The sequence below is a fragment of the Oncorhynchus keta genome, chromosome 30 (genome assembly GCF_023373465.1).
Source record: "Oncorhynchus keta strain PuntledgeMale-10-30-2019 chromosome 30, Oket_V2, whole genome shotgun sequence".
Lineage (NCBI taxonomy): Eukaryota > Metazoa > Chordata > Actinopteri > Salmoniformes > Salmonidae > Oncorhynchus > Oncorhynchus keta.
This window is the reverse complement of record NC_068450.1, coordinates 28232605-28301943: the sequence shown is the minus strand read 5'-3', so window position 1 is coordinate 28301943 and position 69339 is coordinate 28232605. Positions and strand designations below refer to the sequence as shown.

The 69339-nt window shown below is 45.5% G+C and overlaps 6 protein-coding genes across 14 annotated transcripts in view; all 6 read left to right on the top strand.

Annotated features, from left to right (window-relative positions):
* The first annotated feature begins 82 nt into the window (after positions 1-82).
* rack1 (receptor for activated C kinase 1) lies at positions 83-4058 on the top strand. Its single transcript, XM_035744112.1, has 7 exons — positions 83-350; positions 1009-1180; positions 1674-1917; positions 2259-2369; positions 2802-2942; positions 3530-3640; positions 3945-4058. The coding sequence occupies exons 1-7, from the start codon at positions 242-244 to the stop codon at positions 4008-4010; spliced, it is 954 nt and encodes a 317-aa protein (XP_035600005.1). The 5' UTR covers positions 83-241; the 3' UTR covers positions 4011-4058.
* A 138-nt stretch (positions 4059-4196) lies between these two features.
* Positions 4197-7228, top strand: nme5 (NME/NM23 family member 5). The gene is made up of 6 exons (XM_035744115.2): positions 4197-4933; positions 5368-5530; positions 5853-6058; positions 6409-6509; positions 6784-6902; positions 7036-7228. The coding sequence occupies exons 1-6, from the start codon at positions 4914-4916 to the stop codon at positions 7117-7119; spliced, it is 693 nt and encodes a 230-aa protein (XP_035600008.1). The 5' UTR covers positions 4197-4913; the 3' UTR covers positions 7120-7228.
* A 4154-nt stretch (positions 7229-11382) lies between these two features.
* LOC118363361 (heterogeneous nuclear ribonucleoprotein A/B-like) lies at positions 11383-15235 on the top strand. 3 transcript variants are annotated; one of them, XM_035744110.2, is made up of 9 exons: positions 11383-11532; positions 11933-12204; positions 12591-12759; positions 12909-13067; positions 13172-13303; positions 13552-13642; positions 13757-13930; positions 14024-14109; positions 14553-15235. In XM_035744110.2, the coding sequence occupies exons 2-8, from the start codon at positions 11954-11956 to the stop codon at positions 14092-14094; spliced, it is 1047 nt and encodes a 348-aa protein (XP_035600003.1). In that variant the 5' UTR covers positions 11383-11532; positions 11933-11953; the 3' UTR covers positions 14095-14109; positions 14553-15235. The 3 variants fall into 3 exon arrangements, with proteins under 3 accessions (XP_035600003.1, XP_035600004.1, XP_052344062.1); XM_035744111.2 differs by lacking the exon at positions 14024-14109 and having other exon boundaries at positions 11466-11532; XM_052488102.1 differs by lacking the exon at positions 14553-15235 and having other exon boundaries at positions 11466-11532; positions 14024-14111.
* A 7055-nt stretch (positions 15236-22290) lies between these two features.
* LOC118363360 (protein FAM53C-like) lies at positions 22291-31254 on the top strand. Of its 5 annotated transcripts, none has more exons than XM_035744107.1 (5): positions 22291-22374; positions 26239-26459; positions 26556-26616; positions 26741-27564; positions 29759-31254. In XM_035744107.1, the coding sequence occupies exons 2-5, from the start codon at positions 26379-26381 to the stop codon at positions 29990-29992; spliced, it is 1200 nt and encodes a 399-aa protein (XP_035600000.1). In that variant the 5' UTR covers positions 22291-22374; positions 26239-26378; the 3' UTR covers positions 29993-31254. The 5 variants fall into 5 exon arrangements, 3 of the variants coding, with proteins under 3 accessions (XP_035600000.1, XP_035600001.1, XP_035600002.1); XM_035744108.2 differs by having other exon boundaries at positions 22311-22374; positions 26271-26459; XR_004821397.2 differs by lacking the exon at positions 22291-22374 and adding an exon at positions 28729-28796 and having other exon boundaries at positions 26741-27555; positions 29759-29902.
* Positions 31255-31792: 538 nt separating this feature from the next.
* LOC118363950 (C-terminal-binding protein 2) lies at positions 31793-56054 on the top strand. Of its 3 annotated transcripts, none has more exons than XM_052488099.1 (11): positions 31793-31978; positions 33626-33687; positions 34473-34639; positions 46980-47134; positions 47604-47748; positions 47913-48119; positions 48347-48561; positions 50585-50715; positions 52463-52590; positions 54305-54425; positions 55248-56054. In XM_052488099.1, the coding sequence occupies exons 3-11, from the start codon at positions 34582-34584 to the stop codon at positions 55420-55422; spliced, it is 1335 nt and encodes a 444-aa protein (XP_052344059.1). In that variant the 5' UTR covers positions 31793-31978; positions 33626-33687; positions 34473-34581; the 3' UTR covers positions 55423-56054. The 3 variants fall into 3 exon arrangements, with proteins under 3 accessions (XP_052344059.1, XP_052344061.1, XP_052344060.1); XM_052488101.1 differs by having other exon boundaries at positions 54305-54446; positions 55248-55481; XM_052488100.1 differs by lacking the exons at positions 31793-31978; positions 33626-33687; positions 34473-34639 and adding an exon at positions 44408-44531.
* A 9550-nt stretch (positions 56055-65604) lies between these two features.
* Positions 65605-69339, top strand: part of LOC118363098 (spondin-2-like) — a 24632-nt gene continuing 20897 nt past the window's right edge. Inside the window, exon 1 of the mRNA XM_035743809.2 lies at positions 65605-65749. The gene's annotated coding sequence lies outside the window, so the exon portion shown is untranslated. The remainder of the gene's footprint in view (positions 65750-69339) is intronic.

Below are 69339 nucleotides of genomic sequence, written 5' to 3'. Positions count from 1 at the left end.
TTATACTACTGTTTCACATGAACAGTACAATCCAGGTAAAAACTCAAATCGGCACACGGGCAGGAAGGGGTTGGAACTGTTCTCCCAGTGTACTCTGCGCGCGATCGCCCCCTCAAATGTTCTGCATCCGGGTCAGAACTTCCTCTTTCTCTGTGCCTAAATGTGAGAGGATCTAGGGAAACCTAGCCCTCAAACTAATCTAAATCCATCCTTAAAAAAGGCACACTAAAACGTCGCCAAAATGACCGAGCAGATGACAGTAAGGGGGACCCTAAAGGGGCATAATGGTTGGGTCACCCAGATCGCCACTACCCCTCAGTTTCCTGATATGATTCTGTCTGCATCCCGAGGTAAGCACTTCTCCGCCCGCTACGATGGACGACAATATGGCTAACACCTAGCATGTTAGCCTTGGGTTGTTTAAATTTGTGTAGTCGCGACTGCTTGAACAGTCTGAGTCATATAAAGTGAGATCAATCTAGGCGGCACATTGTACTAAGCAAGTTGTGCTTCAAAAACATGATGGCTTGTGGATAAACTGCTCTCCAACTAAGTTTTCCGTCCGACTACTTGCTAGCTAGCCCTTGGCAGCAAACGTCAACTTTGCTGACATCCACGTGCACCGCCAAGTGGCAAAAATGTTCAGGAGACCATTTTATGAAACCTGCGTTTCTAGACCTGCTATTCTAATTGTAACTAACATAGAAACCGATGACATGTTCCTGATTGAAACTTGTATGAATTTACGTGGCTGTCAGTGAAGGCAACATACCGGTAGTCGGCTGGCTAGGTATCTACTTGGCTAGCTTTTCATACATCGCTAACGTTACCTAGTAGTACAATTGAAATGGTTATGCTGCTTCTGTCAACATCCTGTTACGTTAGCCAACTAGTTAGGCCTACCTATAGTTTTGAAAATAACAACACTACCTCTAAAGACACTAACCCCTGTTCAACTGTTTTCGCTCCCGTTTAATGACTTAATCAGCATTATTGTTATTTTTCCAGACAAGTCTATCATCATGTGGAAGTTGACCCGTGATGAGACCAACTATGGCATCCCCCAACGCGCCCTAAAGGGACACTCTCACTTTGTGAGTGACGTTGTCATCTCCTCGGACGGACAGTTCGCTCTGTCTGGGTCCTGGGATGGAACCCTCCGTCTGTGGGACCTCACCACGTAAGTCTAGAGACCGGTGGGTTGGTGGGGTGATGGTTCAACTTCATTTAGGGTTTTCCCTGAACAACACATGGGTCATTCCTGTCCCTGAGGGCTACATTGTGTGCAGGCAGTTGTTCTAGTTGCAGTTTAACCGCTGACTCAAATGATTTTGCTCTAAACTATAGACCAGGATTAGTTTATAATTTGTTACTGCGGAGTTGGAACAAAACCCTCTGTAGGTAGACAGAGAGTCCAAATGCTGGTTCCAACGTGGTGATGAAACTTCCAATGCCAACTGTATCTCTGTGATGATAAAGAGGCTGTTTCTGAACGCAACCTGCTCTTACCTGTGAAAGATTAGACATGGCTATGTATGTATGTATGTATGTATGTATGTATGTATGTATGTAATGTGCTGCCTAAGTTTCTCTAGTGTTGACCTGAACAACACCATTAGATGTTATTAGTCATCTGTAGCATGGGCCTTTCAGTGCTGTGCTCTACCTTCCAGTGGTACCACCACCCGCCGCTTTGTGGGTCACACCAAGGACGTCCTGAGCGTGGCTTTCTCTGCTGACAACCGCCAGATCGTGTCTGGTTCCCGGGACAAGACCATCAAGCTGTGGAACACCCTTGGAGTCTGCAAGTACACCATCCAGGATGAGAGTCACTCTGAGTGGGTTTCCTGCGTGCGCTTCTCCCCCAACAGCAGCAACCCCATCATTGTATCCTGTGGTTGGGACAAGATGGTCAAGGTACAGACGACCGTGTACATCACTTGTGACTCACTAGGATAGTGAGATGCGTTCCTTATTGAACTAAGCTGAGATTTTTAGGTACTTAAGGAGGGGTTTGGTTGCTGTAGATGTAGTAAAATCAAGCTTTAAGGATAAATAGTGCTTTCTTGCCCTATGACTACGATGTTAAGTTTTATCACCTGAGCCTCGGATCTGACAAGTCCTGCAATGATGATGGGTACTGGACCTAGACTGCACATTCATCCAATGTTTGTAACACTTAATGGTTGAAACACCTAGACTACATTTCCCTTAATGTACCCTGACATGCGGTCTCCCCCACCCCTTTCTGTTTCTAGGTGTGGAACCTGGCCAACTGCAAGCTGAAGACTAACCACATTGGCCACACTGGCTACCTGAACACGGTGACCGTCTCTCCCGATGGCTCCCTCTGCGCTTCTGGTGGAAAGGTATGATGAAAGCATTTTACCAATATTTACTATTACAATATAGATTTAAACAGTTCACCAACAGTTCTACCCTTGCTTGGTCAATGTGACCAGGTTAAATTGATGCACCGTTCAGTGGTATGAATTGGAGTAATTGAGAAGTAGCAGAGAGAAATGTGCTGGTTTCAAAGTAATGATGGATTCTCATTCTCTGTTTCACTATGATGATAAAGAGGCTGTTTCTGAATGAAACCAGCACTTTCGAGAGTTCATTCACACCTGTCCACTGAGATTTGTCATGAAGGGCTCTTGTTGATAGCCTGTCTCCCCAATGAATGACCATGGACTCAATACTTGATTTCATGTCAGTTACCATTTAAAGCTAGCATGCATGTTTAATTTGCACCTTCCATTTGGCAGACCTTTGACCCTGAGCCCCATTCTCTCCTATAGGACGGTCAGGCCATGCTGTGGGACCTCAATGAGGGCAAGCACCTGTACACCCTAGATAGTGGTGACAACATCAACGCCCTCTGCTTCAGCCCCAACCGATACTGGCTCTGCGCCGCCACCGGCCCAAGCATCAAGATCTGGGTAAGACTCAAACTCCCAGAACACATCAGCACTGGTGGTGCTGTTCAAATCTAATTTTATTTGTCACGTGTGCTGAATACAACCGGTATAGATAGACCTTAGCATGAAATGCTTATTTACAAGCCCATAACTCTATGAATGCACCAATTTGTAAGTCGCTCTGGATAAGAGCGTCTGCTAAATGACTTAAATGTAATGTAAATGTATATATTCTTTAAGAAAATGTTTCCTAAATAAACTAACACTAATGAGGCTATGTACAGGGGTACTGAGTCGATGTGTGGGAGTACAGGTTAGTAAAGGTAATTTGTACATGTAGGTAGGGGTAAGGTGATTATGCATAGATAAAGAGTTTGGTGTTGTCTTTATTCATACTTTGTCAAGGGGCGATGATGGAAATTCCAATGCCATCTTATGTCTATGATGATAAAGAGGCTGTTTCTGAGCTCTGCTAACTGTCATTTCTGTAACATCTGGATTTTCGGCTCTGAGAATGTGATTACCATGTTCACGTCGTTTAAATAGGAGTTGGTCCAAACCCATGCCTCCATCAATTCTGTTGTCATGTTAATCTCCCCTCCCTTCAGGATCTGGAGGGTAAGATCATTGTGGATGAGCTAAGACAGGAGGTGATCAGCACCAACAGCAAGGCCGAGCCCCCACAGTGCACCTCTCTGGCCTGGTCTGCTGACGGACAGGTATGATATGTCCATTTGCATCACATCCCACAGAACTTTATTAGAACCCTGGGTGGACTTCTAGAACAGGGCCATGTTAGAAAGCTGTGTCAGTTGGATTTATTTTTAGCCTTGCCCTGTGATTATAAAGTGACATTTCTTGCCTGAGCTTAGGCTCTGACGACAAGTCCTGCAATAATGATGGGTACAGGAACGACTACATATTCATGTCCCTTAACACTTGGAATGGTTAAAAACACATACTCTTGATTAATTTTCATATCTTTTTAGTTTTGCATTTTCATAGTTTCTTATCTCTCAACAGACCCTGTTTGCTGGCTACACCGATAACCTGATCCGAGTGTGGCAGGTTACCATCGGAACCCGATAAGGACCTTTTCACAGATTCAGTGATGAATAAAATACAGTTTTAAATTAACTTTGTTGAAATCGTTTGTACAATTTGATGCAGGCATGTTTATATTTTGTAATAACTGGGTTTTGGTTCTGTATTGGCTGCAACAAATTTAGACAACCTGGGATATAGTTCATAAGATTGGTAACTTCATCTGGCTCATTTTGTCAAACTTCTTACTGTAAATGCTGTATAAATCATTGGTCACTGTCCACACATTCATGGTAGTTATGCTGAGCCTTTGGTCGTGTCTATACTTTACACTTACATGCGACTTAGGCTATCAGAATTCTAGGATCGCATTGAAAAGACTGGTCGAGACGCACAAGTCGCTTTGTGGTCTGTTCAGATCTTGCTGACCACTTCCGGAGGTGGTCTTGGGATTCTGCCTACCAGAAACGCATGCAGTTGGCTACGTCATCGGCACTCCTCCCACCTGTCTCGAACTTGGAACGGGGCACCTGTTCATAATGTTAGGAAATACCTACCTGTGAGGAACTTGTTTGGTGGCATCATGCTCGCTAGTATTTAGAAAAACAATTTTGTTTGGCTGGAGTTTTGCTAAACAGTTTGCTATTTCTTTAGAGCTACTTGCTGGGTTAGTTGGCTACTGCCATCAGTTGTGTTTATCATATTTTGCCTGTTCCGCCGTTTGCAGAATACATACTGGTATTTTGAATATAGCGCAGGAGAAAGGAATCCGGACACTTAAGTGTAGGTGCATGGTGCGTTCGGAATTCCATGATAAAACACCGAATATTAAACTGCATGAACTGTGAAGTCTAGGCATGGCCTGTTTCTCCACGGACTTATGAAAGTTGTCCAAATCCTTTCCCGTAGAAGGGTATCCTAGCAACAATGCGAACGACGTCGATGTGAATGAACTTGCCTCTGAAAAGGTTTGTATATCCAGCAGGGTTGGGGGTTTTTTGTAAAAAATATTTAACATAGGTAACTTTTCTCCTCAGGCTGATGTTTCTGCTTTGAGCGCTTGTTAACTTGCCAAGCGTCCTTATCCCATTTAGAATCTAACATACGGTATGTAGCTAAATTGGCTAGCTGACGTTCGCATCAGACTGCCAGGTTTTGACATTGAGCCAAACCTAGCCCAGCCGACCGCAAGATGACGCTGTTACTATTACGTCGTTGGTCATTTTAAAATGAATAATGGCGCCATCTTGCGTTGGTGCTGGTTGGGCTACAACTAAACCAGACTGTCAGCTTCAGACAATAAACAATGTTTTGATTTGACCTTTAACAGATTCAAATCCAGCTATTGCAAAGTGTTGAAGTTAATTCCAACGTCCCCTATCCATGTTTTGATTTTGTCAAGATTGTTTACAAGCGCTATCGTTATGGATTATGAAACTCCAAAGAATCAGATGCATTCTCGGATTTATGTGGAGAGAACTCTCGCGTTGATCAAACCTGATGCTATACACCAAGCTGAGGAGATTGAGGACATCATTCTCCGATCTGGGTTCACAATTTTACAGGTTGGTGTTAACTGTTTGAGACATGCAGTGACCATCCAGCTGGCAAGCAGTTTGTGTGACTCAATGTGTAAACACAAAGAGGGTGTACTTTCTCTTGGGTACTCTTCCTCTGGCCAGAGCAGAGGTTACTATTGAAAAGAGTAATCAGCCAAAGGGCATAGATGGAGGACTTAGGCAAAACAAACTTGATTGATTGGATTATTGGGTGTGGTGCGTTAGGTAGATCCCCAGTCGTGATCATGCAGGGTCAACGTCTGCCATGTACACTTGTCATTCATTGCTGTATGTGACAATGTGTGACTGTGTAACTGCTCTTTGACAGAAACGGAAGCTGCAGCTGAGTCCGGAGCAGTGCAGTGACTTCTATGCTGAGCAGTATGGGAAGCTGTTCTTCCCCAGCCTAACGGCCTTCATGAGCTCTGGACCCATCATCGCCCTAGCTCTGGCCAGAGACCAGGCTATCGCCCACTGGAAGACTATCATAGGACCTGTTAACTGCACCAAGGCCAGGGAGACTCACCCAGAATGGTCAGTCAGAAGGAAGAGGATTGTACAGATAGGTCAGAGCTACAAGTAGCTGCATTGCTCAAGGGCACAGTGACACATTTTCCATCTAGTCTGCTCTGGGATTCAAACCAGCAACCTTTTGGTTACTGGTCCAATGCTCTTAAAAATGTTGTCCATCCAGTTCAAATACCGGTAGGCCTAGTTATTTTATTACTAATGCCTACCGACTGCATATATGCATACCAGTACAGAGTGATTGTACATGTGCTCAATCAATACTGTATGTGTACTACACAATACTGTATGTGTTCCCTGTATGACTCAGCACTTCTACTGTAAGCTAACATGTGCATCTTGTATCTCTCCCCAAGTCTGCGAGCCAAGTACGGAACCTCTGACCTGAGGAATGCAGTGCACGGCAGCGACTCATTCTCCTCAGCCGAGAAAGAGATCAAGTTCATGTTTCCCAACTGTGAGTTAAACACACACACACACACATTGAATATTTACTTTTCTTCAGCACCTGTGATTACTTTTATTTTATCGAAGGTAATCCATTTAATACAAGTTCTTACATTGACAATGACAACCTGAGTTATAGTGCATGGAGTGTCATACACACACACAGACAGTACAACAGTTAAATAGAAGTTGGAGGGGGTTTTCTCTCTGCTCAGTGTGTGTTATACCCTTTTGATTTCCTCTCTGATACACCCGTGTGTCGGTCCCTCCCTCTCTTTGTCCAGCTGTGATCGAGCCCATCCCCATGGGAGAGGCAGCCAAAGACTACCTGGGCAGGTTTGTGAGCCCCACGCTGCTCAGCGGACTCACTGAGCTCTGCAAACAGAAGCCTGTCGACCCCTTTGTAAGTATCAGGGTGGAATGAGAAATGTGGGCATTCAAATATGCACTATGAACATTAGTACACGTTACATTTGCTTTTTTTCATCTGAATCAACTAATTCAGTTATTTGTGGGGGGGTTTTCCCCCCCCGAAGACTTGGTTGGCAGATTGGCTGATCAGAAATAATCCCAACAAACCTCAAATATTTGATGGGGCAACAGGGGAGGAAGCAGCATAAACACAGATACCGGAAAACACCATCTGCCTTTACCAGTTAAATCCATGTTCAAGAAGCTGTTACATAAAATCCTGTGATGAAATAAAGAATGATATTTTGACAACCGGAACCAATTTTCTCTTTCATTTTGGGAGGGGAGGATTGCTTAACAATATGATGGTGTACATAATAAGAACTGCAGTGTTTAGCTGACCATTTATGGGGTTAATTTCTTTAAATGTTTCAGTGTGTTTATAAATGTTATTATTACATATATATCTATGTAATAATGACATTTACAACAATACTGAATGAACACTAACTGAATATAATGCATAAATAAAATCTATTTAGTCTCAAATAAATAATGAAACATGCTCAATTTGGTTTAAATATTGCAAAAACACAGTGTTGGAGAAGAAAGTAAAATTGTAATATGTGCCATGTAAAAAAGCTAATGTTAAATTCCTTGCTCAGAACATACGAAAACTGGTGGTTCAATATTCCCAGTTAAGAAGTTTTAGATTGTAGTTATTATAGGAATTATGACGGGTCAACTATTTCTCTCTATACCAGTTGTATTTCATATACCTTTGACTATTGGATGTTCTAATAGGCACTTTAGTATTGCCAGCCTAATCTCAGGATTTGATAGACTTGAAGTCATAAACAGCGCTGTGCTTCAAGCATTGCTAAGAGCTGCTGGCAAACGCAGTAAAGTTTGAATGCATGTTTACGAGCCTGCTGCTGTCTACCACCGCTCAGTCAGACTATTCTATCAAATATCAAATCATAGACTTAATTATAATATAATAAACACACAGAAATACGAGCCTTAGGTCCTTAATATGGTAAAATCCAGAAACTATCATTTCGAAAAACAAAACGTTTATTCTTTCAGTGAAATATGGAACCGTTCCGTATTTTATCAAACGGGTGGCAACCCTAAGTCTAAATAGAAATACCCTAAGTCTAAACATTGCACAACCTTCAATGTCATGTCATAATTATGTAAAATTCTGGCAAATTAGTTTGCAACGAGCCAGGCGGCCCAAACTGTTGCATATACCCTGACTCTGCATGCAATGAACGCAAGAGAAGTAACACAATTTCCCTAGTTAATATTGCCTGCTAACATGAGTTTATTTTAACTAAATATGCAGGTTTAAAAAATATATACTTCTGTGTATTGATTTTAAGAAAGGCATTGATGTTTATGGTTAGGTACATTCGTGCAAAGATTGTGCTTTTGTTAAATCATCACTCGTTTGGCAAAGTAAGCTGTGATTCGATGATAAATTAACAGGCACTGCATTGATTATATGCAAAGCAGGACAAGCTAGTTGACCTAGTAATATCATCAACCATAGTTAACTAGTGATTATGTGAAGATTGATTGTTTTTTATAAGATAAGTTTAATGCTAGCTAGCAACGTACCTTGGCTCCTTGCTGCACTCGCGTAACAGGTGGTCAGCCTGCCCCGCAGTTTCTTCGTGAAATGCAACGTAATCAGCCATAATCGGCATCTAAAAATGCAGATCACCGATTGTTTTGAAAACTTGAAATCGGCCCTAATTAATCGGTCGACCTCTAGCCAGAACAGCTTCAATGCACCTTTGCATAGATTTTAGAAGTGTCTGGAACTCTATTGGAGGGATGTGACATTCTTTCACAAAAAAATCCATAATTTGGTGTTTCATTGATCGTGGTGAAAAACACTAGCTGTCTCAGGCACTGCTCCAGAATCTCCCATAGTTAGTTCATTGGGTTGATATCTGGTGCCTGAGACTGCCATGGCATATGGTTTACATTGTTTTTATGCTCATCAAACCATTCAGTGACCACGTGTTCCCTGTGGATGGGAGCATGCCCGTGGTTGTAAAAATAATGGCCTGTCCAACATGTTATTACATGACCCTAGGCATGATGTGATGTTAATTGCTTAATTAACTCAGGAACCACACCTGTGTGAAAGCACCAGCTCAAGTATTTCTGTTATTTTGGCAGTTACCTGTTGTAATTGCTTTCACTGATTGCATTGCACAGTCTGTAAACTGTTCATATAATACTGTCATAACATAGAGATTGGTTTATATTACTATAATAACTGGGTGGTTCGATCCCTGAATGCTGATTGGCTGACAGACGTGTTATATTTAATCAATAAGGCTTGAGGGGGTGTGGTATATGGCCAATATACCACAAACCTCCGAGGTGCCTTATTGCTATTTTAAACTGGTTACCAACGTAATTAAAGCAGTATAAATAAATATTTTGTCATACCTGTGGTATACGGTTTGATATACCACAGCTGTCAGCCAATCAGCAATCAGGATCTCAAAGCAACCAGTTTACAATAGACCGTATATATCACGGGTATGACAAAACTTTATTTTTACTGCTCTAATTACATTGATAACCAGTTTATAACAGTAATAAGGCATCTCTGGAATTTGTGGTATATGGGCAATATACCACGGCTAATGTCTGTATATAGGCACTCCGTGTTGCGTCGTGCTTAAGAACAGCACTTAGCCGTGGTATATTGGCCATATACCACACCCCCTCTGGCCTTATTGCTTAATAACTTTTCTTTATATTATGTATCATATTGTCAAACTCAAATGTAGAAAAAGGCTCTTCCAGTTATGGAATTTAAGAAGCAACATGTGGCCTTTTCCAAATCCTGACAATTTGAAAAATATAAATGCAACATGTAAAGTGTTGGTCCCATGTTTCATGCACTGAAGAAAAATAATCCCAGACATTTTCCATATGCACAAAATGCTTATTTCTCTCAAATTTGTTTCCATCCCTATTAGTGAGTGTAACGGATGTGAAACGGCTAGCTTAGTTAGCGGTGTGCGCTAAATAGCGTTTCAATCAGTAACGTCACTTGCTCTGAGACCTTGAAGTAGTAGTTCCCCTTGCTCTGCAAGGGCACCCTTCTGTGGAGCGATGCTTAATAACTTTGCTTATGGGTGACTGTTGTTGAAATGTGAAAAGGGTCTTCCTGGTTCGCACCCGGGTATGGGCAAATCCTGACGGTTTAAAATATAAATGTTACATTGATGCTGTTGTCCCCGGATTACTGGTTGACATTTTCCGCACAAAAGGAGGAAGGTCAAATTTGGGGGTGAGTGTAACGGATGTGAAACGGCTAGCTTAGTTAGCGGTGTGCGCTAAATAGCGTTTCAATCAGTAACGTCACTTGCTCTGAGACCTTGAAGTAGTAGTTCCCCTTGCTTTGCAAGGGCCGCGGCTTCTGTGGAGCAATGGGTAACGATGCTTCGTGGGTGACTGTTGTTGATGTGTGCAGAGGGTCCCTGGTTCGCGCCTGGGTATGGGCGAGGGGACGGTTTAAAAGTATACTGTTACATTGATGCTGTTGACCCGGATTACTGGTTGCTGCGGAAAAAGGAGGAAGGTCAAAAGGGGGGTGAGTGTAATGGATGTGAAACGGCTAGCTTAGTTAGCGGTGTGCGCTAAATAGCGTTTCAATCGGTTACGTCACTTGCTCTGAGACCTTGAAGTAGTAGTGAGCATTTCTCCTTTGCCAAGATAATCCATCCAACTGACAGGTATGACATATCAAGAAGATGATTAAACAGCATGATCATTACACAGGTGCACCTTGTACTGGGGACAATAAAAGGCCGCTTTAAAATGTGCAGTTTTGTCACACAACACAATGCCACAGATGTCTCAAGTTTTGAGAGAGTGTGGACTTGAGATGCTGACTGCAGGAATGTCAACCTGTTCTCCGAGAAGGTAATTTTGATTTCTCTAACATAAGCTGCCTCCAGTGTCGTTTTAGAGTATGTCCAACAGGCCTCACAACCGCAGACCATGTTTAACCACGCCAGCTAAGGTCCTCCACATTCAGCTTCTTCACTGGGCCTCGCACCTCAGTGGGTGGGCCTCTGCCCTCCAAGGCCCACTCGTGGTTGCACCCCAGCCCAGTCATGTGAAACCCATATATCAGGGCCAAATTAATTTATTTTAATTCCCTTATTTCCGTATATGAACTGTAACTCAGAAAAAAAGTAGAAATTGTTCCGTTTATATTTTTGTTCAGTTAGTTTAGTTAGTTAGTTTGAAGGCTTGTTCATTCAAGAATAGTTAAAGGTTAAATAAAAATACATTAAAAAAGAATGTACCCAGCGGAAAAGGTACTGAAAGTTCTAATGTGTAGTGGGCGTGTACACTTAAAGTGAAAATGAACTGAGGTATATAATTGGCCGTGGCCATGATTGGCAGCTTTGGGGATCAAATCAGAGGCACCCTAAATGAAAGGTCGTTTTTTTTTAAACCGGTACTATAAAACCAACGACGGCTTGGCGTCGTATGGAAGAATCCATCTTGGAGAGCGTTTGTTGGTTGTCTTGTCACTAGGCGATTTGGAGAGATTATTTTCAATTTATTTTATTTGTGTAAGTACTGTAATGTTTTCGGTTTTTATGTAAATGTAGTTGTACTATTTAAGTAAAGCCTTAGGTCGTGCAGCCTTAGCATTACGTAACGGTGTCATGATATGGTTCATGTTAGCGGTTTATCTGTGCTATACATTTTATTTTTTATTTTTTTAATAAACAGTATTTGCTGCTCTTTATTTTCAGAGGGTGTAAGAGTTGTCACTTTGTTGCAACCGCATTCGACGAGTCGATTTCCGTACGTCGCTTGCATTCTGGCAACATGGCTTTCTGTAAATGTATGGAAGACAATCTTGCCAGCCAAAATGGAGGGACTGTATGCATAGCATAATGGCGAAGCATGTACGGCGAGTGGGTTACATAATAACCGGTCATTTTATAACAATGTTTCACTTTGCAGGACAAGGGATCCTGATACAACATGTCAGACACCGAGCAACAGTTTATGGAAACATCCGAGAACGGCCATGAAGGCGAGGAGGATTTTAACGGAGCCGAGCCCGCTGACGAGACCGAAGCCCCGAATGAAGGCGAGGCAGAGACCGAAGCCTGCGTAGAAGATAAAACTGCATTAGAGGGAGAAGGCAAAGGGGAGGGAGAAGATTCACAAAATGGTGCCTCGGAGGGGGAAGGCGGACAGATCAACGCCAGCAAAGGCGAGGAGGACGCGGGGTGAGTGTAGAAATGTATTCGAAATATTGTATTCGATCTCGACAGAGCACTTAATGGATTGCATCGCTCCTTTGTTACGTCTGGCTTTGTTGGCGCCATGTGCAGTAGTGCTAAGGGGGGATGGGCCTTTAGTCTCTATGGGATGGGCGAATTCAGCGTAAAAATAACACTCCCTCGCCCGTTTAGACAATCGCGTACAGTGAAAAGATACACCATCTGTTAATTATAGCACATTGGGTTTTTTCTGATTAAAATTGTTGGGCGTGCATGGCTTTGGACATGCTGTAGTAGGCCCAGCCTTCCTACAGCAAATTATGTTCCGTAACACTTAGCGCACTTGTGTTAATCAATCGCCATATTTAATGTGTTCATTTTTTCTTTGCTAGGAAAATGTTTGTTGGCGGACTTAGCTGGGACACAAGTAAGAAAGATCTTAAAGATTATTTCTCTAAATTCGGTGAGGTGACAGACTGCACCATAAAGATGGACCAGCAGACAGGCAGGTCAAGAGGCTTCGGCTTTATTCTCTTCAAAGAGGCAGCCGGTGTAGACAAGGTAAGAAATTACATTTATGTCACTTGTATTTATGGGCTGCATATTTCATGCCATTGTGTTTCCATGTGAAGTTTTACAGCACTGCAACATCCCTGTGGTTATGCAACTATTTGCCCTTAATTCTCCTAGTTATTCTTCCTCTTTTCAAGGTTCTCGAGCAGAAGGAACACCGACTAGATGGGCGACAGATTGACCCCAAGAAGGCCATGGCCATGAAAAAGGAGCCTGTAAAGAAAATCTTTGTAGGTGGCCTCAACCCAGATACAGAAAAGGAAGTTATCCAGGAGTACTTCGGAACTTTTGGAGAGGTATAGTATCCACATTTCTGTTGACTTTGGTTGTGTGGTAGTACTGACTTGGTGGTTTTGGTGCTGTGTTAACAGTAATTGTTCAATCTTCCCTTCACATGCAGATTGAGACGATTGAGCTTCCACAGGATCCAAAAACAGAAAAGAGAAGGGGCTTCGTGTTCATCACGTATAAGGATGAAACTCCTGTCAAAAAAGTGCTAGAAAAAAAATTCCATAATGTCAGTGGAAGCAAGGTGAGAATGGATCTCAAGTCAAATGCACTGCAGGGCCGTGTGCACTGTCCCTTTTTGTACACAAGTGATTAAGGGCGTACAATGTTGCCCACCCACTTTCAAATGGCGCCTTTGATTCATGTAAATGTTATTTTTCTAGTGGTTTCCTCAGGGAACATGTAACCCTCACATTGTAAATCGATGCAGTGGGTGTTGCAAATGTTTTTTTCTGTGGCTGACATAAGTTTTCATGTTACGATCTGTTCCAGTGTGAGATTAAAATAGCCCAGCCCAAAGAGGTGTACCAGCAGCAGCAGTATGGTGGCCGTGGTGGTGGGGGACGGGGCAGGGGTCGTGGAGGTGAGTATTAACACCAAACATCTGGTGCTGATTTAACCTGGGCAAACTGTACTTCAGTCCTAAGAAGTTTGGGTTTTAAGACTGCATCTAGTCGCTGTATTGATTTGTTCTCAGGTCAGGGCCAGAACTGGAACCAAGGCGGTGGTGGTGGATACAACAACTACTGGAACCAAGGCTACGGTAACCAGGGCTACGGCTACGGTGGACAGCAAGGCTATGGTGGATACGGAGGCTATGGCAACTACGACTACTCCGCTGGATACGGCTATGGGGGTGGCTACGACTACAGTAAGCGATAACCACCCGAAACACAAATGTGAGAAACTTTGTTGGTCCTTGTCATACGGAAGACACTCAGTCTTTTTCTTTCTTGTCCTCCAGACCAGGGCAATGCAGGCTATGGGAAAACTCCAAGACGTGGAGGCCACCAGAGTAGCTACAAGCCATACTGATCACATGTAGTGCAGGTATGCATTTTTGCATCATCTATGGTGATATGACAATCTAACTGTAACCATTTGTGCCTTTGACTCCAAAATTTCTCCCATCTAGTCTGATCCCATTCAAACGTTTGTTAATGAGGGGGGGGGGGTGAGGGTCTGGAAATCTTTAATAATGGACTCATTCCATGTGCCAACCATTTTAAGATGCATCCCTACAAACACTACTTGATCAATAAGGGTTGAGGTGGTGGTTGCCCCAGCATAAGCATTAGGGCCTTTCTGATGGGGTGCTGGGTATGGCAGCTAGGTGTCATGTCCCCTTTGATGTGCTCCCCCTCTGGAGCAATGTGATTGTAATGTTTAAAAAAATAAATAGTAGTTCATAAACATCATGGTGTCCATGTGTGTAATACTAAATGCCATTTGGATATGCTCAGTAACTGTAAGCACCATGTTTCTCTCTTAAGGTCTAAAGTAAATAAGAAAAAAGAAACCCATGGTCCGGCCACAGCGAACATGGGCTCTGGCTTTTCCTTTGGAGTTGGCAGAAATTTGGCCTCATGCCACATATGTACAGATGAAGTGAGGAACTGGGGAAGCAAATGCCACTTCCACTTTTTATTTGATATTGTTTTGTGTCCATTTCCAGAGATGGAAGTGTTATTTTTACTGTACTTTTTGGTACCTTTTTGAATAATGTATTGTATGGTCGTATTTTACATGTCTGCTGGACTTACCAACAAACAGGAGCAGAGCTTTCGTAAGCTTTTCAAATAAACTTTTGTTGGTGTTTCTAGATTTGTAGTTTTTTTTTTTTCTCATGCTGAGTGTTTGATGCGAGTTGCATGGCTTCAGATGTGGGGTGAGGCGACTGGATTAAACTAATCAAAGGTTTCATTGTAAGCTTGTCTAGTGAATGTTTGCAGTTGGCTAGTAGACGATGACAACCAGCATTTGTTTTTTTGGCTTTTAAGGAGTCTTTCCCCCTCCCATATTGTCTGCATTTTTAAAGTGGCTACTAGTGTTACAAACAATACAATCCAACCGAGCGCAAGCCTGTTAATGTAAGAGGGCATTCCCTCTCTCACTGGAAACTCATTCCTCTAGTGTCTTGGGCAAATTGGTAGAAATAAACTTTTGGTTTATATTACACGTGGATCCTTTTGTTATTATTCATAAACCTAATGTTAACTGATTTGTACTGTTAAATGGCTTGTCTTGGTTAAGGTTAAAATCGCTCTGTACGGATGCCTCTTTGGGATGCGGTGGCAGATACTTCGCTGGCAGAGGGAATCGGTCAATGGGGTGAAAGCCGTTCTACGTACATGTCGATTTACTTTCGGAGCTAGCGGATCTTACCCCGCTATGGATCTGAAGTGTAACTACAGTATTTGCTATGGTTCTAGGTGGGTAAGGTGATAACAGTAGTCCTCTGGTAAGTGCACTCCTACCCCACTTATGCTTGTCATTAATAGTCCTTTGATACTTGTGTATAAAGTCACTGTTGCCATGCAATGTTGCAATTATCAAGATCAGCTGGAAGTGTCTTCTCTTCAGTCTGCCTGGGCCAGTGTCCATTCCAAGTTGATGTCCATGATCTCTTTCCTACTGTATCAGTAGTACTTCATTGAGTTCTTAGTACTTTGTTATTCTGTAGTTACCATGTGGTGGGGGCATAGTCTATTTTCACAGAAGTATAAATGTGAGCATCACAAGGTATTTTAAATGTTTTCATTTCATAGCAAAAGTGCATGGTGTTTTGGTAGAGAAATGAATTGCTCTGTTTCTGTCCTTCATGCAGAACCAAAAGTGTGCGGTAATTCCACGTGTTAGCTCTAGAGCTGAAATCATTTAGCTTTGTAGCCTTAATTGTGGTATGGATCCATGAGATGGGCTTTCTTATGTCTGCAGCCTGTCTTCCTCCAAGATGGCTCCAGGTCTGGTGCTCTGCTTTATGAAATGGTTATCTGGGATCCATGGGATGTCCCACAGATGCTGACTAGCAAGGACCTTTACGAAATCCAAATGTCTGAAATGCACTTTAACAGTTAATCTACTAGAGTACTTGACACTATCCACACCGCTACCTGACTGTGACCAAATCTTACTGTCTGATGCAATTAAATATTTCTACAGGGTTGTACAAACCTTAGCTGTCTCCATTGTCCAGTTTTTGACTGGGGGGGAGATAAATATTTGTCAACAGGTTCTGCTGTACCTGCTTTGCTGGTGTTGAGTAAGTGTCATTGGCCTGGTCCAACCCCTATTCCCATATATTGTGTTGGCAGATAAAGGCATCAGTTTCCTTCTGTTCTGAGAACACTGCAGTAGGTTAGGGGGACTAAGATTATCTGTGGGATGTTCTGCGCACCTGTGAGTAATAAACTGATTTTGAGTGTCCTGTAATATGCTTCATTCAAGGCTGCAGGGTTTGTGTTCCAATCGCCCATGAGAATGGGGTGTATCCTGTATGCCACCAGCTCTGTGTCCTCCATACTGAAGCACATGGGAGGCTTAAACTTGACTGTTCTCCCAGGGGCTTTCTGTGCTGACCCAGATATGCTCTTTCAGTCAAACAGAAAAGGATATTTCTGCTTGCACATTATTTAATGGTAATGTTAAGCTTTATTTGAAAACGGTTGGTTACTGTAGAGACCAAGGGCACGTTCCCCTGCTCAGACGTTGCATGCCTCAACCAATGGTCTTCGACTGCCTTTGAACACCAGATTGTTATAATGTGGTTGGCTGATATGTAAAATACCTATCAAGGTGTTGTAAGATCTGGCATGTGTCAGCAGTGCCTGGGCCAAGGAACACGGTCATTACCTAAACAATTCTTGCCATAATTCTCCTGCTGGATGTCTCCAATGATTGGATGTTAGGTCTGTAGCTACGTCAGCAGGTCCAATAGGTGTCCTCGAACTTGTGAGTTCCCACTCAGGTCCTCAATCACGTCCACTGACGCTGGGTGTCTGCCAAACTGCAGTCACAGGAAAGCCGCAAATCATGATTAGGGAAGAGACTCCTAATTTGAGTTGCACATATCAGGGTCTATTGGTTGTGTACACAGATGCAGTGCAGTAAACAAATGTAGAACATTAATTTTTGTGCACTACACCTTATTTTCTAAGTATATATATATATATAGGGGCTCCTGAGTGGTGCAGCGGTCTAAGACACTGCATCTCAGTGCCAGGTGTCACTACAGACCCTGGTTAGATTCCAGGCTGTATCACAACCGGCTGTGATTGGGAGTTCTATAGGGTGGCGCACAATTGGCCCAGGGTCGTTAGGGTTTGGCCAGGGTAGGTCATCATTGTAAATAAGAATTTGTTCTTAACTGACTTGCCATTTTAAATTAAGGTAACAATTTTTTTAAATGGGTAGTAACAGCAACTACTAGTCTCTCACTGTGAAAGTACTCCACTTTGTTGGCTGTGAAGGCCCCAGCTCTCTCCACTATGGTTACCATACATGCCAGGGGATGCCCGTTACCCATCACCTTGGTCATTATGTCATGGCAGAAGTCATCACCCTGAGGCTGGAACGCCCAAAAGTGACTCCCCACACACCCAAAACCTGTCTTCACCTCGTCTGCCACAAACACTCCCCTTGTAAGAGCACACATATCTGTAGAGAGATACCAACAGAGCAAAGCTTTTATTATGCACAATGACTTTGATCCTAACTCGTGAGGATTTGGCTGTTGGACCTAGTCTTTGCTGATGAGAGAATGGTACAGTATAATAGTACACTGATGTCGTATGCTCCGAGGCAGTACCTACTCTGTTACTTTGGTTGAGTATCGTTTGGGCAAGAAGATGACTGGGCAACGACTTAATGAAAAACGGTGAAACCTGTGGTTCATGTCCATATTGAGAGATTATACCCATAGATTTAGAACACAACTAATGAGCATTGTTACACTGTTACTACACTATCAGCATTACACACTGCTCTGTATCCAAATGTAGACTTCTGTTCTCCTCGTCCACGCACTACTGTATTTGCTGTAGCTTGCGACCTTGTTGGTGCACCTGGTCTATCACGTCCTCCACAGTATCTGCATATGTCTGGGCTGGGTTGGTCGTCTCTACACACCTCTACAGGTGTCTGCTACAGGGGCCTGTAAGAATGAAGTGGAGTGTAATGCCAGTATCCGCTTTTTATAGCACAGTCACCAAAGAATAGAGGCATGCAATATGTATCCTCTTGCACACCATGTAAAGCCACTCTTTCTGTTCTTTCAGTTTCCAGAACTTGTATGGACATAGCGATAAGCGAAGTCAGGTGCCCATGATATGGAAGAGGATATGGAAAAAGAGGGAAGGTGTACCTTTAAAGAGAGAATCTATTGAGACATGCATTTGAAAAGGTAGCAGAACAGTATGTGTTTAAAGTGTGATATTTGAGAAACCTTACTGGTCAAACACAATGTCTTCATGTTGGGTTCCAAGTGTAATGCTAGATCATTGGCCTCTGAACTGTTGGAGACATATACACACACAGGCAAGAAAAAGTCTGTGAACCCTTTGGAATTACCTGGATGTCTGCATAAATTGGTCCTCAAATTTGTTCTTTCTTATTCTTCTTAACCTCATTGAGCATTCTGCGCTGTGCTCTTGCAGTCATCTTTGCAGGATGGCCACTCCTAGGCAGAGTAACAACAATCCTGAACATTCTCCAGTCACAGACAATTTGTCTTACCGTGGACTGATGAATATCAAGGATTTTAGAGATACTTTTGTAACCCTTCCCAGCTTTATGCAAGTCAACTTTATGCGATCTCTTTTGTTCGATGCATGATTCACATCAGGCAATGCTTCTTGTGAATAGCAAACTCAAATGTTGTGTGTGTTCTTTTATAGGGCAGGGCAGCTATCTCCAATCTCATCTCATTGATTGGATTCCAGGTTAGCTGACTCCTAACTCCAATTAGCTTTTGGAAAAGTAATTAGCCTAGGGGTTCACATATTTTTTCCAACCTACACTGTGAATGTTTAAATTATGTATTCAATAAAGACAAGAAAACTACAATAATATGTGTGTTATAAGTTTAAGCACACTGTGCTTGTCTATTGTTGTGACTAAGATGAAGATCAGATCAAATTGTATCACTAATTTATGCAGGGCTCACATTTCTTCTTGCCACTGTATATAATAATATATACATATATACTGCTCAAAAAAATAAAGGGAACACTAAAATAACACATCATAGATCTGAATGAATGAAATATTCTTATTAAATACTTTTTCTTTACATAGTTGAATGTGCTGACAACAAAATCACACAAAAAATATCAATGGAAATCAAATTTATCAACCCATGGAGGTCTGGATTTGGAGTCACCCTCAAAATTAAAGTGGAAAACCACACTACAGGCTGATCCAACTTTGATGTAATGTCCTTAAAACAAGTCAAAATAAGGCTAGGTAGTGTGTATGGCCTCCACATGCCTGTATGACCTCCCTACAACACCTGGGCATGCTCCTGATGAGGTGGCGGATGGTCTCCTGAGGGATCTCCTCCCAGACCTGGACGAAAGCATCCGCCAACTCCTGGACAGTCTGTGGTGCAACGTGGCGTTGGTGGATGGAGCGAGACATGATGTCCCAGATGTGCTCAATTGGATTCAGGTCTGGGGATCGGGCGGGCCAGTCCTTAGCATCAATGCCTTCCTCTTGCAGGAACTGCTGACACACTCCAGCCACATGAGGTCTAGTATTGTCTTGCATTAGGAGGAACCCAGGGCCACCTGCACCAGCATATGGTCTCACAAGGGGTCTGAGGATCTCATCTCGGTACCTAATGGCAGTCAGGCTACCTCTGGCGAGCACATGGAGGGCTGTGCGGCCCCCAAAGAAATGCCAACCCACACCATGACTGACCCACCGCCAAACCGGTCATGCTGGAGGATGTTGCAGGCAGCAGAATGTTCTCCACGGCGTCTCCAGACTCTGTCACGTCTGTCACGTGCTCAGTGTGAACCTGCTTTCATCTGTGAAGAGCACAGGGCACCAGTGGCGAATTTGCCAATATTGGTGTTCTCTGGCAAATGCCAAACGTCCTGCACGGTGTTGGGCTGTAAGCACAACCCCCACCTGTGGACGTCGGGCCCTCATACAACCCTAATGGAATCTGTTTCTGACCTTTTGAGCAGACATGCACATTTGTGGCCTGCTGGAAGACATTTTGCAGGGCTCTGGCAGTGCTCCTCCTGCTCCTCCTTGCACAAATACGGAGATAGCGGTCCTGCTGCGGGGTTGTTGCCCTCCTACGGCCTCATCCACGTCTCCTGATGTACTGGCCTGTCTCCTGGTATGGCCTCCATGCTCTGGACACTACGCTGACAGACACAGCAAACCTTCTTGCCACAGCTCGCATTGATGTGCCATCCTGGATGAGCTGCACTACCTAAGCCACTTGTGTGGGTTGTAGACTCCGTCTCATGCTACCACTAGAGTGAAAGCACCGCCAGCATTCAAAAGTGGCCAAAACATCAGCCAGGAAGCATAGGAACTGAGAAGTGGTCTGTGGTCACCACCTGCAGAACCACTGCTTTATTGGGGGTGTCTTGCTAATTGCCTGTAATTTTCACCTGTTGTCTATTCTATTTGCACAACAGCATGTGAAATGTATTGTCAATCAGTGTTGCTTCCTAAGTGGACAGTTTGATTTCACAGAAGTGTGATTGACTTGGAGTTACATTGTGTTGTTTAAGTGTTCCCTTTATTTTTTTGAGCAGTGTATATATATATATATATATATATATATTTATATATTACATTATTCTTCCTATATCTTGTAAACCAATATATATTACATTATTCTTCCTATATCTTATGCAGATGTCATTGGGGTTATGTTGCAGGAGGACTTCAGGTTGTGGCCTTATCCTGAGTTGACAAAATAGAAGACACAGCTTTTCGGGCAGAGTGGCAGCGAGGAGTTCGGCATTCTGTACTATAATGTCGTGCGTGAAGCGTGAATTGGCTTTCAGATGCTCCGTCTGCACCGTGGCTGCTTGCGTGATGCTGGGATGACAGTGACCCCACCATATGTGCAACAACGATCCACTTACCACTAGGAGGCACTGTTGTGTTGATTATGTTGTACTGTTATGTTCAAAGGGCTTTGGATCGTGTCCTTTGCCGCTGTGTCACAAAATACACCGAATACAACATAATACTTGTCAAAAATGCCAATAAGATGTCTTAAAGGAATGTCACCGATAGATTTGTCTCTTACTGTGCTGAACGTTGCTGATTACAGTCCAAATACGAATTGCCATTCTCGTCATACAAATACTGTCCTCTGAATCTAAGAATCTGCAAGACTGCCTAGGAAAGACATAATGCACCCATTACATTTCAATGTATTCATACTACAGTGACCCTGGTTTACAAGCGTCAAGGGTTGATCTTCTTCAAGTCATGTAGTTACATACCCAATCAGTTTATTTTGCGTTGCAAGAGGCTCTTCTTTACTGAATGTTTCCAAAGCCACTCTCCACTGCTTTTCGCTTGCTTTATACTACTAAGTTAAATGGAACTACAGACTCGAGTTGTGTTTTCCGCTATTGGCATTACGTTCATGTGTATTTTCAACTACGCATGCGTCAGTCTATTTGTAGCCATTACTTATGGAGTATTTTCAAGAAACGAAGTGTCTGTCTTTTGGTATAAGGGGAATCTAGCATTTTAGTTATTTCCCATGCAAAAACTGGAATAATGCTTTTGTTATCATGGTTCATAGCACACGTATCATCACAACAACAACAAAAATCTTCCAAACTACACTACCCAGAGTTCAAAACATGTTTTTGTAGCGCTGGGATCTCCCGGGCACACGCTGTAGTATTGGTAGAATACATGTTGCTGGCCTATTATCTCTGAAAAATGCATGTACTCAATGTTTTGATCTTAATTTTAATCTTACATTTGTGTCTTGTTTTCCAGAACATCGCCCTCGCCTCCCGGAGGGTTATACTAAATATATATATGTGGTTATACGCTAGGTACATTCAGCAAGATGCTAGTTTTTCATATTCAATCATCAAAAGCAGAACGTTTCTCAAGTTGAAGATGTAATTTTATTTTTTGGAGAAGATATAGAGTTAATTCATAGATGGATTGTAATAAAAAATATTTGGTGTAATAAAAATACACGCATTTAGACGTTTCAACCACCCCTTTTTAATGGTTTCTTCCTACGGCTATATATTCGGTGCAATGCCATATTCTTTCCGGTGCTGCTTTCGGTTGCTAAGGAGACGCGGTGGGCAGGTAAATTCGTCTTCATCATCGAGCTAGCTCGTTTTCAAAGCACAATCTGGGTTTGCTGTCAATAATTAACATTATTATATTGTTAGGAAAATGGCTTCAGGTACTTTGACAATTAAATATGTAAGCATGGTAACATAGTTAAAAAGCTAGCAAACAGCTGAATGATAAGATGTATCCCATCTAGACATAAACCCTTATGTCAGAATTTACTGTTCGTAGCAGGTTAGGATAATTAATCTTAACAGATTTGGAGATTTGGGTTAAATTTAGGTAAAGGCTTAGTGTAAACTAAAATAAACCTTTGACGTCAATTTGACAAACTGTTACACATCTAGCAGTAACCGTGAAGGACGGTCACTTCCACGGGCTGCTGCTTGTTCATGCTAGCTAGAGTTAGCTTGCTAGCTTAGCTACTGTTACCTGGACAGCTAGCTAGACATGCTTGTGGAGATCCCAGTGACTGTATTTGAAAGGTGATACAACAATGTGTAAGCCAACACGGACAGCCTAGTTAGCTAACGTTAGTTTGCCACAGCTTGCAACCTGTGACGTTAATCATTGTCAGATGCCTTTTGCAGCAAGCATTCGCTGCTAGCGATGTATTTGGGTTATTGATGACCAACTTAACTAATTTTGTTTGGAAGTTGCTTGTAAACTAGCTATCCCCATATTGCTACTAATTATTCATAGCATGCAACAATCCAATGTCAAAACATTTGTTGTAGGTCTGGCTTGCCTAGTAGCCAGTTGATATTTACATTAGTAACCAACGTTAACTATAATCTAGCTCAATCAGAATATTGAGGACTGAGCTAACGTTACTGGAAGTCTCCGGCTAGTCGGTTTACCAAGCACTCTTATTTTTGATTTGAGACTTTCTTGGCTTTGTTAACATCCCAAAATAGTTGCCTACTAGCTGGGTTGCCAGAACCTGATAATGTATTTTTAAACAGTAACGTTATATTAGTTAACTAAACTCTAAAGGTTAGTCAGTGAGTGGCACACGTGCCATTTAACCCGAATTTAATATATCAATTAAATGTCCACGCACGTTTTAGTCATTGGCATTTCTAACTGCTTGGTAGGTTTGAAATCTAATGTTTATTTGTGATGGTTCACACACAATCCAAGTCAAAGTTCTGTGAGATGACTAGTCCATATTTAGTGCTACCCACAATATAATGCTCTTGCCACATAGCCCTAAGCACTTAAAGCAACAGTAGCTCCCCATAGTGCCCAAAACCAGGAAGAGACCGTGCCCGTAGTCATCTACACTGAAAAAAAAATCTAAACTGCAACATTTAGTGTTGGTTTCATGAGCTGAAATAAATTAGCCCTGAATTTGTTCATACGCACAAAGGACATATTTTTCTCCCGTTTTGTGCATAAATCCCTGGGCATTTCTCCTTTTGCCAAGGTGATCATCTACCTGACAGGTGTCATATCAAGAAGCTGATTTAAACAGCATGATAAATACACAAGTTTACCTTGTACTGGGGAAAATAGAAGGCCACTTTAAAATGTGCAGTTTTGTTACACCACACAATGCCACGGATGTCTCAAGTTGAGGGAGTGCGCAATTGGCATGCTGATGGCGCCGACCGACATGGCAGCTCTGCTTCTAGATCCTAAGCAACTTTGCTTGTTAGATACTACTGCACTGTTGGCGCTAGTAACACAAGCATTTTGCTACACCCACAATAACATCTGCTAAATATGTGTATGTGACCAACAACATTTGCTTTTGACTGCAGGAATTTCCAGAGTTCTTGCCCGATTAATATTTATATACATTTTCTCAGATTGTCTGTTAGACTTTATGTAGTATGTGTGTGTATATAGTCAGGATAAGGGACTATTATAAACAGGACATGCATGCTTGACAATACATTATGCATCATAATGAATTTATGCTATGCCACAATAAACATCAATAAGAGTTGGATGAAACAAAGTTAAACAAATACCTATATGCGGTAGTTGACAAATTGTGACAATGTAATCATTATTAAGACTATTCCAACTCGTGATATAATACAATGTAACTCCAAGTTGTCCTTGCCAGAGATTTTAATGTTCATTTCTTTATCATAAGCAGCCTCTGTCATTTTAGAGAATTTGGCAGAACATCCATCCAGCCTTGTGTATGGCGTTGTGCAGGAGCGAGCTGTTTTCTGTGCCCCGTGATGGTGGGGGTATGGGCAGGCATAAGCTATGGATGAACGCAATTTCACTATTGATGGCTATTTGAATACACGGAGATACCGAGACATGGCCCATTGCTGTGCTGTGCTCTGCTTCACCTCATGTTTCAGCATGATAATGCACAGCCCCATGTCGCAAAGATCTGTACATAATTCCCTGAAGCAGAAAATGTCCTTCTTCCATGGCCTGCATACACACCAGACATGTCACCTGTTGCGCATGTTTGGTATGCTCTGGATTGACATGTATGATAGCATGTTCCAGTTCCTGCCAATATCCAGCAATGTCGCACAGCCATCGAAGAGGAGTGGGACAACATTCCACAGACTACCATCAACAGCCTGATCAACTCTATGTGCTGCATGAGGCAAATGGTGGTCACACGCGATACTGACTGGTTTTCTGATCCACGCACCTAATATTTTGTTGTTGTGACCAATAGATGCCAATCTGTATTCCCAGTTGTGAAATCCACAGATTAGGGCGTCATTTATTAATTTCATTTGACATATTTCCTTATATGAACGGACTCAGTAAAATCTTTTAAATGATTGCATGTTGCGTTTATTTCAATTTTGTTCAGTATACATTGAGATGACGACATAGGAAAACAGAAGCTGTTTATCAAGTTCTAGTTTTATAGATGCCCTTTGGTACCATTGTGAACTAGATTTACAGAACAGTTCAAAGGTTGGAATGACTAGTCAAGCATGTTGTATCTGGACTTATTTGGTGTGGGACTGTATAGGCCTTAGCAGAGTCAGTTTGTCCCCATAGGGTGTGTCTCTAGTTCCAATTACTGTTACATCTGTTTAAAAGCTGACCGACTCTGGTATTTGCGTGCAAAAAAAATGCATGGTGTGGAATGTATCAGTGAACTCCATGAACTGGCACCTTGTTTAACTCTGGTGCTGTTCTCCTTGTTTGCATATTGTTTGTCCTTTGTTCTGGTCATTTTAAGCTTCTTCTTGTCCTGTTGTCCACTTTCTCTTCCCCCTTTTGTGTCTCTCACAGTGCAGGCATAATGTGCCTTTGGCCCCACTCCCTCTCCATTTCCCACACTTCCTCCCCCTCTTTTCCACATTCTCCCTCCCCATTTCATTCTCCTCATAGCACTCTACAGTGGCACTTATAACTTGAAATGGACCCAGTGAACGAAAATGTAGGCTATTCCCCAAAAACTTGAGTCTGTTTGAATAACTTCCATCTCTGAGGCAGCTAGACGGTTGGCTAGTCAGTTTCCTAGCCTGTGATATTGCTCAGCTCTGTTATCTGTGAGGTCTGCAGAACACACTCGTTAGGCGTTCACACTAACTCCTTCTTGGGGTTTTCTCATCTCACAAACTGTGTAAACATAGCTGTGTGTTTTTACAGTGATCTGTGCCGATGAGTTTCGCAACCTCATTATTTGACATCTTTTAAGAGGATTAAGTAATGCCACAATGATTCATATTAGGTTTAAACACACTTTCCTGTAAGGACCCAAAGCACAGCTGAGAGATTAGAAGATGGACAATACATTGGGAAATCCTTTGACTTGTTTTTCTGGGGAAATTGATTCATGCTCCAAGTAATTCTGTATCTGATGCTATGATTTTCCTGGTAAAATGAGTCATGTGAACAAGTATTTACTACTCATTATTAAATGCTGTCCTTCAGTTGAGGTGAACATAATGATGATCGTTTCTCAGTGAGATTGGAAGGGTCTGTCTGGCCGGTTGCGGTGCGGAGGGGACGCCACATACCTCGCCAGGAGTCTGACGGCCTGGCAAACACACCCCCTTCCTCCGCGAGCCGCCATGGTGACTCTCATCACAGAGCAACTCCGCAAACAGAATCTGGAGGATCCCCCTTACCACAGGGCTTTCTCTCTCAACGTGGTGAGCATGCCATGTGACACAGGTTGTTGTATAGCACTTATTCCATAAGGAATTGCCTTAGTAATTTTAAATCCCCTCTTCATTGCTGTGTTTCAGTCATTGCCTGAAGTGGGTTCCAGCCCCACTGTGTGTTGGCGCGGGTGTGGGTTGAATCCAGGTAAGGATCCATTTAATTCCTAAAGCTTTTTTTAATTAAAGGGCCTCATTCAAAGATCAGGTTAAATCATTAACTGGGGGAAGGGCCTCCCTTAATTCCCATCTTTGGTTTATTTCACTTTCAGAGAGCAGTTGGTCTATGTTCCCATCCTCCAAGACCCACTTGCAGGATGCCTCTGTCCTGTCCTCCCTGGACCCACTGGGAACACCTTTCCCTCTCCCCAGCACCTCTGTGACAGACCTGTCCCTGCAGAGCTCTCCTCCGCCGCCTCCTCCTCCCAAACGCCACTGTCGCTCCCTGTCTGTCCCTGAGGACCTGTCCCACTGCCGCAGCCCCTGGCGCCCCAGCGCCTCCAAGATCTGGACCCCAGTCAAGCGCCGCTGCCACAGTGGAGGGGGTGTGGCCTGCATGGGCGTTGGCTCCTTGGTTGGTTCCATACCCCTCCGAGGCCCCAGCTCCTCCCTCACCTCCTCCCTACACTCCTCCTCCAGCCCCACTTTCTTCAGCCTGGCCATGTCCCCTGACTCCCCTCTCCCCTGGGGCTGTCCCTGGGACCATAATGATCTGCCCAGGGGAGGCTGCACTGGCTTCTTCACCGCCCCCTCCTCCTGCTCCTCCTCCCCCGCCTCGCTGGGTTCCTGTCGGCCCTTGCTGCAACGCCGCTTCTCTCTGTCCCCTGTGCACGTCCTGCCTCCCCAGCCCTCCCCCTCTCCTGCTCCCGGGCTTGTCCCACACTACCCTTCGATGGAGCCCCCGGCCCCCTCTCCCTCCTCAGCCTGCAGTTCCCCGTCATCCCCGAGGCGCGACCTACCCCCCTGTCTCCCACGCTGCCACTCTCAGCCCTGTGACCTGCGTAAGCCCGGCCTAAAGAGACGCCATGATGCGGACACCCTGCCCTACTACGTCAGGCCTGGCCTGGACTTCAGCAAGATGACTCCGGTGAGCTTGGTGAGATGTACAACCGTTGTAAGGCCTATTCAGAAATGCAGTGGATCCAAAACAACACAAAATGCTTAACTTTGGTAGAAACTGCTCATAGTTGTCCTTGAGGTGGAACTTTTATCACTTGCTTGAGAGTAGCAGGGGGCCTAAAGCAGCCCTTTATCTCTCAGCTCTCCTGCTTCTCTCCCCACAGACCAGAGTTTTTGTGGGGAACTTGGGCTCATTAGCCAGGAGAAGTGGGGCCACTGGTTCTGACTCCCCCTCATGAGCCAGAACTACTGCATTCACATTCCTGTCCCAGCCAGACCGGACCAGTCTGGATTTGGGTTCAGGGTGCGGCATTGTTGGTACTGTGCTGCCTGGCCATGGAACCTCATTGCCCTGACCAGCGGCGTGTGTATTTTTGGGCTGACCCTTGCATTCCTGTGTGTCCAATCGTTGATATATGCCTGATCTCGTCCACCAGCCGGCTCTGTCGAACCGTCTGGTTTCAACAACGCCACAGAAAGGGACTTGAATGAAGTCTATGGCAGGCGTGGACGAAGCAACCCATTTGCATGAGCTAAAGTCTCAGTCCACCATCTAGCGTAACCCTTTGGAACCTCCCCTTACATAGTGGACTTTGTGATTTAAACAAAGTGAGTTTGTAAAAATCTGAAAGTAAACATCTTAGAAGTAGTTTTCGTATATAAACTTTATATACCCGAATTTCAAATCAATTGGCCTTTGCAAAAATATGGTCAATGTGATGGAACATTTTTCTTTTGATTTCGTGATTTTCTACATTTTTCAATCTCCTCTGTAGCAGGGTCCTTCCCTCTGTAGCAGGGTCCTTCCCTCTGTAGCAGGGTCCCAGCTGTTGCAGGGTCCTTCCCTCACCTGACTTTATTTGAAGCCACGCTCCTTCCAAGTCCCACTCTGTTGCAGTGTTACCAGGTTCTCTATATGCGGTAGCAATTGAGCCTGGGGGATGAGATTAATGTGTCAATGCCCAACGTCTTGCCATTATGGACATCCACCACCCCAGCCATGTATATTTAGCCACTGCTATGCACTTCCTGCTCTGGGGAGTGATGTCATCACTTTTTCTCACTGGTGTATTTTTCTCTTTTTTTTTTTCCTTTTTTCCCCCCCTTCTCATTCCTGGTTGGTTTGTTTGGCCTTCTGGAGGTGTGACTGGAGCTGCTGCTGGGTCTGCAGCCAGCTGGTGGTGTCTCCTTGTGTCATGTTTTAAGATGGTGGGTTGTGGTTCATGAAATGGTTGCCTTTCTAGTATAACAAAACCAAGGGAGAGCTCAGTTGCCTCTGACTGGGGTCTCGGGAGCAGGATGAATGGGGAGGGGGGCACGTGGTCGGTGCATGTACAGATACATTTATGTATGCTTTGCATAGACCAGTCTCATTTGGAAGGTGGACATTCTCACCAGGGCTTGACAATAAAATAAATCATTTTTAAAAATCCCTTTGGACAAGTAGGACTTTTTTCTCCTAAATTCTGTAACACCATTTTGACATGAATTGATGCAAGGAACCGCTTTACAAAATAAAACAAATAGTCTACGGTTCAGAACTGACCAACCAAGGCATGTTTTAAAAAGGCGATGAGGCTGGAGTAACTGATAAGACTGTTTTTAGTGTAACTTTTCTCCATTGTATTATAAGCTCAAAAAATGTGCACGTGGTTGTAGGCTTTCTGTCAATGTTCCAAAATGCAATTAGCAGGAAAACACAGTTTTCAAAAGCACATCGCATGAATAAACAGGTTTCATGTGACGGTACTGAAAATAATCATTCGGAATTAAGGGGAGCTCAAAATATGCATTTAACTAGCATAGGTTACTAATATGGCTAGCATTATGCCTTTGGCTGCTGGACAATAAAATTTTGCTTTGAAAAAGAATTTGGAGGACAAGCATTTCAACTCACGGTATTATGAATAACTACAAACATTTAGACGCTTTTGGCATGTTTCTTAATTAGTAAGGCTCAATATTACCATTATTGTATTGCTAGAGCAACTTTGACAAGCTCACAATTTAGAGTGTATGGCTAGTTGAGTTGCAGAAAGCCCTCCTGAAATGCCTGCACACATCTGCCTTCATGGGTGTTAGCCTATTAGATTCAGCTGAAGCTGAGTTGTGGCTCAACTTGTTTTTCTGGGAAATGCTGAAGATACTAAATATTTCTGTTCTGTGTGTAGATTCGTAGTGGGGAGCCCCTGGTGTGTGGAGCGGCTGTCTACATGGGGCTAGAGCCTGTTCCAGGGGACTTCAGAGGAGCCTTCTCTCCTGCAGACCTGGGAAGAACCAGCATTGGACCGTTGAGTGAAAGTGAGGAAGAGAACATAAATATGGGTGCGCAAGAGGCCGGGCAGCAGAGTGTGTTTGAGAGAGACTGCACAGAACTGGACTTGAACCTCATTGAGGAGAATTGAAAGTTTCTTGGTGCTCCGTGTGTGATTGACAGCATTCATCGGCGTATTCGCATTACACCCCCCACCCCGGCCGAGCCCACGGGAACCTGCTGCCTTCAAAGGGGCCACATTAGGTGCCCTTCATATCACTGGCTGACTATAGATTAATAAGGCTCAATTTTACCATTAGTGTAATGCAAGAGCAACTTTGACAAGCTCACGATATTCAGCATTTCAGGACAATGATGTTCTGCCTGTCCATACTCTGTGGGTAAATGTGTCTACCCAGAAACACAATGGAGATGGCTAAGACGTGATGATTTCTGAAGGTCATACTGTAATAGCCACTTTCTAATAATCTGGGTAGTAACGCGCTACCACTACTATAATTATAAAAATGATGCCGTTTGCTTGCGATGGACACTCCTGTCGGCAGGATACATTCCTGAACGTATGGCCAGTTGAGTTGCCAAAGGCCCCCTGAAAAGCCTTCACACATCGGCTTTCATGGGTGTAGGCCGAACGCTCTGATGTGTTTGATTTGGCCCAGTGGAATACCCACACCTGTAAAGGGAATCTAGGAGGGACTCATGTGCTTTCCTCATAGCTGGCAAATTTATATTTTGCTGCTTCTGTTTCCCTTACTACTTAGACAATGCATTAATTTGTTTTCCACAATTGGCTGAATTAAATATTGTACATTAATCATGTACAAAGCAGGTGTTTCTGCTTGAATGGTTTTTGTTCATAACATCCAGATGTTTTCTTCTTAGTCTCCCATAGAAATGGAACCTTTAGTCTGTCCATTTTGATTCAGTTCCCCACTAATGAACAGATTACACTTGCACTGTAATAGGATTTCAATAATTGACTTGACGCTGCAGTTGGATCCTTTAGGGCACAATGTAATGTACTGTACAGTGGTCACCTGTGGAAACCATTTTGTATGAGTGGATGACTGTTTAGACGGGTAGCTCAATTCTGAATTTCATTTAATTTAAAAAAATATATATATTCAAATGAGTTTTTTTGACCAATCAGATTTTTTTTCACAGCAATCTTTTTCAGAGCTGATTTGATTGGTCAAAATACCAATTGGTGAAAAAAAAATATCAATTTGGCTGCCTGTCCAAACGCAGCATTAGTGTGTGAGAAGGAACCAGTAGATGCAGAGGATTGGTGGCCTTTCGAGAGATTATTTTTATTGTATGTTTTCAGATGGAAATGTCTATTTACACTTTGTGTACAAATAAAGTTTATTAGAGAATAATTTTGCAAAAAAATCACGTTGTTTTGGTTTCTTTCAATCAGCAATGTTTTGAAGATGGTGTGTCTTTGCATATTTATAGGTGTCAAATGGAATCACCTGGGAAGACAGGTTTCTTTATGTAGTATGTTTGATTACAAGATTGACAACATCCACCTGAGAATGGCGCCTCAGTCTAGTAGTCTAGCCTCAAGTAAATTCTTGAAGCATACAGAGAGCATAGGGCACATTGACTATAGTGACATCTGGTGGTCACTCGGTTATCTAAACCTTCTAAAGATTGTTTCTCAATTATCTGTCCAGAGGTATTTTATTCGAGTAAGACCTGTGGGGGGGGGGCATGTTTGTTTGAAAGGAAAAATACAAACGATATGATACATTGCTCTATATTCGTTAACTTAGGGCAGTAAACCTGTTAAAACAATTTCCTCTGCAGAACTTTGCACGATAAGTCGTAGTTTATCCAGACCATAGTGAACATGAAGTACTCTTTATGGAGAAAGCCAATGGGTGTGCTGTCTGTCCACCGCCATGGAAGGTGAGGGCGCTCTGCCTTCCCCTCCTAAAACAGTGCACTGGTACCTCTCACTCTGCCCGTCACGTTGTGTACGGCGGCCTGACCCCCCATGAACCTGCGACTTCCTCTTTCTCAGATTTCATGGCGATCGGGAGAGAGGGAAGACCACCGACGCACGCAAACTGTCCAGACACCTCAACACGACTGAAAGACATTTCTTGGGGTAATTAATCCACCGCTCTTTCGTTACTAGGTTACCGGGGTAGCAAATGATGCGTGCCGAACGTGCACGTTGTGGATATCCACGTTTCCCGGTGTTCTTGTGCTACTGCATTTCAGATATTCACATTGTAGCGCCATTCGCTGATAGCGAATCGGACGAAAATGGGCTCCCCTGTACGCATCTCTCACACGCAGTAGTATATCTAGCAAGCAAGCTAACTTGCGATGCTAACCATCCAACCGTAGATTGATATGCTTGATAAAATAAACAAGCCATCAGAAGGTTGAACTTAATGTGTATTTTTGGGATGGTTTACAGGGCGGTTTGTTTAATTGAAATATGATTCCTATCGATCAGAATGTGTTTTTCTGGCACGGTTAGCTGCCTAGTTAGCTAATGTTCTTTAGTTGGCTAACTAGCTAACGTTCGCTAACTAGCCAGATGCGATATCGGCCGTTATCAGTAGCCATCTAGATAGCTAGTTAACTAGTTAGCATAGCGTATTCTGCAGAGTTTTGAAACTTGTAGCTAGTTGTTCAGTTCTGAAGGGATAGTGAAATGTAGTTAGGCCTAAACTTTGGCAGCCACATGTGGTAATGGTTTTGGCTTGCGAAACACTATTCAATACTTTGTATCAATGATATCAAAACTGCCATTGTTTCTATAAACCGCACTGTCTGTTGATAACTTTGTGATGGGTTTCAAGATTTTTTTAATGCATATTCATTGCTACTTTTTACATATACGTACGTATTGGAATGTTGTCCCAACTTCTTAAACTTTGATGATTGTGATTCTTTGTAGCTAAGTGTCATTTAGTAGAGAATTATAGCTAACTTTGTTCTCTGTTTGAGTCCAGTTTATAGGCCTAGCCAAACTTGTACCCATCACATTTACATTTTAGTCATTTAGCAGACATTCTTATCCAAAGTGAATTACAGGGACAATTAGGGTTATGTGCCTTGCTCAAGGGCACATCGGCATATTTCACCTAGTCAGCTCAGGAATTTGAACCAGCAACCGTTCAGTTACTGGCCCAACCTCCTAAACCACTAGGTTACCACACACACATATATGTATGTATGTATGTATGTATATATATATATGTATGTATATATATATATATGTATGTATGTATGTATGTATATATATAATATAATAATATATGCCATTTAGCAGACGCTTTTATCCAAAGCGACTTACAGTCGTCATGTGTGCATACATTCTACGTATGGGTGGTCCCGGGGATTGAACCCACTACCCTGGCGTTACAAGCGCCATGCTCTACCAACTGAGCTACAGTATGTATATATATGTATGTATATGTATGTATATATATGTATGTATATGTATGTATATATATATGTATGTATATATGTATGTATATATATATGTATGTATATATATGTGTATACATATGCCTACTTTATCAATTGTTAGACACCAGTCTTCATCAATCAGGGATCTAGGCCTAGCTACTGTTCAATCCAAGGTACTCCATGTTTAGCACTCACATTTTTATATTGCTTAGGCCTAGACTAGTACTGAGTGACTGATAAGTTATCGAATTGAAGTAAGTTTGTTTGAGAGGGTGTGAGTGAAGAAGACCCTCTGATAATAACACACTGTTTTGTATCTGCTTGACAGTGAGATCTGAACAGATGTTGTGAGTTGCAGACGGAACAGACACTGAGTGGATTCTCCTGCTGGTAAGTCTGCCACTCCCCCATATGGTTATTCCTCTTTCCGTTTACAGCCTTGGTCAAATACTTTGAAGCTGCACCAGTCCTTTGTCTGTCCTGATTAGGTAATCATTGGCTAAATCTCCTACTGAACACTTTTATCCCTCGATAAAGGGCTTTGGGGCCAAGTGTTCGGTTTGAGATTCTGCCAGGATTTCACACTATTGGATAGGTGAAAGCAAGGGTTAAACTACATAGCTTTCACCAATCCAGTCATGTCAGAGCAGGTATAACCATTTGGAAGAGAAGAAGAATGTATGCATTTTCAAAGTACTGAAACAGGCCTTAGGTAAACCACAGAGGAAGCAGAAGGAAGAGTACACACTCACCAATACCACACTACATAGGCATGTGTTTGTCAGTTCCTTTAGTCATGGTTTCATTCATTTTCGTAATGTTATACATCACAAGTGTAGACACATGTATGCTCCATTATTTTGTGTAAGAACATGGGCCTATCATCTGTTTAGTAGACGCCTCATCCTTAGGACCCTGTGTTATTGTAATTACTTTAGCCTGCTAGGACTTGAAAGCACCTTTCTACAACTAACCCGTTGAGGGTCCTAACCTGCAGCAGTAACTATCCCTTCCTCCCTGTCTCTCAAATTCAATTTCTTTCTAACTTTATTGGCACAAAAGGAGAAATCCAAGTGGCAGAAGAAATGCTTTACCACAGACATGATGAGCAGTAAAGTCTTTCACATTCTAACAGGTACCAACAACTCTGTCTCTCTTTCTCACTCTCTCTGCAGGTGTTGCTCAGTGGGTAGTAGTGGTTTCTCGTGCTGGTGTCCTGTTGAAGAGCCTCCTTAGTGCTCTGTGCTGTTGTCTTGCTGTGTCCTGGGTTAGGACTGCCAGCCTATGGCTCTAATGGACAAGCACAAAGTCAAGCGGCAGAGACTTGACCGCATCTGTGAGGGTAAGGAGCCTTGAGAGACAGACAAAGTCATACATCTTACACACATTCAGGGTATTTGAATATTATGATTTCACAATTCATTATAGTCATATTGCTACACCAACATCACACATTCATAATACAACATGTTTTGTTTACAGTGCGCATACTGTGCTATCAGAACTTCCTCCAGACATGTCTTGATTGGGCTCAAGGATGTGTGTGGTCTTTTAGAAAAATGATACCTGAAATTGGTTGAATGTATTGTCACATGCCTATGACAATAATCGTTGGCACTTGGTTTACATCAGCCGCTGATATGGGAAGTCTGTTGTTAATGATTAGCGTATTGGTGTGAACAGTGGCAGGTAGGTTAGTGAAGGCATGGGTTTGGGACAGTTGGCGAGAGAGAGCACAAAACCCTTATCGCACTTCCTGTTCCTGTCTGTGGGGATTTCAAGCAGGGTTAGTGGGTGACCAAGATGGTGTGTCTGAGCTGTGAGCCACGAGAAACTATGCCAAGGCAAGGTACAAATGATGACGATCTGTGACAGGCTAGAATAAATGACTGGTTACATTAGGCTACATCATGATCAAGGTTTCTTTTGACAAAGACGGAAATTAACCGAAAAGTAGGAATGGGCATTTGAAATGATTTCACTATTAGAATAATATCCAGATCTTTTGGGGAGATATCCTAATAGTCTAAATACACGTTTGAAAGATTTTCAATGGAGACTTGCTCGTGTGACTGGGGAGAGAGGCGGTGTGCTGAGCTCTGCTTGTTTCAGCAGACGCAGAAAAGGAGCTTTGATTAGGAATCGTCCACTTCACTTGCTACACATGCAGCCTCTGACTGTAGTGCTGCTATGATTACACATGCAGCCTCTGACTGTAGCGCTGCTATGATTACACATGCATCCTCTGACTGTAGCGCTGCTATGATTAAACATGCATCCTCTGACTGTAGCGCTGCTATGATTACACATGCATCCTCTGACTGTAGCGCTGCTATGATTACACATGCATCCTCTGACTGTAGCGCTGCTATGATTACACATGCATCCTCTGACTGTAGTGCTGCTATGATTACACATGCAGCCTCTGACTGTAGCGCTGCTATGATTACACATGCATCCTCTGACTGTAGCGCTGCTATGATTACACATGCAGCCTCTGACTGTAGCGCTGCTATGATTACACATGCATCCTCTGACTGTAGCGCTGCTATGATTACACGTGCATCCTCTTGACTGTAGCGCTGCTATGATTACACGTGCATCCTCTGACTGTAGCGCTGCTATGATTACACATGCAGCCTCTGACTAGCGCTGCTATGATTACACATGCATCCTCTGACTGTAGCGCTGCTATGATTACACATGCATCCTCTGACTGTAGCGCTGCTATGATTACACATGCATCCTCTGACTGTAGCGCTGCTATGATTACACATGCAGCCTCTGACTGTAGCGCTGCTATGATTACACATGCAGCCTCTGACTGTAGCGCTGCTATGATTACACATGCATCCTCTGACTGTAGCGCTGCTATGATTACACATGCATCCTCTGACTGTAGCGCTGCTATGATTACACATGCAGCCTCTGACTGTAGCGCTGCTATGATTACACATGCATCCTCTGACTGTAGCGCTGCTATGATTACACATGCATCCTCTGACTGTAGCGCTGCTATGATTACACATGCATCCTCTGACTGTAGCGCTGCTATGATTACACATGCATCCTCTGACTGTAGCGCTGCTATGATTACACATGCAGATTACACATGCAGCCTCTGACTGTAGCGCTGCTATGATTACACATGCATCCTCTGACTCTAGCGCTGCTATGATTACACGTGCATCCTCTGACTGTAGCGCTGCTATGATTACACATGCAGCCTCTGACTGTAGCGCTGCTATGATTACACATGCAGCCTCTGACTGTAGCGCTGCTATGATTACACATGCATCCTCTGACTGTAGCGCTGCTATGATTACACATGCATCCTCTGACTGTAGCGCTGCTATGATTACACATGCAGCCTCTGACTGTAGCGCTGCTATGATTACACATGCATCCTCTGACTGTAGCGCTGCTATGATTACACATGCAGCCTCTGACTGTAGCGCTGCTATGATTACACATGCATCCTCTGACTGTAGCGCTGCTATGATTACACATGCATCCTCTGACTGTAGCGCTGCTATGATTACACATGCAGCCTCTGACTGTAGCGCTGCTATGATTACACATGCATCCTCTGACTGTAGCGCTGCTATGATACACTGACTGTAGCTGCTATGATTACACATGCAGCCTCTGACTGTAGCGCTGCTATGATTACACATGCATCCTCTGACTGTAGCGCTGCTATGATTACACATGCATCCTCTGACTGTAGCGCTGCTATGATTACACATGCAGCCTCTGACTGTAGCGCTGCTATGATTACACATGCATCCTCTGACTGTAGCGCTGCTATGATTACACATGCATCCTCTGACTGTAGCGCTGCTATGATTACACATGCATCCTCTGACTGTAGCGCTGCTATGATTACACATGCATCCTCTGACTGTAGCGCTGCTATGATTACACGTGCATCCTCTGACTGTAGCGCTGCTATGATTACACATGCATCCTCTGACTGTAGCGCTGCTATGATTACACATGCATCCTCTGACTGTAGCGCTGCTATGATTACACATGCATCCTCTGACTGTAGCGCTGCTATGATTACACATGCAGCCTCTGACTGTAGCGCTGCTATGATTACACATGCAGCCTCTGACTAGCGCTGCTATGATTACACGTGCATCCTCTGACTGTAGCGCTGCTATGATTACACGTGCATCCTCTGACTGTAGCGCTGCTATGATGACACTTGCAGCCTCTGACTAGCGCTGCTATGATTACACGTGCAGCCTCTGACTGTAGCGCTGCTATGATGACACTTGCAGCCTCTGACTAGCGCTGCTATGATTACACGTGCATCCTCTGACTGTAGCGCTGCTATGATTACACGTGCATCCTCTGACTGTAGCGCTGCTATGATTACACATGCATCCTCTGACTGTAGCGCTGCTATGATTACACATGCATCCTCTGACTGTAGCGCTGCTATGATTACACGTGCATCCTCTGACTGTAGCGCTGCTATGATTACACATGCATCCTCTGACTGTAGCGCTGCTATGATTACACATGCATCCTCTGACTGTAGCGCTGCTATGATTACACGTGCATCCTCTGACTGTAGCGCTGCTATGATTACACATGCAGCCTCTGACTGTAGCGCTGCTATGATTACACATGCATCCTCTGACTGTAGCGCTGCTATGATTACACATGCATCCTCTTGACTGTAGCGCTGCTATGATTCCACATGCATCCTCTGACTGTAGCGCTGCTATGATTACACATGCAGCCTCTGACTAGCGCTGCTATGATTACACGTGCATCCTCTGACTGTAGCGCTGCTATGATGACACTTGCAGCCTCTGACTAGCGCTGCTATGATTACACGTGCAGCCTCTGACTGTATGCGCTGCTATGATGACACTTGCAGCCTCTGACTAGCGCTGCTATGATTACACGTGCATCCTCTGACTGTAGCGCTGCTATGATTACACATGCATCCTCTGACTGTAGCGCTGCTATGATTACACGTGCATCCTCTGACTGTAGCGCTGCTATGATGACACTTGCAGCCTCTGACTAGCGCTGCTATGATTACACGTGCATCCTCTGACTGCAGCGCTGCTATGATTACACTTGCAGCCTCTGACTAGCGCTGCAATGATTGCTACACGTGCATCCTCTGACTGCAGCGCTGCTATGATTACACATGCATCCTCTGACTGTAGCGCTGCTATGATTACACTTGCAGCCTCTGACTAGCGCTGCAATGATTACACGTGCATCCTCTGACTGCAGCGCTGCTATGATTACACATGCATCCTCTGACTGTAGCGCTGCTATGATTACACTTGCAGCCTCTGACTAGCGCTGCAATGATTACACGTGCATCCTCTGACTGCAGCGCTGCTATGATTACACATGCATCCTCTGACTGTAGCGCTGCAATGATTACACATGCATCCTCTGACTGCAGCGCTGCTATGATTACACATGCATCCTCTGACTGTAGCGCTGCTATGATGACACTTGCAGCCTCTGACTAGCGCTGCTATGATTACACATGCATCCTCTGACTGCAGCGCTGCTATGATTACACGTGCAGCCTCTGACTGTAGCGCTGCTATGATTACACGTGCATCCTCTGACTGCAGCGCTGCTATGATGACACTTGCAGCCTCTGACACTTGCTGCCTCTGATAGCGCTGCTATGATTACATGTGCATCCTCTGACTGCAGCGCTGCTATGATTACACATGCATCCTCTGACTGTAGCGCTGCTATGATGACACTTGCATCCTCTGACTGCAGCGCTGCTATGATTACACATGCATCCTCTGACTGTAGCGCTGCTATGATTACACATGCAGCCTCTGACTGTAGCGCTGCTATGATTACACGTGCAGCCTCTGACTGTAGCGCTGCTATGATTACACATGCAGCCTCTGACTGTAGCGCTGCTATGATTACACATGCAGCCTCTGACTGTAGCGCTGCTATGATTACACGTGCAGCCTCTGACTGTAGCGCTGCTATGATTACACATGCAGCCTCTGACTGTAGCGCTGCTATGATTACACATGCATCCTCTGACTGTAGCGCTGCTATGATTACACATGCAGCCTCTGACTGTAGCGCTGCTATGATTACACGTGCATCCCCTGACTGTAGCGCTGCTATGATTACACATGCAGCCTCTGACTGTAGCGCTGCTATGATTACACGTGCATCCTCTGACTGTAGCGCTGCTATGATTACACATGCAGCCTCTGACTGTAAGCGCTGCTATGATTACACGTGCATCCTCTGACTGTAGCGCTGCTATGATGACACTTGCAGCCTCTGACTGTAGCGCTGCTATGATTACACATGCAGCCTCTGACTGTAGCGCTGCTATGATTACACGTGCATCCTCTGACTGTAGCGCTGCTATGATTACACGTGCATCCTCTGACTGTAGCGCTGCTATGATGACACTTGCAGCCTCTTGACTGTAGCGCTGCAATGATTACACATGCATCCTCTTGACTGTAGCGCTGCTATGATTACACATGCATCCTCTGACTGTAGCGCTGCTATGATGACACGTGCATCCTCTGACTGTAGCGCTGCTATGATTACACATGCAGCCTCTGACTGTAGCGCTGCTATGATTACACGTGCATCCTCTTGACTGTAGCGCTGCTATGATTACACATGCAGCCTCTGACTGTAGCGCTGCAATGATTACACATGCATCCTCTTGACTGTAGCGCTGCTATGATTACACTTGCAGCCTCTGACTAGCGCTGCTATGATTACACGTGCATCCTCTGACTGTAGCGCTGCTATGATTACACATGCATCCTCTGACTGTAGCGCTGCTATGATTACACGTGCATCCTCTGACTGTAGCGCTGCTATGATTACACATGCATCCTCTGACTGTAGCGCTGCTATGATTACACATGCATCCTCTGACTGTAGCGCTGCTATGATTACACATGCATCCTCTGACTGTAGCGCTGCTATGATTACACATGCATCCTCTGACTGTAGCGCTGCTATGATTACACATGCATCCTCTGACTGTAGCGCTGCTATGATTACACATGCATCCTCTGACTGTAGCGCTGCTATGATTACACATGCATCCTCTGACTGTAGCGCTGCTATGATTACACATGCATCCTCTGACTGTAGCGCTGCTATGCTGCTATGATTACACATGCATCCTCTGACTGTAGCGCTGCTATGATTACACATGCATCCTCTGACTGTAGCGCTGCTATGATTACACATGCAGCCTCTGACTGTAGCGCTGCTATGATTACACATGCATCCTCTGACTGTAGCGCTGCTATGATTACACATGCAGCCTCTGACTGTAGCGCTGCTATGATTACACATGCAGCCTCTGACTGTGACTGTAGCGCTGCTATGATTACACATGCATCCTCTGACTGTAGCGCTGCTATGATTACACATGCAGCCTCTGACTGTAGCGCTGCTATGATTACACATGCATCCTCTGACTGTAGCGCTGCTATGATTACACATGCAGCCTCTGACTAGCGCTGCTATGATTACACATGCATCCTCTGACTGTAGCGCTGCTATGATTACACATGCATCCTCTTGACTGTAGCGCTGCTATGATTACACGTGCATCCTCTTGACTGTAGCGCTGCTATGATTACACATGCATCCTCTGACTGTAGCGCTGCTATGATTACACATGCATCCTCTGACTGATTACACATGCAGCCTCTGACGCTGCTATGATTACACATGCATCCTCTGACTGTAGCGCTGCTATGATTACACATGCATCCTCTGACTGTAGCGCTGCTATGATTACACATGCATCCTCTGACTGTAGCGCTGCTATGATTACACATGCAGCCTCTGACTGTAGCGCTGCTATGATTACACATGCATCCTCTGACTGTAGCGCTGCTATGATTACACATGCATCCTCTGACTGTAGCGCTGCTATGATTACACATGCATCCTCTGACTGTAGCGCTGCTATGATTACACGTGCAGCCTCTGACTGTAGCGCTGCTATGATTACACGTGCAGCCTCTGACTGTAGCGCTGCTATGATTACACATGCAGCCTCTGACTGTAGCGCTGCTATGATTACACGTGCAGCCTCTGACTGTAGCGCTGCTATGATTACACATGCAGCCTCTGACTGTAGCGCTGCTATGATTACACGTGCATCCTCTTGACTGTAGCGCTGCTATGATTACACATGCAGCCTCTGACTGTAGCGCTGCAATGATTACACATTCATCCTCTGACTGTAGCGCTGCAATGATTACACATTCATCCTCTGACTGTAGCGCTGCTATGATTACACGTGCAGCCTCTGACTGTAGCGCTGCTATGATGACACGTGCATCCTCTTGACTGTAGCGCTGCAATGATTACACATTCATCCTCTGACTGTAGCGCTGCAATGATTACACATTCATCCTCTGACTGTAGCGCTGCAATGATTACACATTCATCCTCTGACTGTAGCGCTGCTATGATTACACGTGCAGCCTCTGACTGTAGCGCTGCTATGATTACACGTGCATCCTCTGACTGTAGCGCTGCTATGATTACACGTGCATCCTCTGACTGTAGCTGCTATGATTACACGTGCAGCCTCTGACTGTAGCGCTGCTATGATTACACGTGCATCCTCTGACTGTAGCGCTGCTATGATTACACGTGCATCCTCTGACTGTAGCGCTGCTATGATTATGATTACACGTGCATCCTCTGACTGTAGCGCTGCAATGATTACACGTGCATCCTCTGACTGTAGCGCTGCTATGATTACACATGCATCCTCTGACTGTAGCGCTGCTATGATTACACATGCAGCCTCTGACTAGCGCTGCTGCTATGATTACACGTGCACCCTCTGACTGTAGCGCTGCTATGATTACACGTGCATCCTCTGACTGTAGCGCTGCTATGATGACACGTGCATCCTCTGACTGTAGCGCTGCTATGATTACACATGCATCCTCTGACTGTAGCGCTGCTATGATTACACGTGCATCCTCTGACTGTAGCGCTGCTATGATTACACGTGCAGCCTCTGACTGTAGCGCTGCTATGATTACACGTGCATCCTCTGACTGTAGCGCTGCTATGATTACACGTGCATCCTCTTGACTGTAGCGCTGCAATGATTACACATGCATCCTCTGACTGTAGCGCTGCTATGATTACACGTGCATCTCTGACTGTAGCGCTGCTATGATACACATGCATCCTTGACTGTAGCGCTGCTATGATGACACGTGCATCCTCTGACTGTAGCGCTGCTATGATTACACGTGCATCCTCTTGACTGTAGCGCTGCTATGATGACACGTGCATCCTCTGACTGTAGCGCTGCTATGATTACACGTGCATCCTCTTGACTGTAGCGCTGCAATGATTACACGTGCATCCTCTGACTGTAGCGCTGCTATGATTACACGTGCATCCTCTTGACTGTAGCGCTGCTATGATGACACGTGCATCCTCTGACTGTAGCGCTGCTATGATTACACGTGCATCCTCTTGACTGTAGCGCTGCTATGATGACACGTGCATCCTCTGACTGTAGCGCTGCTATGATTACACGTGCATCCTCTGACTGTAGCGCTGCTATGATTACACGTGCATCCTCTGACTGTAGCGCTGCTATGATTACACGTGCATCCTCTTGACTGTAGCGCTGCTATGATTACACGTGCATCCTCTTGACTGTAGATTACACGTGCATCCTCTGACGCTGCTATGATTACACGTGCATCCTCTGACTGTAGCGCTGCTATGATTACACGTGATCCTCTGACTGTAGCGCTGCTATGATTACACGTGCATCCTCTGACTGTAGCGCTGCTATGATTACACGTGCATCCTCTGACTGTAGCGCTGCTATGATTACACGTGCATCCTCTGACTGTAGCGCTGCTATGATTACACATGCATCCTCTGAGCTGCTATGATTACACGTGCATCCTCTGACTGTAGCGCTGCTATGATTACACGTGCATCCTCTGACTGTAGCGCTGCTATGATTACACATGCATCCTCTTGACTGTAGCGCTGCTATGATTACACATGCATCCTCTTGACTGTAGCGCTGCTATGATTACACATGCATCCTCTTGACTCTAGCGCTGCTATGATTCACCGACAATAACAACAAGCTCCACGTGTAAAACGTGTGCTGGCTACAGATGCATTTTTTTATTGGGGGCACTCATAAAAACTGTGATAAAGGTGTTTTATTGAAATGTCAAATGTAATAGCTTACAATGATAGACCATGTAGCAATGTCTCAAATACTTGTATTACATTTTAGACAAAGCCTTTTCATTGGTAAAATAGCCATATATTTATATATTTTTTTAATGAATACTCTCACAAGTAATCGAATACTAACATCTGTTCAGATTTTTAAATATTCTAATAACCGTGCCCATCCCTACCGTAAAGGTAGCATGGTGTTATTGTTATTTAATATAGTATATTTTTTTTTAAATGGCATTACAAGTCATGCCAAGCCTAATTTGTAGTGTATACAAAAACAAACAAAAAGTCTCATTAAAGGTGGTCCAGTTACCTTATTCAATTCTGGACATATTTGGCTTCTTTCTGGTTTGTAATGTAGGGCGGCAGCGTAGCCTAGTGGTTAGAGCGTTGGACTAGTAACCGGAAGGTTGCGAGTTCAAACCCCCGAGCTGACAAGGTACAAATCTGTCGGTCTGCCCCTGAACAGGCAGTTAACCCACTGTTCCTAGGCCGTCATTGAAAATAAGAATGTGTTCTTAACTGACTTGCCTGGTTAAATAAAGGTAAAATTAAATTAAAAAATGTCTATACTGTTGTACAAGGATAAATAAAATGGTGCAAAATGCAGCTCTTGGGTGATGATAAAATGGAGGGAGTTGTCTGGAAGAGTCAGGTCCCCTGAGAGGAGTGAGAAGGGGAAGGGTCGTGGCTACAGGAAAACAGGCCAGCTGTCTCTTTAAAAAACAACAACAGCCTAACCGCCCCCAGCCCAGTCGCTGCCTGGCTATGCTAATGAAGTTAGTGCTGGTTGGCTGGCCCTCAATAGAGCTGCCCGTGATTGGAGCTGGGCGGTGGGGGAGGGACTGGGTGTGGATGACAGTAGGGTCCTAACCATCCAAGAACATTCTGACAGACAGAGAGAGAAAGAGAGAACGAAAGATAGAGAGCGAGGTGAGAGAGAGAGGAAGACAGGCTGGTTAACTTCATAATGCAAGGTTTGGCTCCGTGTGTGTGTCGTAAAATGTGTGTATGAAGGAGAGCTTGAAGATATGGGCTTGGGTGTGGTGCTGCCAACGAGTGTGTGTGTGTGCTGTTTCCTTTTTGCTTGGCGCGTCCTTGTAGCTGTTAAAGGAATTGAGCAACTGTGTGTCTGGCTGGAGGTAGGGTGGAGCAGCGCTACATTATTACCCTGCCCCTCCCTCTGCCCCTCCCCCTCACCTCTCCCTCACTCTGCTGTCTCACACTCCTCAAACCACAGGCAGGGGGAGGGAGAGAATGAATGAAGCGCTGAATGAATTGCATTGTGTGCTCGGCCATGCTTGTGCTCCATAGGCTTTGAGTATGCAAGGGTACTTTACGTGTGTGTGTTCTTGTTAACCAGTCATTGTGGATCCATTGTGATATCCAGCATGTGGACATTAATTTAACTAGGCAAGTCAGTTAAGAACAAATTATTTTTTACAATGATGCCTACCGGGGAACAGTGGGTTAACTTCCTTGTTCAGGGGCAGATCGACAGATTTTTACCATGTCAGCTCGGGGATTGGATCCACCAACACTCTAACCACTAGGCTACCTGCCGCCCCTCTAACCACTAAGCTGCCTGCCGCCCCTCTAACCACTAGGCTACCTGCCGCCCCTCTAACCACTAAGCTACCTGCCGCCCCTCTAACCACTAAGCTACCTGCCGCCCCTCTAACCACTAGTCTACCTGCCGCCCCTCTAACCACTAGTCTACCTGCCGCCCCTCTAACCACTAAGCTACCTGCCGCCCCTCTAACCTAGGCTAGGCTACCCTGCCGCCCCCTCTAACCACTAAGCTACCCTGCCGCCCCTCTAACCACTAGGCTACCTGCCGCCCCTCTAACCACTAGGCTACCTGCTCTAACCACTAGGCTACCTGCTCTAACCACTAGGCTACCTGCTCTAACCACTAGGCTACCTGCTCTAACCACTAGGCTACCATAAAGGAAAATGCTTGATGTTTTTTAATGAGATGCAGATTCACGTTGTTATTAAGCCTCCTCAGCTAGACCCAGTTACATATTAGGGGGACGTGTGTGTGTTTGTGTTGGGAAATACTCCGACATCACAGGAAGCATCCACAAATATTTGTCTTCCACCAGACCCCCCCTCACTATGGCACAGAGTGTTTGTTTGGGCATGTCTGTCTGTGTGTTGGCCTTTGCATGGGTCCTTCCCTCTGTCCACGTGAATGCTCCAGTGAGACACACGCCCCCCCAGACCATACACCTGTCACGCAGGGCAGAGAGTGTGTACGCACGTGTGTGATGTGGATAGGGGGTGGTTCTGGTCTAGGGGCCAGGGGTGTGTTTGTGTGACACTTCTGTGAGAGAGAAGGGCAGTTCATAATCAGTTCAGAGAGATGGAGAGGCAGAGAGAGCTAAGACTAGTGATGATGGTATCCAGATTTCTCCTGTGGCCTTTACCAGATGTTAGGCTTGTGTTTGTCTGGCTTTGTCGCGTTCTGGCCACGAAGTGTTAATTTATTCTTGATTATTTCCGTGCAGATGTAATTGCAGTAATGAATGGTGGTAGACATACGCAGGATCACGCTGGACAAAAAGTCTGCGTCAATGGCGTGTGTGTACGGAACAGGAGTCACACTCGCCCTCCTCTCCACCCCTTGTTGGCACTGCAGCCAGCCAGATCCGCAAGCATCGTCATCCTCTACTCTGGACGGGGACAGGGGTGGTGTGTGTGTGTCATCATAGCGGGTGTGAGTGCATGGGCTTGGAGAGTTGAATGTATTGAGCTTGTAACAGTGTCCTCTTGAAGCCTCTATCTCTTTGTGATCTCAGATGCTCTCTTTGTAGTAGATTCATTTCCATTATTATTATTACGTAACCATAGCAGCACACATACTGCTCAGTGCTCCCTCAGAGTGCTGGTGGTGACAAGACCCTGGCTATTTGTAGGGAGGACCGGAGATGTGGAGGGCGTTATGGGACTGACTTTGAGAGAAGTTGGACTTGTAGTCATGTTGGTGGTCAAGACTCATTATACAGGTTGACTCTACTCTGGCTGGCCCCAGCACTGATGATGCCAGTGGCTATTGTCATGCCTGGTTGAGTTTGAAGGGAAATGAATGGTGTGTGTTTTAATGGTCAGGGCAGTGGTGTGTTCAGGTTTAGAGCAGTGACTCATATTGCCCTTGTGCAGACTCCAGAAAGATTGTTGAATCACTAAGCTCAGTGGACCGTCAACATCTGGAAGAAAATGCGGCATGCTGTGTTTTCACTGTCACATATTCCCAAAGGAAGTCATTTTGTCTGGGCAAACAACCAACTCAAAATAGAGTGTTGCATGCTGCAACCAACCTAGCCAGCCATTGGAACCAAATCGGCATGTGAGAAGAATACAACATTTATTGAAGTTTCATAATGCCAAATCATGGGTAACTGTCCTGTCTCCCCTGGCAGGCATCCGCCCCCCCATCCTGAACGGGCCCATGCACCCCCGGCCCCTGGTGGCCCTGCTGGACGGGCGTGACTGCACCATAGAGATGCCCATCCTGAAAGACGTGGCCACTGTGGCCTTCTGTGATGCCCAGTCCACCCAGGAGATCCATGAGAAGGTAGACACACACACACAGACAGACACAGACATGGGACAAACACGTACGTACACACACACGCATGATAATATACTTGGTGTAAGCTTCCTGTTCATGTGGCTATAAGCAGCAGTTTCTGATGAAAAAAAAGAAACAGTTCTTCAAGACTACTTCCTGACTGCCAGCCATATGTTTAGTATCGATGAACTTTCCCTTAAAGACAGCGCCACTGTCAGCCCCACGGCCGGTGTTTTTGTTTGTTAACGATGCAGCGCTGGGGAAGCGTTGTGCATCATGGAACTACATCTGCTGCTGTTCTATAGCACGTGAAATGATGTCTGGGGGGAAAACTGTGTTGGATGTTGGCAGTAACTTCTTTGTTGTAATATGGCAAACGGACGTGACTGTTTCACCATGAAGGATTCCAGCTTTACCGGGCTGTAGTAACAGGTGTTGAACCAGGCTGTATTAATGTGTGTTAACTCTGTAGGTGTTGAACGAGGCGGTGGGGGCTCTGCTCTACCACACCATCACTCTCTCTAGAGACGACCTGGACAAGTTCAAAGGCCTCCGAGTCATCGTCAGGATCGGCAGCGGCTATGACAACGTCGACATCAAAGCCGCAGCTGAGCTGGGTGAGTCACGTACAGATGCACACACAGTATGCAGACAAACAGGTACACACGGATAAGTATTACACATCAACAGATACACAGACCACCACTTCTCTGGCCTTAGGCCTTCGCTATGTTCTGCCAATGGTGTACCTACTTCAGCCTTTACAACCTACCCCCCCCAGGCATCGCGGTGTGTAACGTGCCGGCGTCGTCGGTGGAGGAGACGGCCGACACATCCTTGTGTCTGATCCTAAACCTGTACCGTCGGGTCACCTGGATGCACCAGGCCCTGAGGGAGGGCACCAGGGCCTCCAGCGTGGAGCAGATCAGGGAGGTAGCCGGCGACGCTGCCCGCATCCGGGGGGAGACGCTGGGCATCATCGGCCTGGGTAAGTGGGTGTACTGGGGGCAGGATATGTACGTTTATGGAGTTAGGAGGTAATGTAGAATGGGCAGATTTGGAGCAGCTGAATTTGGTCTAAGACTGGCCCTTCTTTTTTTTAATCAACAATAGGGTTTGCCAGAGGCCCTGGAATTTGCTTTGGGTGCCTAAATGCCCCCACCAAAATACTCTAGGGAAAACAATTGTTAACCCTGTGTTGCCCTCTCTCTACAGGTCGTGTGGGCCAGGCGGTGGCTCTGCGGGCCAAGGCATTTGGTTTCGGGGTGATCTTCTACGACCCATACCTGCCTGATGGTGTGGAGCGCTCCCTTGGCCTGCAGAGGATGGCTACCCTCCAGGACCTGCTCATCCACTCTGACTGTGTCTCTCTACACTGCAGCCTCAACGAACACAACCACCACCTCATCAATGACTTCACCATCAAACAGGTATGCACAGGGCTCGAAAGGAAAAACAGTTATTTGGAAGCACTGGTGCTCCCACTTAAAGTTAGGAGCACCCTATTCTATTTAGGAGCACCCTATTCTATTTAGGAGCACCCTATTCTATTTAGGAGCACCCTATTCTATTTAGGAGCACCCTATTCTATTTAGGAGCACCCTATTCTATTTAGGAGCACCCTATTCTATTTAGGAGCACCCTATTCTATTTAGGAGCACCCTATTCTATTTAGGAGCACCCTATTCTATTTAGGAGCACCCTATTCTATTTAGGAGCACCCTATTCTATTTAGGAGCACCCTATTCTATTTAGGAGCACCCTATTCTATTTAGGAGCACCCTATTCTATTTAGGAGCACCCTATTCTATTTAGGAGCACCCTATTCTATTTAGGAGCACCCTATTCTATTTAGGAGCACCTATTCTATACTATTTAGGAGCATCCTATTCTATTTAGGAGCACCCTATTCTATTTAGGAGCATCCTATTCTATTTAGGAGCACCCTATTCTATTTAGGAGCACCCTATTCTATTTAGGAGCACCCTATTCTATTTAGGAGCACCCTATTCTATTTAGGAGCACCCTATTCTATTTAGGAGCACCCTATTCTATTTAGGAGCACCCTATTCTATTTAGGAGCACCCTATTCTATTTAGGAGCACCCTATTCTATTTAGGAGCATCCTATTCTATTTAGGAGCATCCTATTCTATTTAGGAGCACCCTATTCTATTTAGGAGCACCCTATTCTATTTAGGAGCACCCTATTCTATTTAGGAGCACCCTATTCTATTTAGGAGCACCCTATTCTATTTAGGAGCACCCTATTCTATTTAGGAGCACCCTATTCTATTTAGGAGCACCCTATTCTATTTCTATTCTAGGAGCACCCTATTCTATTTAGGAGCACCCTATTCTATTTAGGAGCACCCTATTCTATTTAGGAGCACCCTATTCTATTTAGGAGCACCCTATTCATTTAGGAGCACCCTATTCTATTTAGAGCACCCTATTCTATTTAGCAGCACCCTATTCTATTTAGGAGCACCCTATTCTATTTAGGAGCACCCTATTTATTCTATTTAGGAGCACCCTATTCTATTTAGGAGCACCCTATACTATTTAGGAGCACCCTATTCTATTTAGCAGCACCCTATTCTATTTAGGAGCACCCTATTCTATTTAGGAGCACCCTATTCTATTTAGGAGCAGCAGAAAATGTTTGAATTGATTGTGATACTGCCTGTATTGTGCCTATATGAGTAGTATCTACTGTTGAAGCACATATTATGCCCTAGAAACTATGTAATACTGTAAAGATATTAGTTTGTTATAAAAGCTCAAATGTTGATACTGTCATTGAAATTACAAAGTAATTTGTAGCCACCAAAGAAAATAGTTGCCCTTTAGTTGAAACTATGTTAACTACTTTGAAGGATCTTAAATATAAAATATATACAAATTTGCATACACATGATTCCATATTTGTTATTTCATAGTTTTGATATTTTCACTATTATTGTACAATGTATAGATAGTAAAATAAAGAAAAACCCTTGAATGAGTAGGTGTCCAAACCTTTGACTGGTGCTGTATATTCATGACGTAGTACAGCCACTGTTAACATCAGGTGTATTAACTTTGATTACAATAGCAACATAGGACTTTGGAAATGTCTTTATAACTGCATGATAATGGAATTACAATATTCAAATGTCTTTATAATTACAATATTCAAATGTCTTTTAAGTAGTTGCTTTCTCAGATCTGTTTTCAAATTGTTTTAAAAAGTGGTCATTTTGTGGGATCTATATTCAAATGGTTTTTAAAAAGTAGTAGTTTTGTGGGATCTGTATTGAAATAGTAACTATATGTTCTGCTGAAAAAGGTGACTCTGCACAAAGTATAGTTGAAGTCTAGTCCTTATACTGGTGCAGTGAGCTTTGTGAGTGTGTATTACTTTAAATCCAATTTGATTAGATTTAACACTGTGTGTGTGGTCCCTCTGAAGATGCGTCAGGGAGCGTTCCTGGTGAACTCTGCGCGGGGGGGTCTGGTGGATGAGAAGGCTCTGGCTCAGGCCCTGAAGGAAGGACGTATACGAGGAGCCGCGCTGGACGTCCACGAGACAGAGCCCTTCAGGTACGCCCACGCACTGGCTGTTCAGTCGTTCCTCTCTAACCTTGACTCTCCCTCTTTCTTTCCTAAGGCTGTCCCCAACTAAAAAAAATCCTGGTATACCAAGAGTTGTCTGTTCTTTCGGCCACATGTTTTAACGTATAGTTTTCCACATATACGTTGCCGGTCTCAGACTTGCTGTTTAAAAAGAAAAGACAGCGATTGACTGTGTAACTTGCACCCATCATCTCTCTCCCTGCTGCAGTGAACAGCACAATGTTTATCTCACTGTTCGTGTTGCTGAAGCTGCCACATAATTACAGCCATATCTGAGTGAAATGTTATGGGAACAAAATCCCTCATTTGTTTATGAAACATTCCCTATTCCCTCAACGCTTGTTCTCTTTATGTGACACATGTATGCATCGCATGCACGTGACCAATAGGGCCTGACCTATATCATAACCAATTTATTGATGTGATTATAACAAACTTCGAACACCATAACAGCAAAATGCAGAGGATGTGGCGAACTTGAAACGGGAGAATGTTTACTGGTTGCCCAGAGGGTAAAGAGGAAGTCAGATGTGTGGAATAAATGTGACTAGTTGTGGAAAATACTAGAGATCAAGAAAAAGAAGGTATGGAGTAAGCGCTGTGTGCCAAATATTTCTGACCGTTTGGAACATTATAAACAACACTAAATACATTATAAGTGTACCAGAGAGTTTGTTGTAACGTTTTTTTGTCAAGCCATTATTAGAGCAAAGACTAAAAACAGTCGCATTCGTGAATGCAATTTTCGAAATATAATGGTTTATTTATTGTTAGGCTAATTATTCAAGGATCGCTTTATTTCATTTTTAAACTCAAATGCTTGATTATATTTCAAATAATGAATGACTCGTATGTATGCTGTGTGATACTTTATAATGATGATCACCATCATCATCATAACAATAACGAGATCAAGAAAAAAGGAGCATTATTATTATAAATATAATTTTCCAGACAACTTGGAACACTGTAAACAACAGTAAATAAACACAATAGCATAGAGACTGTGCTCACTATAAAGTGTAAAGCCTTTATTACAGCAAGGCAAAGATTGAAACATGTTGTACTTGACTTGTCGACGCGTGAAGCTTGGTGCTCACGCAATCAGTAGGATATTAAACAGTCAAACAGGCAACAGTAGCAGGAGCTGTCTTATTTCTGTAGATATATATGGATGATTTATAAAGCCAGACACATTTAACAGTTAGGCCATTGATTGTAAACATAATTAAGTTGGGGTTTCTGCTCTCTTCACTATTCTTTGACAATAAGGCAAGGGCTGTTTTCTCATCTCCTCATTCTTCTGATATCTCAACACCAATATGGTGGTTAACTTGGCTATTATGCACGTAGCAACATGGTCTAGAAATGTTGCCAATTCAACAATGCACTGATGTGTTTCAGAACTGTGGACAGCGACCACTATCCAACGTATTAGAACACATTTGTAGTAAAATAATATCATTTTTATTTGTGTTGCACCATTGTTCTTATGTAATATAATCATATACAATTTCAGTAGTACTTCTTAGTGACTGTACCATCCCCACAACCTCCACAATGGATCAGTCCACTCAGACAGGGGTCTTGTACACCATGATATATATATATTGCTACTGGTCGACTGAAGAAATCTCGGTCAACCAACATCATATTGACCAAACAATAGACCCGTTGACTAAATGTTGCCAGCCCTACTAACCCCCCGTTGTAGTTTCTCACAGGGCCCTCTGAAAGATGCTCCCAACCTCATCTGTACCCCCCACACCTCCTGGTACAGTGAGCAGGCCTCCATCGAGGCCAGAGAGGAGGCAGCCAGGGAGGTGCGCCGTGCCATCACTGGTAAAACCAAGCCCTAACACTCAATCCTCATTTTGGATTATTCCTTTCCTGGTTATACATTGGTTATTAAATAATTTCAGTGGTTTTACATAGCTTGAATATGGCTGCATGTTTTGAGGTTCTGAAGTGGTGTGGTGTTCTGATATCTTAGGTCCACTAACCCCTTGACCCCATCTGTCTGTCCCGTTTCTCTCTCTGTCCGTCCCCCATCTGCATGTCTGTCCCCCCGTTTGTATGTCTGTCCCCCTGTCTGTATGGTTGCCCCCCGTCTGTATGGTTGTCCCCCCCGTCTGTATGGTTGTCCCCCTGTCTGTGTGTCTGTCCCCCCCGTCTGTATGTCTGTCCCCCTGTCTGTGTGTATGTCTGTCCCCCCCGTCTGTATGGTTGTCCCCCGTCTGTATGTCTGTCCCCCCCGTCTGTATGGTTGTCCCCCCCCGCCTGTATGTCTGTCCCCCCCGTCTGTATGTCTGTCCCCCCCCGTCTGTATGGTTGTCCCTCCCCGTCTGTATGTCTGTCCCCCCGCCTGTATGGTTGTCCCCCCGTCTGTATGGTTGTCCCCCCCGTCTGTATGTCTGCCCCCCATCTGTATGGTTGTCCCCCCCGTCTGTATGGTTGTCCCCCCGTCTGTATGGTTGTCCCCCCGTCTGTATGGTTGTCCCCCCATCTGTATGGTTGTGTCTGTATGGTTGTCCCCCCCCGTCTGTATGGTTGTCCCCCCGTCTGTATGGTTGTCCCCCCCGTCTGTATGGTTGTCCCCCCGTCTGTATGGTTGTCCCCCCCCGTCTGTATGGTTGTCCCCCCGTCTGTATGGTTGTCCCCCCCCGTCTGTATGGTTGTCCCCCCGTCTGTATGGTTGTCCCCCCCGTCTGTATGGTTGTCCCCCCCGTCTGTATGGTGTCCCCCCCCGTCTGTATGGTTGTTCCCCCCCCGTCTGTCTGGTTGTCCCCCCGTCTGTATGTCCCCCCGTCTGTATGGTTGTCCCCCCGTCTGTATGGTTGTGTCCCCCCCGTCTGTATGGTTGTCGTCCCCCCGTCTGTATGGTTGTCCCCCCGTCTGTATGGTTGTCGGTCTGTATGGTTGTCCCCCCCGTCCCCCCGTCTGTATGGTTGTCCCCCCCCGTCTGTATGGTTGTCGTCCCCCCGTCTGTATGGTTGTCCCCCCGTCTGTATGGTTGTCCCCCCGTCTGTATGGTTGTCGTCCCCCCGTCTGTATGGTTGCCCCCCGTCTGTATGGTTGTCCCCCCGTCTGTATGGTTGTCCCCCCGTCTGTATGGTTGTCCCCCCCGTCTGTATGGTTGTCCCCCCGTCTGTATGGTTGTTCCCCCCGTCTGTCTGGTTGTCCCCCCCCGTCTGTATGGTTGTCGTCCCCCCGTCTGTATGGTTGTCGTCCCCCGTCTGTATGGTTGTCGTCCCCCCGTCTGTATGGTTGTCGTCCCCCCCCGTCTGTATGGTTGTCCCCCCGTCTGTATGGTTGTCGTCCCCCCGTCTGTATGGTTGTCCCCCCGTCTGTATGGTTGTCCCCCCCCCGTCTGTATGTCTGTCTCCCCCCGTCTGTGTCTGCCCCCCGTCTGTATGTCTGTGTGTATGTCTGTGTCCCCACGTCTGTATGTCTGTGTCCCCCCGTCCGTATGTCTGTGTCCCCCACGTCTGTATGTCTGTCCCCCCCGTCTGTATGTCTGTCCCCCCTGTCTGTATGCCTGTCTGTGTTCTGTTAGGTCGTATTCCAGACAGTCTGAAGAACTGTGTGAATAAGGAGTATCTGATGGCAGCGTCACAGTGGCCCAGTATGGAGGTTGCGACAGTCCACCCCGAACTCAACATAGCCTCAGCATACAGGTGAGACCCCCAGCGGTTAAGGTGAGCATGGGAGAGGAGGACAACCAAGTCAGGAAGTGTCAGGATTATTTAACCAATTATCAATTGTATCTGAATATTCTATAGCATGTTGACCTCGTGATATACAAATCCACTCTCTTTCTCTCCTCCATCTCTGTCTCTCGCTCTCTCCTCCATCTCTCTCTCCCCGTCTCTCACTCTCTCCCCCGTCTCTCACTCTCTCCCCCGTCTCTCGCTCTCTCCTCCGTCTCTCGCTCTCTCCCCATCTCTCGCTCTCTCCTCCGTCTCTCGCTCTCTCCTCCGTCTCTCACTCTCTCCTCTCTCGCTCTCTCCTCCGTCTCTCGCTCTCTCCTCCGTCTCTCGCTCTCTCCCCCGTCTCTCGCTCTCTCCTCCGTCTCTCGCTCTCTCCTCCGTCTCTCGCTCTCTCCTCCGTCTCTCGCTCTCTCCTCCGTCTCTCGCTCTCTCCTCCGTCTCTCGCTCTCTCCTCCGTCTCTCGCTCTCTCCTCCGTCTCTCGCTCTCTCCTCCGTCTCTCTCCTCCGTCTCTCGCTCTCCTCCTCTCCTCCTCTCTCTCTCTCTCCTCCGTCTCTCTCTCCTCCGTCTCTCTCTTCTCTCTCTCATCTCTCTCTCCCCCGTCTCCTCTCTCTCTGTCTCTCGCTCTCTCCTCCATCTCTCTCCTGTCTCTCTCTCTCCCCTGTCTCTCGCTCTCTCCCCCGTCTCTCTCTCCCCCCTCTCTCTCTCCCCTGTCTCTCGCTCTCTCCTCCATCTCTCTCCCCCGTCTCTCTCCCCTGTCTCTCGCTCTCTCCTCCATCTCTCTCTCTCAGGTTTCCTGCAGGTCTGATAAGCGTGGCAGCAGGGGGTTTGACAGGGGCAGGTGCAGGGGTAGAGGCTCTGGCCCTGGCTCACGCCATCGCCCCTGTGTCCCATCCCCCCCACGCCCCATCGCCAGGGCAACCCAGCAAGGCTGAGGCAGACAGAGACATCTCCTCTGACCAATAGCACCCCAACATTCCTCCATCACCCCTGGAAACCAACAACCCACCCCCTCCCACCATTTTCATCATTACCACCAACCCTCCTCACCGACCTCAGGCAGATTTACACTGGGGTCCCGGTTTGATCCGGTTTTAGCTGGATCCTTCAAAACACAGTACCAGTCCAGGAGTGATCCGCCCGTCCACAACATGCCCCCTCTCCCCCTCCGGAACCCCTTCCTCGGACCTCCCTCAACCCCTCCCCCTTACCTCCATATCCCTCCACGCCAACACACCTTCAGCAATAACTCTCTTCTCAAGGATTCATTAATTGGATTGGTATATTTCTTGAGTTGTATTTTTATTTTTTATTTTTTTGGTGAAAGCAATTTTTTTTGGCTGTTGATCTGTTATGATTGTAGGTGTTTTTGTTTTGAGTAGCATCTCTGCAGTGAGGCTGGACCGTGAGGCTAGCTGTTTTCTCCCTGGTTGTTTTGATCAGTGAGAGAGGAGTGAAGGTTTGGCCCATCTCGCTCTCTCTGACATTTCTCTCTCTCTCATCTTTCTCTGACATCTCTCTCTCTGACCTCTGTTTCTCTCTGTCTCTCTGTCTCTCTCTCTCTCTCTCCTCTGTCTCTCTCTCTCTCTCTCTCTCTCTCTCTCTCTCTCTCTCTCTCTCTCTCTCTCTCTCTCTCTCTCTCTCTCTCTCTCTCTCTCTCTCTCTCTCTCTCTCTCTCTCTCTCTCTCTCTCTCTCTCTCTCTCTCTCTCTCTCTCTCTCTCTCTCTCTGGTCTCTCTCTCTCTGTCTCTGTCTCTGTCTCTGTCTCTGTCTCTGTCTCTGTCTCTGTCTCTGTCTCTCTCTCTGTCTCTGTCTCTCTCTCTCTCTCTCTCTCTCTCTCTCTCTCTCAAGATAATATGGAAAATGTGTACAACAATAAGACAACACGACATCAAGCTTCTATTGGCCGATTCCTAGCCTGATCCGAGATATGTATCTGAAGACAAGTCAGCTAGCTTTAGCCAAGTTATCTAAAGCTAATCAGATCTGGGACCAGGCTATCTGATTCCTTGTCTGTCTGTCTGTTGGCTAGTGTAGGGATGAATAATGTCAGTGTGGAGCTGAAACCTTAAGGACGCATGTTAAATCTGTCTCCACTGCCTCTGCTGCGTCAGACCCTTTCGGTCTGTTTCTCTTCTTCTTAAGATGGTGAAACCTCTCCTTTGGCGATAACACGCTTCCCTGTTTTTACCCTTTTTATGATGTAATGGCCAGGCTCCTTTTTTCCCGCTCCAGTCACTTCCTGTTGAAAGGTCAGATGGATGGTGTCCTATGGATTCTGTATCATCACTTTACACATGGTCTTATACTCAACAGTTAGGTGAAGCATTTGTTCTGTAAAGGAAGACCCTTGAAGCAGTGTGGAGCTTCAACATCATGTGACAACAGTTTCATATCAGTTGGATAGTGGATTGGAATTTCACTTCATACAAAAAGACTGAATTATTGTGTGTGGACATTGTTGTTTTTCAGAGGCACTTATTAACCCTGAGTAGACACACCCACCCACCCAGAGTGAGCTGAGCCCAGTGGGCAGCCTAGGGCAAGGTTCCCCCCCCACCTCAGGGTGCACCTTTTGGTTTTTGCCCTAGCACTACACAGCTGATCCAAATAATCAAAGCTTGATGATGAGTTGGTTATTTGAATCAGCTGTGTAGTGGTTTGTAGGACAGAGGTTTGGCCAGCAGGGGGGAGGCACTGACATGTGAATGGTTAGTCAGGCTGAGCTCGGATGGCTACAGTGTGGTTTAGTACCAGCCAGACAGCTAGCTCTGGCGCCCCCTGGGTTTTCCCAACACATCCACACAGCAGTCAGCCATAGGGCAGGTGATGCACATGGAATACCACTGACTTCCAAAGTCAACAGGGACGGGTGACAAGGCGCGGTCTCGCTGGCTTTCTCCCCTCCTCCCTCTCTTTCTCCCCCCATCCCTCTCTTTCTCGCCCCATCCAGCCCCTGAAGAACTCCACCACTAGCGCTTTATCAGCCTGTGTGGATCCACCCACCCCTTCTTTAAGATAGGACCGGTGGTGTAGCCAGCGTGTGGATTCAACCATCCCTTTAAGATAGGACCGGTGGTGTAGCCAGCGTGTGGATTCAACCATCCCTTTAAGATAGGACCGGTGGTGTAGCCAGGGTGTGGATCCAACCATCCCTTTAAGATAGGACCGGTGGTGTAGCCAGCGTGTGGATCCACCCATCCCTTTAAGATAGGACCGGTGGTGTAGCCAGCGTGTGGATTCAACCATCCCTTTAAGATAGGACCGGTGGTGTAGCCAGCGTGTGGATCCACCCATCCCTTTAAGATAGGACCGGTGGTGGAGCCAGCGTGTGGATCCACCCATCCCTTTAAGATAGGACCGGTGGTGTAGCCAGCGTGTGGATTCAACCATCCCTTTAAGATAGGACCGGTGGTGTAGCCAGCGTGTGGATCCACCCATCCCTTTAAGATAGGACCGGTGGTGTAGCCAGCGTGTGGATCCACCCATCCCTTTAAGATAGGACCGGTGGTGTAGCCAACGTGTGGATCCACCCATCCCTTTCTAACAAGATAAAGGGATTCACCATTCCCTTTTAAGAACAAGGGTGGATTGTGTTTATTCTTCCATACTCTAGAGTGGCTTTGCGAAGGAGACGGTATCTATGTGGATCCACCCATGGTTGTATTGACAAGTCATCGTTGTCTTTCTAAAGGAGTAGTCCCTACGATTAACTCTTAATGCCGTCTTATCAAGGGAATACCCTTGTAGTACCTCAGTAACAGATATTGAATGTACGTTCAAATCCTTTTCTTTTCCTGTACAGCTTTTCTAGTGACCTCTCTGCTATTCCTGGGAGGGTTGTGAAAATTGTAGCACTGACGACGATCAATAAAGACCCCACTAAATCAATGACCAAACTGTAGAGGATTTCCTTTCAATCTGTCTTCAAAACCAGTTACTTATCTCTCTCTGCATTTTGATCTTTTCTACTTCATTTGTTTCTCTGTGGAAAACGAGCACAATACTTTCCCGTGATTTTTAATTGGACACCAGATTCCGTCTGACAAGTTTCTTCAACCTCCTGTTCTACAGAACAATGTAACTTGGAGGAAAATTCAAAGCGTCAGCTTGATCTGTTAGTTTCCTTTTCTAGAATATAGAACTAGATGCCTTTCTCTTTCCCCTAATGCTGCTCAAGCTATTGTGCATGTAAGGTATTTCTGGAGGGTAAATGCTATTGGCTTAAAGATTGTTATGTTGTTGTCCACCCTTTGCTCCCCAGTGCTTTACCCTTAACCCAAGTTGCCATTTTGTGGTGGTCAGTAAACAGTGATGTACAGTTTCCCCCTACCTACCGGAGTCTGAGGACATGGGAGTGTGCCTGTGTCCAAACATTATAGGCTCCTGTCTCATGTGATTTATTATATATATATATATATATATATATATATATATATATATATAATATGTAATATCCCCACTAGTTTGAATTGTGATCTTACATTGTGATCTTACATTGCCGTTGATGATATTGATGACCATATTTGGGTTGTTTTCAGTTCAGCACTCACTGTGTTGTTGAAACCATTTGTTTTCTTTGTTTTGTAATCTATCTCTGTGTTCGACATGTTGTACTGAAACATTTCAGAAAAAAAACAACCTTTTGAAACGTTTTGTGAAATGTTTTTTGTCCTAGCCACTCTGCCGTACGTAGCGTAGCTGCCCTATCCAGCCGGAAACCTCCGGGCCTTAACTCTCCCTATAAAGTAGCTGTAGAGTTACCATGGAAACACTTACTGCCTTAATCACAGTTGACCACAGTAGATGAGGTAGGAGACAGTCAGATGTCATACTAACAACTAACACTTTACAGTCTGTATTCAATCAATACCGGTGAAAGAGTTTTGCAGGATTATTCAAAAGTAACTCTGAAAAAAGCACATTTGAATTGATATGCAGTTGTCTTTTAGTTTGAAACAGCAAATTATTTGTTGAGTACATCAATTAAAATATGCATTATTTCAGTGCAGAATAAAACATGTCTGACTGAACCACTTTGATTGAATACATGTAACCCAGCAGGTCACTGGCAGTGGTACAGACTGAAGGGAAGTCCACCTGATATTTCACTCTGGGGTGTTAGAATGTTCCCCCTCTGAAAGGGTCTTTCATGGCCAGCCCCGAGCCACACCAAACACTGGGCTGGTCTGGCAGACATGCAGCAAATGATGGACAGAATTGGTCACTTTAATCTCTCAGGGTTCAAATACAAACATACCCTCCTGCACTCTCTCTCCATCCGTTTCATGTTCCCACCCTCCTGCACTCTCTCTCCATCCGTTTCATGTTCCCACCCTCCTGTACACTCTCTCTCCATCCGTTTCGTGTTCCCACCCTCCTGCACTCTCTCTCTCCATCCGTTTCATGTTCCCACCCTCCTGTACACTCTCTCTCCATCCGTTTCATGTTCCCACCCTCCTGTACACTCTCTCTCCATCCGTTTCGTGTTCCCACCCTCCTGCACTCTCTCTCTCCATCCGTTTCATGTTCCCACCCTCCTGCACTCTCTCTCTCCATCCGTTTCATGTTCCCACCCTCCTGCACTCTCTCTCCATCCGTTTCATGTTCCCACCCTCCTGCACTCTCTCCACGTGTTCTCCTGCACTCTCCATCCGTTTCATGTTTCCCACTCCATCCCTGCACTCTCCTCTCTCCATCCATTTCATGTTCCCACCCTCCTGCACTCTCTCTCCATCCGTTTCATGTTCCCACCCTCCTGCACTCTCTCTCTCCATCCGTTTCATGTTCCCACCCTCCTGCACTCTCTCCATCCGTTTCGTGTTCCACCCTCCTGCACTCTCCATCCGTTTCATGTTCCCACCCTCCTGCACACTCTCTCCATCCGTTTCTTGTTCCACCCTCCTGCGCTCACTCTCCATCCATTTCGTGTTCCCACCCTCCTGCACTCTCTCCATCCGTTTCGTGTTCCACCCTCCTGCACTCTCTCCATCCGTTTCGTGTTCCACCCTCCTGCACTCTCTCTCCATCCGTTTTGTGTTCCCACCCTCCTGCACTCTCTCCATCCGTTTCGTGTTCCACCCTCCTGCGCTCTCTCTCCATCCGTTTCGTGTTCCACCCTCCTGCGCTCTCTCTCCATCCGTTTCTTGTTCCACCCTCCTGCGCTCACTCTCTCCATCCGTTTCGTGTTCCACCCTCCTGCGCTCACTCTCTCCATCCGTTTCGTGTTCCACCCTCCTGCGCTCTCTCTCTCCATCCGTTTCGTGTTCCACCCTCCTGCGCTCACTCTCTCCGTCCGTTTCGTGTTCCACCCTCCTGCGCTCACTCTCTCCATCCGTTTCTTGTTCCATCCTGCGCTTCCATCCGTGTTCCACCCTCCCTCCTCCATCCGTTTCAGTGTTCCACCCTCCTCACTCCATCCGTTTTCGTGTTCCATCCCGCTCACTCTCTCCATTTCGTGTTCCACCCTCCTGCGCTCACTCTCTCCATCCGTTTCGTGTTCCACCCTCCTGCACTCTCCATCCGTTTCGTGTTCCACCCTCCTGCACTCTTCCCTCTCCCTTTGTGCACTGTGAGTTGTGTATTTGGTTTTACTGTCTCTTCTGTTCTTTGGCACTGACATCTAACCTTCATCTAATAATGAATGAATGAATGTTTTAAATGAGCTGTGTGTAATGGTGAAATTTGGGAAATGTATTTTTACAACATGTGAACATGATTCCTTTTTGGGGGGGTCTTTCACTCACTCTTGTCGTGAATTAATTGATTTTCTTTCACCAGACTGCAAAATCAATTGAATAAAACATAGAAGAACAGTCTCCTGTAACTAGGCTCTTATGCTTTATTTTTCTTTTGTTTACTTTTTTTATTAGGAACAATCATGTTTGTTTCCGATGGTAAACTCCACACCGTATTTTAATAAAATTCCCAAAATGAACCCCTTTCTTTCTCACGCTGCTTTCTTCTGTTGAAGGTAACGGTCTTTCTGTCTTAATCTGTCTGTGTGTGTGTGTGTCCTCAAACTATGAGAACAAGGAGAATCTATCATATTGCCTGTTTGGATATTACCCTCAGCCTTGAGATTCATTCAGTGTGTGTATACTTGTGAGTGTGCATAGTGCAAGCTTTGCAGTATAGCAGTGATAACCCAGGTGTGCTGCTTTCCTCCAGCCCTGGGGATAGGAGCAAGGTTTACCAACCACTGCCCCCCTAAGCTAACTGTTTACAACCTTTTGTCTGTCTTTATATGGGCACTGGGGTGATGCAGTGCCAAGCGCTCCAGAGCTCACGGCAGCTTTACGAGTAGTTAGACCAGGTGGGGGGCAGGCAGCGGAGAGGGGTACAGTCATAGCATCATGTGGCTGGGAATGCCAACTTCAAAATTGTTACCACATGTACCATCCGTAACCCCTAACGAGAGAGTGGTCTAACCCTCATGGTCCCATCGCTGGAGGGAGGCCCCCTTGGTTGTACTCCGTCTACTAGGATATTCCCCTAGGCTGAGCTAAGGCACCCTTCGGCGAAGGGGATCTTGGGTACACACGTGCATGGAAGCTACCTCGGATGCAAGGGCACCTTTTGAAACGCTTTATGACGAGCCCTTTTAATATGTACTCCATATGCCCTCAGACCAACCCTCCATCTCTCTACCAGATGAACAACACTATAGGCTTGTAACTAGCTACGGGAGGTGGACAGGATGTGAGTTTGTTTTCCTCTTGACTTGTTCATTTTCCTTCCTCACAAGGAACTGCATTTTCCATAGGACAGTATTTCCATAGGTCAGTATTTCCATAGGTCAGTATTTCCATAGGTCAGTATTTCCATAGGACAGTATTTCCATAGGACAGTATTTCCATAGGTCAGTATTTCCATAGGTCAGTATTTCCATAGGTCAGTATTTCCATAGGACAGTATTTCCATAGGTCAGTATTTCCATAGGTCAGTATTTCCATAGGTCAGTATTTCCATAGGTCAGTATTTCCATGGGACAGTATTTCCATAGGACAGTATTTCCATAGGTCAGTATTTCCATAGGTCAGTATTTCCATAGGTCAGTATTTCCATAGGACAGTATTTCCATAGGTCAGTATTTCCATAGGTCAGTATTTCCATAGGTCAGTATTTCCATAGGACAGTATTTCCATAGGTCAGTATTTCCATAGGTCAGTATTTCCATAGGACAGTATTTCCATAGGTCAGTATTTCCATAGGACAGTATTTCCATAGGACAGTATTTCCATAGGACAGTATTTCCATAGGACAGTATTTCCATAGGTCAGTATTTCCATAGGTCAGTATTTCCATAGGACAGTATTTCCATAGGACAGTATTTCCATAGGACAGTATTTCCATAGGACAGTATTTCCATAGGTCAGTATTTCCATAGACAGTCAGTATTTCCAGTATAGGACAGTATTTCCATAGGACAGTATTTCCATAGGACAGTATTTCCATAGGTCAGTATTTCCATAGGACAGTATTTCCATAGGTCAGTATTTCCATAGGTCAGTATTTCCATAGGACAGTATTTCCATAGGTCAGTATTTCCATAGGACAGTATTTCCATAGGTCAGTATTTCCATAGGACAGTATTTCCATAGGACAGTATTTCCATAGGACAGTATTTCCATAGGTCAGTATTTCCATAGGACAGTATTTCCATAGGACAGTATTTCCATAGGACAGTACACAGCAACTGTAATCCCTTCCTGGTAGCTGTTCTACATGACATATGGAGTGAAATATACAGCTTATTGCAGATTCTAGAAGGTATGCTACCTTTCTCAACAGTTAGCTCGTTTTAAGGGCCTTTGGTGTTCACTTGTCATGAAAGTCAATTTCATGTGAGTGTTACAGTCATTGAGCTCTCTTCCTGTGTAGTCACTTGGGGTGCCAGCAACCCTGCTTTCGTGAGAAGCATTCATCGGGAAAGAACAGGTTGTATAATGATCTCTCTTCTGACGTAAGGCCCGGGGAGAAAACAGCTTTTTAACAGGCAGATTCACTGGCCCCTGTGCCCCCTGTTTCCCACTCCGAGCTAGTTTGTTTTGCAACAGGCTGGGCTGCCCTCATCCGTCCTCTAGCCCCAGCCCTGGTGCTGCACTCCCCTGCCAGACGCCACAATGGCCCTGGACCAGGATATTTATCTGGCGCTAGTGTGTGTTAGGGGGTGGGGGGATACTGATCCCCAGAGATGTCAATACAACCTTGGAATATATCAGTGGACCTGTAAAAAAAAAACATGTGACTTTAAGGAAGTTGATTAGTCACTGTCATGGTGGGTCAGGGTCATATGATGGGAAATGGAGTATTTGTTTTGGGGTGGTCTTTGAAGACCAGACTACATCCTGCTGGCTAGAATCCTCTTGTTTACTAACTAGCTTTACTTGTAAAAAGCTTTAGGTAGGTCAGAGTAGGGCCAGGAGCCCAAGAGAGAAGCTCCAGGGCCCATGGATGAGGTAAACTGTGGAAGGTTGTATTGTTTAATTGAGATTGAAAGTGTTTCTTGTTGACAAGACAGAAGACATATTTGTGTGCATGATAAATGAACCTCTGTAATAGACTCCTCAGGCCCTCACGTTCAACCTAGGGATTGTATTAGCAACCCAAAGATGAGACCGCTAATATTTGCCCGTCCCCATATAAATATGAATCTTTACAATGGATGGCTTGGAGATGACATCATCAGGGGGTCACATCGGTACTGACTTCTGTGTTTATTTCTGATAACAACTAGAACTTTGTATCCGGCCTACTTTCTCCATCCCCGTTATCCTTTATAAGCGTGTCTCAATAATGGAGTTCTGGCTTCTGCCATTTGGCAAGTGTTAGTGAGTGTTTGACAGGGGGACTGTGTGCGTGCACGCGCGGTTTGATATCAGTTGTTTTAGTGTGTGTGATGTGCGCCAAGTGGTAAGCTGCTCTGTGCTCATCCTGCTGTGACTCAAATCCAGAACAGGCCAGTGTGATCAGTGCCAACGTGTATGTTGCAGTTTTATGCGTGTGTGTGAGATATTCACCTTTAGGCCAGTGTGAGTCAGCCAGTGTGGACGCCCGGCTCTGTCATTAATCAGCGGGCAGAGCAAGTCTGGGTTTTCCGTAACCTACTTTCAGTAAGAGAGGAGAAGGGCAGAGGTGAGATAGGGGGAAAGAGGGCTTCCAGTTGGTTTCTATAAATGTTTCACTGAGAGGTCATCGTGGCCCATTAACCCAGGCGGCTTCTTATCATTACAGCACAGCTCAGGAGATGGAACGTCCTTAGCTTTGGGATAAATCCAGTCTTAGCCCACATCTGAGGATGGAGGAGGGAAAAGGATAGCTGAGAGGAGGATAGCCCAAGGCTTAAATATTTACAAATGACATGTTTTGGAACGTCCAGAGGTGCCTTTGTGTGTGTGTGCGTATGTTAAATAGTTTGACACACACACACACACACACACACACACAGGCTCATTCACACTGAGCTTCATACTGAGCCCCAACACATGGATCAATAGCCAGCTCAGTAGTGGAGCAGTAATACGTTGTCCATGTGTTCGCCAGCTGTGGGGGAATAGTTATGTGAGGACACAGACAGACATGCTTTAACCCTCTCTCCTTCACTTCACTGACCAGAGGAAGTTTGTCCAGTGGAGTCATCAGCTGGGTTGACCACTAAGACCCTCCTCTATTTATTGTTACATGGACTTGTTTCTTCCAGAGCCAGACTGCTGATCTGGCGTCATTAAACAAGCAGACGGTCGGGATTTCTCCGCTCCAACTGTAACAATTAAAACATTTGAAATGGTCCATGGAAAACATACATACTGTACAATAGGAATGCACTGACTGCCAAGTGAGATCTATTAATTTGTGTGTTACATGGTGTTCATTACCTTGTCAGCAATATGAGGTTAGGGGCTACTGAGTTTACACAGCAACACAGAGCCAGTGGGAGAAGGTGTGTGTGTGTGTGTGTGTGTGTGTGTGTGTGTGTGTGTGTGTGTGTGTACACACACAGAGAGTGGGAGAGAATGGGAGGGAGGAAGAGATAGCTACTGTAGAGGAGGGTGGGGGCTATGCAGTGCCTTTCCATACAAGGAGAGGTAGGGGGTGAGAGCCAAAGAGAGGGGGGGAGGAGAGAAGGGGAATACAATGAAGGAGGAGGGTTGTAGAAAGGTATATCTGGAGAGAGAGTCTGTGATAAGGCTCCCTGATCCTGCAACCACACGGAGTAGAGAGAGAATAAGAGAGAGTGGCTGGAGCTGTCCTGCTGATATATCCTCTGTTACTGACCGACTCGTCCTGACCAGGTAAGAAATTCAGTCTGCATCCCTTCAGACACTGAGTACCGGCATGAGTATTAGTGAGCGTGTGTGTGTGCATGTGTGTACTGGTAAAAACTGCACGTCTCTAAATATTTTTATATTTGTGTGTGTGAGTGGATTTGTCCCCGTGTGTGTGGGGTGGTACAGTGTGTGGGGTGGTACAGTGTGTGGGGTGGTACAGTGTGTGGGGTGGTACAGTGTGTGGGGTGGTACAGTGTGTGGGGTGGTACAGTGTGTGGGGTGGTACAGTGTGTGGGGTGGTACAGTGTGTGGGGTGGTACAGTGTGTGTTTAAGATGCTATGTTCATGTGTATGTTCCGGTTACCAAAATGCAATGGTGAGAGGGCTGTCTGAGTGCTGCCTCATACTCAGCCCAGTCCTCTATGTCTGGGTATGAGGCTGTCTGGGCTGAGTATAAGGCTGAGTCTGGGCTGAGTATGAGGCTGTCTGGGCTGTGTCTGGGTATGAGGCTGGGCTGAGTCTGGGCTGAGTATGAGGCTGTGTTTGGATATGAGGCTGTCTGGTCTGGGTATGAGGCTGAGTATGAGACAGTGGGATGTGTCTGGGTATGAGGCTGTCTGGGATGTGTCTGGGATGTGTCTGGGTATGAGGCTGTCTGGGCTGTGTCTGGGTGTGAGGCTGAGTATGAGGCTGAGTGGGATGTGTCTGGGTATGAGTCTGTCTGGGTATGAGGCTGTCTGGGTATGAGGCTGTCTGGGATGCATCTGGGTATGAGGCTGTCTGGGTATGAGGCTGTCTGGGATGTGTCTGGGTATGAGGCTGTCTGGGCTGAATATGAAGCTGAGTATGATGCTGTCTGGGATGTGCCTGAGTATGAGGCTGTCTGGGCTGTGTCTGGGCATGAGGCTGAGCATGAGGTTGTCTGGGCTGTGTCTGGGCTGAGTATGAGGCTGTCTGGGCTGAGTATGAGGCTGTCTGGGCTGAGTATGAGGCTGTCTGGGCTGAGTATGAGGCTGTCTGGGCTGTGTCTGGGTATGAGGCTGTCTGGGTATGAGGCTGTCTGGGCTATGTCTGGGCTGTGTCTGGGTATGAGGCTGAGTATGAGGCTGAGTGGGAAGTGTCTGGGTATGAGGCTGTCTGGGACGCATCTGGGTATGAGGCTGTCTGGGACGCATCTGGGTATGAGGCTGTCTGGGCTGTGTCTGGGTATGAGGCTGTCTGGGATGTGTCTGGGTATGAGGCTGAGTATGAAGCTGAGTATGAAGCTGAGTATGAGGCTGAGTCTGGGCTGAGTATGATGCTGTCTGGGATGTGTCTGGGCATGAGGCTGAGTATGAGGCTGAGTATGAGGCTGAGCATGAGGTTGTCTGGGCTGTGTCTGGGCTGAGTATGAGGCTGTCTGGGCTGAGTATGAGGCTGTCTGAGGCTGTCTGGGCTGTGTATGAGGCTGTCTGGGCTGTGTCTGGGTATGAGGCTGTCTGGGTATGAGGCTGTCTGGAATGTGTCTGGGTATGAGGCTGTCTGGGCTATGTCTGGGCTATGTCTGGGCTGTGTCTGGGTATGAGGCTGAGTATGAGGCTGAGTGGGAAGTGTCTGGGTATGAGGCTGTCTGGGACGCATCTGGGTATGAGGCTGTCTGGGACGCATCTGGGTATGAGGCTGTCTGGGCTGTGTCTGGGTATGAGGCTGTCTGGGATGTGTCTGGGTATGAGGCTGAGTATGAAGCTGAGTATGAAGCTGAGTATGAAGCTGAGTATGAAGCTGAGTATGAGGCCGAGTATGAAGCCGAGTATGAGGCTGAGTATGAGGCTGTCTGGGATGTGCCTGAGTATGAGGCTGTCTGGGATGTGTCTGGGCATGAGGCTGTCTGGGCTGTGTCTGGGCATGAGGCTGAGCATGAGGTTGTCTGGGCTGAGTATGAGGCTGTCTGGGCTGAGTATGAGGCTGTCTGGGCTGAGTATGAGGCTGTCTGGGCTGTGTCTGGGCTGTCATTGTACATGAGAATTTGTTCTTAACTGACTTGCCTAGTTAAATAAAAAATACAAAGTGTCTGGGCTGTGTCTGGGTTGGCTGATGATAATGAATATGTTGGTGCTGTTTCTGTGTTGATGACAATGAATATACCTGTGCTGTTAGTCTGTGTCAGTGGTCTGTGATGTGGTGTGTCAGTAGTCTGTGATGTGGTGTGTCAGTAGTCTGATGTGGTGTGTCAGTGGTCTGTGATGTGGTGTGTCAGTGGTCTGTGATGTAGTCTGTGTGGTGTCAGTAGTCTGTGATGTGGTGTGTCAGTGGTCTGTGATGTGGTGTGTCAGTGGTCTGTGATGTGGTGTGTCAGTGGTCTGTGATGTGTGTGTCAGTAGGTCTGTGATCAGTGGTGTGTCAGTGGTCTGTCTGATGTGGTGTGTCAGTGGTCTGTGATGTGGTGTGTCAGTAGTCTGATGTGGTGTGTCAGTGGTCTGTGATGTGGTGTGTCAGTAGTCTGATGTGGTGTGTCAGTGGTCTGTGATGTGGTGTGTCAGTGGTCTGTGATGTGGTGTGTCAGTGGTCTGTGATGTGGTGTGTCAGTGGTCTGTGATGTGGTGTGTCAGTGGTCTGTGTGTGTCTCTGGTCTGTCAATGGTGTCAGGTCTGGTCTGTGGTTTGTGGTCTGTGTGTCAGTGGTCTGTGATGTGGTATGTTAGTGGTCTGTCATTGTCTGTGGTGTGTCAGTGGTCTGTGATGTGGTGTGTCAGTGGTCTGTGATGTGGTGTGTCAGTGGTCTGTGATGTGGTGTGTCAGTGGTCTGTGATGTGGTGTGTCAGTGGTCTGTGATGTGGTGTGTCAGTGGTCTGTGATGTGGTGTGTCAGTGGTCTGTGATGTGGTGTGTCAGTAGTCTGTGATGTGGTGTGTCAGTGGTCTGTGATGTGGTGTGTCAGTGGTCTGTGATGTGGTGTGTCAGTAGTCTGTGATGTGGTGTGTCAGTGGTCTGTGATGTGGTGTGTCAGTAGTCTGTGATGTGGTGTGTCAGTGGTCTGTGATGTGGTGTGTCAGTAGTCTGTGATGTGGTGTGTCAGTGGTCTGTGATGTGGTGTGTCAGTAGTCTGTGATGTGGTGTGTCAGTGGTCTGTGATGTGGTGTGTCAGTGGTCTGTGATGTGGTGTGTCAGTAGTCTGTGATGTGGTGTGTCAGTAGTCTGTGATGTGGTGTGTCAGTGGTCTGTGATGTGGTCTGTGATGTGGTGTGTCAGTGGTCTGTGATGTGGTGTGTCAGTGGTCTGTGATGTGGTGTGTCAGTAGTCTGTGATGTGGTGTGTCAGTGGTCTGTGATGTGGTGTGTCAGTAGTCTGTGATGTGGTGTGTCAGTAGTCTGTGATGTGGTGTGTCAGTGGTCTGTGATGTGGTGTGTCAGTGGTCTGTGATGTGGTGTGTCAGTGGTCTGTGATGTGGTGTGTCAGTGGTCTGTGATGTGGTGTGTCAGTGGTCTGTGATGTGGTGTGTCAGTGGTCTGTGATGTGGTGTGTCAGTGGTCTGTGATGTGGTGTGTCAGTGGTCTGTGATGTGGTGTGTCAGTGGTCTGTGATGTGGTGTGTCTCTGGTCTGTCAATGGTGTGCCACAGGTCTGTGGTGTGTTAGTGG

What these genes read in the sequence shown, in the direction of transcription:
- rack1 (XM_035744112.1), top strand. Translation starts at nt 242, where the DNA reads ATGACCGAGCAGATGACAGTAAGGGGGACCCTAAAGGGGCATAATGGT. An exon ending in GTTGGGACAAGATGGTCAAG is followed by an intron (nt 1,918 to 2,258) that starts GTACAGACGACC and finishes TTCTGTTTCTAG; the next exon opens with GTGTGGAACCTGGCCAACTG. An exon ending in GCCCAAGCATCAAGATCTGG is followed by an intron (nt 2,943 to 3,529) that starts GTAAGACTCAAA and finishes CCCTCCCTTCAG; the next exon opens with GATCTGGAGGGTAAGATCAT.
- nme5 (XM_035744115.2), top strand. Translation starts at nt 4,914, where the DNA reads ATGAACTTGCCTCTGAAAAG. An exon ending in ATGAACTTGCCTCTGAAAAG is followed by an intron (nt 4,934 to 5,367) that starts GTTTGTATATCC and finishes GATTTTGTCAAG; the next exon opens with ATTGTTTACAAGCGCTATCG. An exon ending in CTGGGTTCACAATTTTACAG is followed by an intron (nt 5,531 to 5,852) that starts GTTGGTGTTAAC and finishes GCTCTTTGACAG; the next exon opens with AAACGGAAGCTGCAGCTGAG.
- LOC118363361 (XM_035744110.2), top strand. Translation starts at nt 11,954, where the DNA reads ATGTCAGACACCGAGCAACAGTTTATGGAAACATCCGAGAACGGCCAT. An exon ending in AGGCAGCCGGTGTAGACAAG is followed by an intron (nt 12,760 to 12,908) that starts GTAAGAAATTAC and finishes CCTCTTTTCAAG; the next exon opens with GTTCTCGAGCAGAAGGAACA. An exon ending in ACTTCGGAACTTTTGGAGAG is followed by an intron (nt 13,068 to 13,171) that starts GTATAGTATCCA and finishes CTTCACATGCAG; the next exon opens with ATTGAGACGATTGAGCTTCC.
- LOC118363360 (XM_035744107.1), top strand. Translation starts at nt 26,379, where the DNA reads ATGGTGACTCTCATCACAGAGCAACTCCGCAAACAGAATCTGGAGGAT. An exon ending in GGGCTTTCTCTCTCAACGTG is followed by an intron (nt 26,460 to 26,555) that starts GTGAGCATGCCA and finishes GCTGTGTTTCAG; the next exon opens with TCATTGCCTGAAGTGGGTTC. An exon ending in AGATGACTCCGGTGAGCTTG is followed by an intron (nt 27,565 to 29,758) that starts GTGAGATGTACA and finishes TTCTGTGTGTAG; the next exon opens with ATTCGTAGTGGGGAGCCCCT.
- LOC118363950 (XM_052488099.1), top strand. Translation starts at nt 34,582, where the DNA reads ATGGCTCTAATGGACAAGCACAAAGTCAAGCGGCAGAGACTTGACCGC. An exon ending in CACGAGACAGAGCCCTTCAG is followed by an intron (nt 50,716 to 52,462) that starts GTACGCCCACGC and finishes CCCCCGTTGTAG; the next exon opens with TTTCTCACAGGGCCCTCTGA. An exon ending in AACATAGCCTCAGCATACAG is followed by an intron (nt 54,426 to 55,247) that starts GTGAGACCCCCA and finishes TCTCTCTCTCAG; the next exon opens with GTTTCCTGCAGGTCTGATAA.